Below are 72,089 nucleotides of genomic sequence, written 5' to 3' on the forward strand. Positions count from 1 at the left end.
ACAGAAACTAAGAGTGATTTTGGACAAATTCTAACTTAACTTTGACTCAAAACACTAAAGGAAACAAATTTAAATAGGTTCTAACTAAGTAAACACAAAATATTAAAAGGGGAATTGGTTTTTGACGAATTTAAAACTTAAGCAAACAAGTCACAGAAAACTAAATTAAAGGTACGAATTTGGGTGAATTGATGGGTGATAGGCTAGCTAGAAGGTTCTTCTCCACACATGACACATATGCATACGAATCGATCTCCAATTATTATTCCAATAAACCATGAATGACAATGCCCCAAGTTAATCGTGAACTACACAAATTAACCATCAAATTTTCCTAAATTCATTGAATTGGACTTAGCGAGGCAATCAAATTATTCTTATCAAGTTCCCTATATGAACAGCATGATAGAGATACTTATCAAAGATCATTAAGTTCTATGGAAATCATAAGCATTGACAAGGCATTCGTAACTATGAAAAGCATGATACTCCTGCCAAGAATTTACTTAACATGATCGTGACTAGCAATCTCCACTACTTGCAAATATAAGTTCATAACGATTAGGTGAAAATCCCTTATATTTTAGCATCAAATTCATGTATGTAAACTAAGTAGGCCTCCTTAATCAACATACAAGAATAAGTTATCAATCAAGCAGTTAAGCAAATCACATTCATGTTTTACGAAACAATAATCGGATGAAATCAATTCATATCACATATATGTTCATGGCTTTGAATTCTCCTCTAGCCAAAACGAGTTTAGCTCCTCATGTTCGCACTTAAACGAAGAAAATTTAAATTAAACATTGAAAACAAAAGATTGAATATGCCTAGAAATGCTCCAACAATCCAAACTTGAATGGCAGGCACGGCTCCAAGGGTCTTCTCTCCTTTCTCCTTGCAAGGACGCTGCACAAAGGTGGTTGTGGCTGAAATTAGGTTATTGTGTATTATGGATGGGTTGTGTGAATTGTGGTGTAGATGGATTAATGGTTGCGTCGAAATTGTGGTCAATGATGGATGAATTGTTCTCCCCCTTATGTGCGGCAGAAAGCATAGAAATAAAGGGAAAAGGCAAGGCATTAATTAATTTATTTTGGAAAAATTTGCTCTCCAAGTCCTCAAGGAAAAAGGGTAAATAAATGTCAGAATCCAAGAGGAAAAGGGAAAGAGATATGCAGCAGGACCTAGAGAGAAAGGGAAAGGGATTTGCGGCAAGGAAAAGGTCTTCTAGAAGGGATAGGTGCGGCATCTCTTGTAGAATTAGGATTAGACCTTCTAGAAACATATATTTAGGTGTCCTAAATTAATTAGGGACCCCCCTAATAGCTGGAACTTAGGTAGTGTAGGATTAGGATTGGCTAAGATAAAATAAGGTAGTTTGGCTCATGTTTCCTTCTTTCTTTGTGAGATCCATATCTTCTTTGTCTTGAATTAATTCTTCCATCTCATTAGCATATTCTTAGCCCTTCTTGAACTTCAAATTCGTCCATCCACCTTGCTCCATGCATGTGCTATCCATTTCAAGCCCAAAACTGCTCTAAAATGCTCCAAATTGCCTTTTCTTGCCACTTTAACCAATTGAACCTACAAACACACGAAAATAGCTTAAATCACTATAATAAATAGAAACTAACTAACTAAATGCAAGGAAATAAGCTAACAAAGTCGCATAAATATGCTCCTATCAACGAAAAACTCGCCTAACTTCGTCGGGGCGCGCCTCAGGGAGTCGGCTTTGTTTAAAAGTTGACGAAATTTGGAAAAAATCCGGCTGAAATCTGGGTTTTTTTCTTGAGTTGCAGAAAGTTTGGAGAAGACGAAGAAGACGCAAGCTTTTGGGGCTGGTTTTTCTCTTTCCTAACAGCTTTTATCATCATATTCTTTTTTGTAAGTTTTTGTTTTTATATTATTTTATATATATTCTTTTTTAAGAGTATTTTATATATATTAAGAAACTAAAAGATAAGCAGGAACGAGTTTTTTTAATAATTTTATATGTTTGATATATTTTATAGACCTAAATCTCAAAAAACATCTATACTTTTTCATATTGATTTCCTTTTAAATTCTTTATAATTGCTCCACTTAGCTTTTATTTCATTGTAAATTCTCTATAATTTCTCGACCCAACCTTTACTTCTTTTTTAATTTCCCTATAATTGTGACATTCAACATTGATTTTCCTTGAAATCCCTTATAATTGTGGCCACTCACCCTTATTTATGTTAAAGTTCTCCAAAATTGCTTAGAATAAAATAAATAATTACAACATCTTAAGACTTTATGACATAATTTCTAAGTTCAACTAGACTTAGTAATGAAAAAGATATTATCTTTGATTTATCTATAATTATATTTGTTTTACAAAGTATTATATTTCATAAATATAATTATAATATATATATATATATATTAAAATTTTACGGTAAAATACAAAAAATTACCTGAACTATTAGTGTCACGACACTTTCATACCTCATCTTTTAAAATTGACAATGTCATACCTCATCTTTAGAATTTGATCCAATGTTATACCTTCCGTTACTTAGTCGTTTACTTTTCAGTTATATGCTGATGTGGCTTGATCCGGGTCCCACTTTCTATTAAAAAACTAATAAATATTAGTAAAAACTAAAAAAAGCATTTAATAAATTTTAAATATTAAAATAATAAAGAAAAGTTATTAAAATTAAAAAAATTAAAAAAAAAAAACCTTCTGTTCATACCCTTCCCCCCCCCCCCCGGCCCCTCTTCTCTCTCTTCTCCCCCATCTTCATCTTCTTTTCCCTTCTAGTCCCCTTCTTGCAACCCGGAAAAAAAGAAAAAAAAAAAAAAAAAAAAAAAAACAGGAGGAAGAAGAAGAAGAAGAAAAAAAAAACCGAATCTGCAACCCAGAAGAAAGAAGAAGAAGAAGAAAACCCGAATCTACAACCCAGAAGAAGAGGAAGAAGGAGGAAAAAGGAGGAGGAAGAGGAGGAAGGAGGAGGAAGAATAAGAAGAAGAAGAAGAAGAAAACCCAAATCTACAACCCAGAAGAAGAGGAAGAAGGAGGAAAAAGGAGGAGGAAGAGGAGGAAGGAGGAGGAAGAGAAGAAGAAAAAAAAAAAAAAAAAAACCGAATCTGCAACCCAGAAGAAAGAAGAAGAAGAAGAAAACCCGAATCTACAACCCAGAAGAAGAGGAAGAAGGAGGAAAAAGGAGGAGGAAGAGGAGGAAGGAGGAGGAAGAATAAGAAGAAGAAGAAGAAGAAGAAGAAGAAAAAAAAAAAAAAAAACCTAGATCCCATTAAGGTGGAATCAGGAAACCTTCGTAACCTCCTTCTTCTTCTTCTTCTTCTTCCTCTTCCTCTTCCTCCTCCTTCTTCTTCCTCTTCTTCTTCTTCAGGTTGGGGGGGGGTTGTTACTGAGGGTTTTTTTTTTTTTAATTTTTTTTACTTTTCTTTTAATATTTAAAAAATATTAAATAAATTTTTTTTTTAGTTTTTAATAATATTTTATTAATTTTTTAACAAAAAGTAGGCCCCGAATCAAGCCACGTCAGCATTTAACTGAAAAGTAAACGGCCAAGTAACAGAAGGTATAACATTGGACCAAATTCTAAAGATGAGGTATGACATTGTCAATTTTAAAAGATGAGGTATGAAAGTGTCATGAGACCAATAGTTAAGGTAGTTTTTTGTACTTTACCCAAAATTTTAAGTATCATGAGGCTTCGCTTCATGCTTAGGCGAGGCTATCCATAAGACGCCTCGCCTACACCTTCGCCTTTTAACACATTGGTTTGTACTTACCACATTTGATGTTTGTAATGATAGTTTTCCTTGTGTGGATGGACATCTCAGTGTTTTCTTCATTTTAAAATGGTAATGATTTGCGTATTAACCATGTGGTTTCTTTGTCTGACCTGCTGGTTCTTATCTTTGTAGCGGTTTGCAACCATGCATTTCACTTCCACTGCATAAGCCGATGGCTCAAGACATGCCAAGTGTGTCCGTTAAGTACATTATGCCTTAATCAACCTCTTCTTGATCTTGTATTAAATTTTTCTTTCCCCTGGGCGCCTGTCCTAATGGAACAACATCAGTTTTTTCCCCTAACTTCTATTGTGCTTGTTGTGACTTTTAGGTTTAGCTTTTCTTGTCAACTTATAATTGTACCACATGCTCAATCTAGCTTTAGGGTTTCTCTTTTTATGGGTTGTGTCTACTGTGAATAAATGTTCAAGGATGTGGCACATCTCACTTTAAAAGGTTTGTTCATGCATGTGCATTTCACATCTACATTCTTGTTACATTCTAACTAACTTAGTTGTCTAATCAGACTTGGGCGTGGATTTCTTGTAAGTTGGACATGCAATTTAAGATTGGCCCATATGGGCTAACTGATACATTTTTACTAGTTACCGGCTTTGAGCCTTTGTTTAGCCTAGATCTTTTTGTAGACACATGTTCTTTGTCCTTGCTAGCTGAAAAGAAGCATCCATTTTGCATATATCTTTAGCTAGGTTTTCATTTCTTCCTTAGGAGTTTCAGATTTTATTTCCTAGAAAGAGAAAAAGAGAAAAGGGCATTAAGGCTTCACCTTCCTCTTTGTTCTTCATTTATAAAACCCTAGTTGCAAAACCTTCTTTCATGCATTAAACACTCAATCATTTAAGAATAGAGTTGCATTGCCTTTGTAGTTTTGCATTAAATTTTTGGTCAATTGTTTCTAGTTTCAAATCTTTAAACTGACCCATTTATGGATTCTCATCACTTTCTTCCTTCAACAGTTTGACTGGAGAAATTGATTAGACGTTTGAATCTAGATCTACATATCATTGTCATATTATCATATGCATAGTTTGTGTGTTGGTCTCAATGTCATAAGGTTAAGAGTTCAAGAATAGCTGTCTTCCTGTGAAGATTGGAGATAACACCATTTTGGTGCCACAAGGTGAAGAGCTTAGGAGGACTTGCCACTTCGTGAAGGCCGAAGGAATCCATTTTGTGTAAGGTAAGGTTGCACAAAGATTAAGTTGCTCCGTAGATTCGGTCTAGGAGTTGAGCTTTGCATGGTATTCGTAAGAATCTTGATTATACAAGTGGATTGGACTCAATGGAGAGTCCTCGATTTTTTAACCTAGAGGTGAGTTTTTCTGGTAAAAAATATCTTGTGTCCAAAATTATTTATATTGTGGCACTTATCTCACATACATATACATGCTACATGTATCACTTGAATATTTAATTGGTATGTGCTCACAATCATGTGAAGGATTATTTTGGAAGATGACATGTTCATTTAAGCAACATCATTAGCATGCAATTAACAAATTAAAGGCGGAATCATGCTAGCATGCACTTAAAAACAAAACATTACCCATGAATGTTCAAAGCCTAGTAAAATCGTGAACCAATAATCAACTCAAAACAAAGTGAGTTGAAATATATACCTTTGTAGATTCCTCTTTGTATTTAAACAAAGGCTAATCACCCAAAGAGAGGGCCTTCATTCCTTGCATCTTAGATCTATGGATTTGGATGGATGAAAAAGGTTTCTCCAAAGTTCCCAAAATTGAGAACCTCTAATGATTCATCACCAAGGCATAATGAAGAAGAAATGAGTGACCTTGGAGGAGTTTGATTGCTAGATGATCCCTCCAAGGTGGCCGAAATTTTAGAGAGAAAGGAGAGCTTGTGTTCTCATCCTTTCCCCAAAAACAACCCTTAATGAATTTTAGGCTATAAAGTCCTTTATATAGTCCCTTCAAATAAGTGACCTAATGGACCAAAAGCCCTATTCTTCTAACATGGCCGGCCTATAGGATTTATTGGGCTTTCAAGCCCTTTGTTTATTCAAGTTGTCATACAACTTGAGTTAATGGGCTTGACATTCAAATCCCATTGGGCCTTGCGGCCCAAAACTAACCCGAGGTCTTTAACGAACTTATTCGTTTGATTAATTAACATATTAATTAATCCTAGCCTTAGATAAATAATTAAACCATTTAATTATTCTTACTCATCTCCGTTGTTTCTTCAAACTCTACCTTACTCGGTGAACGATCCATTAGGTTCCTTTTAGCGAGGCAGTGGGCGATTAAAACTCTTTCTAATCGATTGTGAATTGAAACTTACTTTCAATTCTCCCGTTAGTGATAATACACTTTTAGGGCTTCCACAAACCATGGTTGACGCCTAGCAGCATGTCATGGTTACCCAAGCTAATCAGAAGAGGTGGAGAACCTATTCAGTTTTAGGATTACAAATGCAATACGGTCTTTCTCTAATACAATACTTTTGACCACATTGTTTGGTTTGATAGTTTATTCATGTCTACTATCCAATGTGAGTCTTGTGCTTATATGATTACCTTGAATGTGATTTGGAACACATTCCTAAATCTCATTCATACTTTGGCCAAAGATTCTTAATCATATCATAGAGTATTCTCCCTCAAACAGTTTGAAGGTTAGAGATCCCTTGTTGCGCATTCACTTGCCTCCATGGCTAAGTGGCTTAACCCCAACGATGCCGTGGACACCCTTCTGATGGAGTGACTTTGACATAATCAAGGATTAAGGACCTAACCACAAGACAACTGTGATGCCTCAGGTCAAAAGACTAATTTGCATTATCCCAACCATGAGTTCTTATGTGACATGAATATGAGAACTCTTCGTTGATCATGTTCAGTGAACTCATTCTCTATTGAGCACCTACATACTTGTCTTGATGTCACACACACCAATGACTCGAGACTAGTCACTCTCCCTGAGAGAAGACATAGCACGTACTGATCTTAACAGACTGTCAATGCCCAATTGACAATCCTATGATCAGGAACGTTTAGGATGTGTCAACGAAAGAATGGTCTCATGAATCTAACTTCTTTAGATCGCATTCTTCCAATCACATATTCCTTGGACTTATCGTTTAAGCATATAACATTTATATGAGACGGCTCAAACAATAATCTTTGCCCTTTACATTTAAACTACATTAGTTTAACTTTGTGAAATGTCCGTAAAGTATCATCATATGATTGGTTTTAGGGCACATTTCCAACATCATGCTCACTTGACACATAAATAACTTGGAACGAACTGAGGCCTTGTTGACTAGGATAACTTTTGGTATTTGAAATTGGTTATTAAATCTTTGATTTATTGACTAACAAATCTATCTTAGTTAACTAGCAGACTTGATTATCATTCCAGCAGATTATAATTTTTATATACAGGATATTCCGCATGTTACCAATTTCACTTGTTTTGTAAATGCAGATAATAGCGAGTTGGTTTCAGACATATGGTCATTAGAAGCTTTATGTGGCCAAGTGTTTGATCTTCCTTGCACTTACTCAAGTGTTGGTTCTTCTCCAAACTTCCTGCTATGGTGATGTTGACGAGGGTGTCTGATTCTAGACTAGTCTGATTGTGAATTTCTCACAATCAAATTTGGAAATGCCTTACCCTGTTATTATTACCAATTAAGCATTAAGACTTGAGACAATCATGCTTGTATCGGAGCCAAAACGCAGCGTGCTTATACGAGCTATTCTTCTGCAACTCCTATTAGCATTAAGCATTTAGTACTGGTTTGGTACTGAGGTACTTTTATAAAAAGTGGGTATCAAAAAAACTAATCTCAAAAAGGTGTTTGGTAAACACTTAAAAATAGTTTATTTTCACAATTTTGGATGAAAAAAGCAGAAAACGTGAAGTAGCAAAAATGAGCTTATTCTCACAGCATAGCAGAAGCAGTTTTTTTTTCCAAGCACAGCAATATCAAACCAGCCCTAAGCTACAACTTTTAAGCTACATTTCATTTCCTAGCATACATCTTTTTGAATAATTATTCTATCTTATGCATGTTTGATTCATTTTGAGAAAGACTAACAAGGTGATGAAGCCGTGTGAAGTTCTCATTTTTCCGATATTATTTCGTTTTTAGTTTTGTTTTATTCCTTTTTTTGTATTATTGATGCGAAACTTATGTGACACACAAATTAAACCCTCTTTTTATCAATTGTAGTAAGTATGTAAGTAGGGATCGTTCTGGACCGGGGATTAGGAACGGTTGTTAATCACTTGGATTTGACTCAAAAACGTAAAAACACAATATAAAACACTATACTAGACTCAAAGAATGCAAAACTAAACTTTAAAACACTAAAACAAATCAAAAGACTCAAAATAGCACAAACACACTCAAATCTACCTAAAGACCACTTTCTGGGCAGTTTTGAGCACAAACCCAAATTTGGACGAAATTAAGTTGTAACTTGACTCAAGACTCTTAAAAACACAAACTAAATTGATTTCTAACTAATTTGACATTAAAGTAAAGGGGGATTTAGGTTTTGATGAAATTAAACTAAATGAACAAATTGCAATTAAAACAGAATGTAAATATGAAATTGATGAAATGGAATGAATGGATGCTAGCCAAGGGGTTCATCTCCACACATGTTACACTTGCATAATAAAAAGATTTCCAATTGCATTTCAATAAACCATGAATTCTCAACACCCCAAGTTAACCGTGATGCACTAATTAACCTTCAAATCTTCCTAACGTTATTGAATTGGATGATTGCATACGACAACCCAAAACATTCCCCACAAGTCCCCTACATGATTGCATAATAGAGATACAAGCAAGAATCATTACGCTCTATGAAAATTATAAGTGTTGACGAGGCATTCGTTACTATGGAATACGGATGAAACTTATGCCAAGAATTCGTTTAACGCGATTGTTTATAAGCAACCTCCACTACTTGTGAATATAAGTTCATAACTATTAGGTGAAACTCACTTATATTCTAGCGTCATATTCATGCATGAAAATTAAGCGTGCACTCTCAATAAACATACATAAATAAGTTATCAATCAAACAGTTAAACAAATTGAATCCACAACTTATGAAACACAATTAGAAGTAATCAAATCAAAATGCAAGCATAAACATATATTTCGAATCCCCCCTAGCCAAGGGGGGCTTAGTTCCTCATGGTACAAAACAAAGAGAATTGAAATTAAACATTGAATTCAAAGGAAAAGAAACACCTAAACATTCCAACAACTCAAACTTGAATTGTATGAACGTTTAGGCCCGCTTCTCTTCCTCTTTGTTGTAGCACAAGGTCTAAGGATAGTTTGATGGTGTGAATGGTTTGGGGAGTGGTGAAAATGGAAGGGGGAGGCCACGGCAATGGTAAGTTTTTGGTGTGTGAAAGAAGATGGTGGTCACGGCCTTAAGGGATGGATTTGGTGTGTGAATGGAGATGGTGTTTGGATTAATAGGGAATTGATGGAATGGTGCCTTAAGGCACGGCACCAAGGGATGGTTTTCTGAAATGGAAGAGTGTATCTTTTGTGGCTGCAATGGATGCTTATTTATAGGTGAAAAAGAGGGAATATGACAGTTAGGTTATGATGATGAATGCATGTGCAAAGTTGGTTGAATGATTATGATTGCATGTGGCTGAAATAGCATGTGGAATGGCTGGAAATGCAAGGAGTAATGCACGGCAAGGATGGGTTGAGTGATTGAGTGTGCATGTGGCTGATTTATGAAAGGAATGCATGTGGATTAAAGTGGAATGACAGCTAGGTTATGATGATGAATGCATGTGCAAAGTTGAATGGGATGCACGGCAATGATGGTGATTTTCTGGAATGATGGCAGGTTGTGTATGTGAGTGATTAGGGTGAATGTGCATGTGCTTTGAAATGGATTAAAGAGTGGAAGTGCATGTGGCTTGTTTGTGGTGAGTGAAAGTGCACGGCAAGGATGATTTCTGGGTGCATGTGGGTTGGAAATGATGAAGGAAATGCATGTGCACGGCAAGGATGGAAGAATGATTATGGGTGCATGTGTTGAATGATTTCTTGGTGAGGGGATGCACGGCATGGGTAGGAATGGGTCTTTTGTTGATGATTGTGTTGGTGATGAATGTGGAGTGGTTGGAATGATGAAAGAATAAAGGGTGCATGTGGGTGAATGTGTTAAAGAGGGAAGTGCATGTGGCTGCTGGAATGAAAGGGAATGCATGGCAAGAAGTGTGGAGAATTGAATGTGCATGTAGGGTTAAAAATGCATGTGGGAATGCATGTGGAATTGGTGCTTGCGGCTTTGAAGTGATTGCTGAAAATGAATGTGTGATGCACGGCTCCAAGAGGAGTTCTTGGTGTGAAGTGTGTATTTTTTTTGTTCTTCATTTTCATTTCTTCATCTCTTTATTTATTCCTAGCCTCCTTTGGTCTTCAATTTCGTCCATCCTCTTGGCTCCAAGCATATGATATCCATTCCAATCTCTAATTTGCTCCAAAAGGCTCCAAAAGGCATCCTTTTGCATACTTTGCCCGTAGAACCTGAAAACACACAAAAGAAGCATAAAGGACTAAAATAACTAAAGAAACATAACGTAAATGCACGAGAACAAGCCATTTAAGTCGCATGAATATGCTCCTATCAAATTCCCCCACACTTAGCTTTTGCTAGTCCTCGAGCAAAACAAAACAAAAGAAACCAAAAACAAAACAAAACGAACAAAACACAACCTACACCTTCCAACAATCGTCTCAGGGATTTCCAATGCACATGACATGTTAAAAATCATCATTCCCACAAATTTTAGTCATCTTCACACTTAAGTACATTCTTAATCATAGTCACCACATAATAGTTCACAATTAAGCATTTAAAACCATGATTTGAATGTAGTAACATGCCTTAGAGAATTTGCTCAATTCCTTACAAGATATGCACTTAATTTTCACTCAGATTTTCTAACTACACACCCTAATCTAGTTACATGTGAGAAGATTGATGTAAACATGAAAACGAACACTCACATATATGTATCATAAAGAGAGCAATTTCTGGAGTTAATAAGCATGTTTAGGTATGATCTCATGAATGGAATGCTACTACTTAGAAGCGAGAACCAGTGACACCATACGCTCATACCAAATTCAAACTCTACAAATTGAAACACATAACACTCAAGATAGAAGTCAAGGATTGTAATGGGGCTTGGGGTGTGTGGATAACAAAGAAGGGATATGGAAAACAAAGGTTCTTAAAGAAATAGTGAGCAAAGCACTTGAATCAACTTAGAATTCACTTTTGAATGAAAAATCAACTTTTGAACAACAAGGGGGAACAAGCTCTTTTTCCTTTCTTTTCTGTTTTTCTTTTTCATATGTTTTTCACACTTTTTTTTTTTTTTTTTTTTTTTTTTTTTTTTTTTTTTTTTTTTGAATTTCAAAACATACATATAAACTTAAGAACAAACATTCCTTCCCCCACACTCATTTTCTTGCATAATGTAACTCAAAAGGAATTCATTTAAGTCATGCTCACTATCTTTTAAGAACAAGGGTGTGGACAGTCCTAAACTAGGCTAGGTGAGGATTATGTGGGTTAACAAAGAATAAAGGCTAAACAAGGCTCAACGGGGGTAAAACTTACAACATATACGAAATATGGGAAGTAAGGCTATTTGGCTATGGTGGCAACTACACAACTTCATCTTGATATATGTTATGCAATTCAATGTCATGCTTTGAATGAAACGGATATAAGTTCTAGCATTTAGTTCTATCATGATATAATTGCATTCTAAGTAGCAACCAAGCAAGGAATAATGAGATCATGCAACAACTTTAGAAAACAAAGAAGCACAGATTATAACTCTCCAAAGAAGGTAATGGCTCAAGTCTCACAGGGTTGTAGCGTTTGTTTGAGTTCCTTCCTTCAAGCATGTTACAAAAAAAACGAATTTTTCTTTTATGATTTCATGTGAAGTCATACATTATAACCATAACCAAGCATATACCAAGAGTAAATCAAACTTTTCTCCATGTTTATAACTCTTTTTAACAGTCATGCAATTACAAACCAAATCCTTATCATTGTGTTGGAAGGTACCCTAAGACACAAACACACAAAAACGACTCAAAACACTCTTTTTAGGCTTTTCAAAACATGTTTTTCAAATTTTTATGTGATTTTCGGAGTTATAAAAACAAAACATACTAAAACACTCTAAAACAACTTAAAAACACCTTAAAACAGCAAGGAACAATATTTGAAGTTATGGGTGATAAAATCCCACGAATTTGCATCAAATATACTTAGTTACCCCCCCCCCCCCCCCACACTTAAATCAAACATTGTCCTCAATGTTTTAAGCATAGATTCACACAATACATAAGTAAACACACAAAAAGCACTTAAACATACTAAACATGGCAGAATGTAACTAACAAAGAGAAGAGTTTAGGGACGCAAATCTGGTTATGGAGTGTAAATTCCATCTTCTCCTTGGTAATTGCATTGAGGCTTTGATCTTGGTGATTCCACAGGCTTACTCTTGAACTGGGTTGGAGGATTCTTTTGGTCTCCTCCACTCGTTGATTTTCCTTTGTGCTACTCTTGAACTGGACAGCAGGATTCTTTTGGTCTCCCCCGAAGGTCTGAGCTTACTCCTTTTTTCTGTTTCTTTGTTCAATCTCTCCAATTCGTATTGAAGAGGGTTAGAGGATAGCTCAGCATATGCAGTTGTTGCTTGTCTCCACATACTTCAATGTATCATTTTCACTTGCCTTACTTGGTCCCCTTTGCAGAAGTGGTCCCTTCTCTGGAAGTGTATCAACCGTTGAAGATGACTACTCGAGAGCAACGCTAGGTAAGCAACCAGGGAATAGCTTCCAGGCAGTCGGTTCCAGATCGAAAGACTGACTCCAAGTGCCGGCTGATTGCTTCTTTCACTTTGCCATGCGAGTAAGAACAAGGACAAAGAAAAAGACAGGGAAAGAGCATGATATGAGATACTTTTGCTTTTGACCTTGATGATATGAGATACCTTTGCTTTTGAAGAAGCGGTGAATGAATCAGCACATGTATTTGTTGTGCTTGTCTCTATATGCTTCGATCTACCGTTTCCTCCTGGCTCATCTGTACTCCAGGCATCTGGTATCTTATTTGGGGAAGAAGAAAAAATTGAGTATTTTGAAAGGCTTTGCTGGGAGTGCGCCCTCAGAGGTGAGGAAGAGTTGGGCATTTTCTTCAGGTCTGCCTTGCCATAAAAGATGAAGGTCGACATATATAGGGATTTCCCAATAGCAAGTGGTGGTACTGTTCTTTTACCCTTGTCGACAAACGTTTTGATCCCGCAAATCCGGCTTTTTGAAATAGTGACGACTCTTCGATCTTTGAATACGCCTCTTTGATTTCTGAACGACGCCTCTTCGATTTCTGAACGAGCGCCTCTTTTGACAAAGTTGCACGCATTTTCTGAAAAGCAGAGAAAGCGTCGCCGAACTTTGCGCTTGTCGGCTAAAGATGTGTAGTTGCGATGATGGCCTCCACGTGTTTTCAACTTTGTCAGAGATCTTTTGACAAAGTTGAACGCGTTTTCTGAAAAGCCGAGAGATCGTCGCCGAACTTTACGCAGGAAAATCCGGCTCTTTGAATTGGTGGTCGTGTCGCCTTGGCTTTTTATAGAGGTATCGATCACCCCAACACACACACTCTGAAGATTGCCCATTTGTGAAAATCGTCTCCGGCCCTTTGAAATTTTACTTCATCCAACCCTTATCTTTGAACACCTTTGAAAAATGACTAACCCATCGAACCTTTGCTTAGATTTGAGTCTTAGCAGCCATCCGGTTGTGCCCCGTCAAGGTAATGTATGGCGCCCTTCTTTCTTATCTTCTAATGGTCCTCTTTCAGGTGAAGACTCCATGATGACGGATGCAACAACAGCTACAATAGTAGCTAGGAACCTCCTCACTCCTAAAGATAGTAGGCTGCTTTCAGGACGGTCCGATGAGTTGGCCGTTCAAGAGTCCCTCGCTCTCAGTGTTCAGTGTGCAGGCTCTGTGTCCAACATGGGCCAACGCCTACTTGCTCGCTCCCGTCAAGTTGAATCGTTGATGGCAGAGGTGGAAAATCTCAAGCAAGAGATCAAACAACTGAAGTACGAGAATAGAAGTTTGCACGTGCTTGCAAACAACTATTCGACGGGCATGAAGAGGAAGCTTGATGAGCTGCAAGAATCTCAAGGTCGGATTCAAAGTGACCGTCAAAGGCTTGCTGCTTATCTCCAGAGGCACCTTTTTCCTGGGTCATCCAGCGTTCCACCAAGTATTGTGGCCTCGAATGATCTAGCTCCGATGCCTCCCGCTCCGATGCCTCCCGCTTCTATGCCTCTCGCTTCTATGCCTCCCGCTTCGATGCCTCGTAGTGGGGCTTCACATAAACATCCTTTGTGAAGGCTCCATCATTCTACCATTTTTATTTTAATTTTATATATATATATATATTTTTTTTTTTTTTTTAATGAATCAAATGGTATGGACTTTATCTTTGAATGGAAGGTGATACTTGAAATGATCCGGTAATAGTTTAAATTCAAGATTGGGTGCCTGAATCATTAACAACATGTTAGTATAAAAGAAAATTGAAATTCGGGGAGGCGGCTTACCTGTGTGCTCCGAAATGAACTCAAGAATAAACACCCCTTCGAAAGTTATGACTTGTCCCGTGTCATAAAATCCAACTTCTTTGGGAATTGTGGTTTCAAATATGTCCTTTTTGATGCCTTCTACATATTCTCCAGCCACTACCTTCTCTTGAATCATTCTTCTTGGTGTACAAAGTCCTTTGAAGAATTCAACACCATCTAAAACTTGCTGTGTTGCACCAAGAATTGGAATAACATTTTGCACCTTTGGGAAGGCTTCCACGATGTCCTTTTTACTCTCTTCTTGGTTGGGAATCAAAAACCTGCTAGGAAAAGGGACATTGGGTGGAATAACATCAGAATAACATGGAATTGGGACGTCCTTACTTGTGGTGGGTGGTTTAGAGGGCTTAGGAGGCTGCGGCAAGGGTTGTTCTACCCTTGCCGTGTGCATGTCTTCTTCCTCCTCCTCAATTAGCAGCTCCTCATCCACTTCTAGGCTATGTTTGGACATTTTTAGGTCAGCTCCAACCTCCATAGCACTTCCCAAAGTGATAGCATTATGGATTTCAAAATCTTCCTTCGAGTTTTCAATAGTTGAGTTGGAGAGTTCACTTTGCTCTTGAATTTGTTTCATGAACTCCATAATCTGCCCAATTTGCTCCTCCAATTTACCCAACTTCTTGTCTTGATTTTGTTCGTCCTGCGTCAAAGAAGTTAGTAATTGAAATTTTTTATCATTATCCATAGACATACTTGAACTTGATTGGAATTGTTGTGGGGGAGGTTGTGGTGGCTGCATAGGTGTTGTATAGAACTCCTCATATGGTTGCCAATATGCTTCTTGTTGAGCCTCCTTGGCTTGATTTTGTGACCCCTGCGCCAAAGAATTTAATTCATTAAGAATTTGATTATAATCTATTGGCGAACTTGAATTTAATTGAGCATATTGCATATGAAGTTGTGGTGGCTGCATAGGTCTTGAATAGAACTCCTCATATGGCTGCCAATATGCTTCACGTTGAACTTGTTGAGCTTCCCACCACATAGAGTTTGAATGATCCCTCCAATCTCTTTGTGGACATTGATTGGCTTGAAATCCTTGCCTATATGAAGCACCAAATGTAGGGACACTCTGCATTGTGGTCCTTTCGGCATACGGCGACAATTGAGAAGTAAGATTTGCCAATTGAGCTTGAATGCTAGCAAAATCCATATCTTACTTCTCTAGTACCTAAAATCAAAGAAAGAGAACTAAATCAAATATCAAAAGTAACAACAAACAAAGAAAACAACACTAAGTTAGAAACTAAAACGAAAACAACTAAACCAAAAAGAAAAGAACCAAGGGATTAGCAAAGTTGCTAATCCCCGGCAACGGCGCCAAAATTTGATGCGAAACTTATGTGACACACAAATTAAACCCTCTTTTTATCAATTGTAGTAAGTATGTAAGTAGGGATCGTTCTGGACCGGGGATTAGGAGGGGTTGTTAATCACTTGGATTTGACTCAAAAACGTAAAAACACAATATAAAACACTATACTAGACTCAAAGAATGCAAAACTAAACTTTAAAACACTAAAACAAATCAAAAGACTCAAAATAGCACAAACACACTCAAATCTGCCTAAAGACCACTTTCTGGGCAGTTTTGAGCACAAACCCAAATTTGGACGAAATTAAGTTGTAACTTGACTCAAGACTCTTAAAAACACAAACTAAATTGATTTCTAACTAATTTGACATTAAAGTAAAGGGGGATTTAGGCTTTGACGAAATTAAACTAAATGAACAAATTGCAATTAAAACAGAATGTAAATATGAAATTGATGAAATGGAATGAATGGATGCTAGCCAAGGGGTTCATCTCCACACATGTTACACTTGCATAATAAAAAGATTTCCAATTGCATTTCAATAAACCATGAATTCTCAACACCCCAAGTTAACCGTGATACACTAATTAACCTTCAAATCTTCCTAACGTTATTGAATTGGATGATTGCATACGACAACCCAAAACATTCCCCACAAGTCCCCTACATGATTGCATAATAGAGATACAAGCAAGAATCATTACGCTCTATGAAAATTATAAGTGTTGGCGAGGCATTCGTTACTATGGAATACGCATGAAACTTATGCCAAGAATTCGTTTAACGCGATTGTTTATAAGCAACCTCCACTACTTGTGAATATAAGTTCATAACTATTAGGTGAAACTCACTTATATTCTAGCGTCATATTCATGCATGAAAATTAAGTGTGCACTCTCAATAAACATACATAAATAAGTTATCAATCAAACAGTTAAACAAATTGAATCCACAACTTATGAAACGCAATTAGAAGTAATCAAATCAAAATGAAAGCATAAACATATATTTCGAATCCCCCCCTAGCCAAGGGGGGCTTAGTTCCTCATGGTAAAAAACAAAGAGAATTGAAATTAAACATTGAATTCAAAGGAAAAGAAACACCTAAACATTCCAACAACTCAAACTTGAATTGTATGAACGTTTAGGCCCGCTTCTCTTCCTCTTTGTTGTAGCACAAGGTCTAAGGATAGTTTGATGGTGTGAATGGTTTGAGGAGTGGTGAAAATGGAAGGGGGAGGCCACGGCAATGGTAAGTTTTTGGTGTGTGAATGAAGATGGTGGTCACGGCCTTAAGGGATGGATTTGGTGTGTGAATGGAGATGGTGTTTGGATTAGTAGGGAATTGATGGAATGGTGCCTTAAGGCACGACACCAAGGGATGGTTTTCTGAAATGGAAGAGTGTATCTTTTGTGGCTGCAATGGATGCTTATTTATAGGTGAAAAAGAGGGAATATGACAGCTAGGTTATGATGATGAATACATGTGCAAAGTTGGTTGAATGATTATGATTGCATGTGGCTGAAATAGCATGTGGAATGGCTGGAAATGCAAGGAGTAATGCACGACAAGGATGGGTTGAGTGATTGAGTGTGCATGTGGCTGATTTATGAAGGGAATGCATATGGATTAAAGTGGAATGACAGCTAGGTTATGATGATGAATGCATGTGCAAAGTTGAATGGGATGCACGGCAATGATGGTGATTTTCTGGAATGATGGCAGGTTGTGTATGTGAGTGATTAGGGTGAATGTGCATGTGCTTTGAAATGGATTAAAGAGTGGGAGTGCAAGTGGCTTGTTTGTGGTGAGTGAATGTGCACGGCAAGGATGATTTATGGGTGCATGTGGGTTGGAAATGATGAAGGAAATGCATGTGCACGGCAAGGATGGAAGAATGATTATGGGTGCATGTGTTGAATGATTTCTTGGTGAGGGGATGCACGGCATGGGTAGGAATGGGTCTTTTGTTGATGATTGTGTTGGTGATGAATGTGGAGTGGCTGGAATGATGAAAGAATAAAGGGTGCATGTGGGTGAATGTGTTAAAGAGGGAAGTGCATGTGGCTGCTGGAATGAAAGGGAATGCACGGCAAGAAGTGTGGAGAATTGAATGTGCATGTAGGGTTAAAAATGCATGTGGGAATGCATGTGGAATTGGTGCTTGCGGCTTTGAAGTGATTGCTGAAAATGAATGTGTGATGCACGGCTCCAAGGGGAGTTCTTGGTGTGAAGTGTGTATTTTTTTTGTTCTTCATTTTCATTTCTTCATCTCTTTATTTATTCCTAGCCTCCTTTGGTCTTCAATTTCGTCCATCCTCTTGGCTCCAAGCATATGATATCCATTCCAATCTCTAATTTGCTCCAAAAGGCTCCAAAAGGCATCCTTTTGCATAATTTGCCCTTAGAACCTGAAAACACACAAAAGAAGCATAAAGGACTAAAATAACTAAAGAAACATAACGTAAATGCACGAGAACAAGTCATTTAAGTCGCATGAATATGCTCCTATCAATTATGGAGAAGGAGGAGAAATTAGGATTTAAGAAAGCTTGAGAATAACGGGAGGAGGAATATAAAAGGGATATACGTGAAATGATACACGATGAAAATTATAAACCAAAAGTTGAATACAATTACTTTTGTGTACTTTTCTTCATGTTTCCCTCCCTCCCATCGAACATCAACCGAATGGAAATCAAACCAAATTGATTAATATTATTCAGTTCAATTCTCTGTTTTAGGGGCAAGGCGAACTGAACCTGACTCTGCCCAGTGCCCCTTGGAGAAGCAGAAATTATATGTAGAAAATGGAAAACTACAAATAAAAATAAAAATGAAAAGACAATGAACCATCATGCATGGTCTAGTGATTGGTGATAAGTTCAACCTGTATTTCACACGACATATTCTAAGTTTAATTTTTGGTACTGGTGAATTGCACGATGGTGGCCAAGAGAGACTGAAATGTTTTTATGAATCTTTCTAACCCTCAAAATGGTGAACTGTCGTGGCAAAGCCACTAACTAGTCCCTTTTTTACAAAATACAAAATGAAAAGACTATGAAAGGTATAGTTGTAATTCTAGTAATAAAAGAAGTAGAACTTGGGATCCAAATAGAACCATCTTCTCCAGTAGAAGCATCAACCCTCACTCGCACCCTCAAAAAGGCTAGTCCCTTTTTATAAAAGGGAGTTTTAACGAAAAATCTACGGTAATGTTCATTTTAACGAAAAATCATATTTTTATACAAAAAAATCAATCTTGCTATTATTCACTTTACCCTTTATTTTGTCCTTATCGTAAAACTCAAAGTTTTCAAACCATTTTCATTAGTTTTCCTTTTATAAAATAGAAAGGGAAGTGTTATTGGCACTCCAAAAATCTCATTCTAAGTGTTATTGGCACTCCAAAAATCTCATTCTACCCTCCTCATAAGTGTATTTTTCTTTCCTAATATAGAAAATTTAGAGTGTATAATGAGATTTTTGGAGTGCTAATAACAATTCCCAATATAAAATGAAAAGACAACGAAGGGTATAGTTGTAATTCTGGTAATAAAAGAAATAGAAATCCAGATAGAACCATCTTCTCCGGTAGGAGCATCGGCGTCCTTCGGTCTTTCTTCTTCTCCGAACTCTCAGCTTTGATCTGTAAGGGGTAAGGCTGCTACACCAACTTCAGATCCTCCACAGTTCTCTCACTCAACTCTCAGCTCTCTTTCTCTCTCACTCTTCAGGTAATTGCCGTTGGATTTCCCCTTTTTTCATGATTTCTGGAATTATTTGGGTATCAACCCATGGAAATTTATTGAATTATTGTAATTATTGCGAATTTCTGGTGATTTGGGTCCTGGGATTTGTAGATTGGCAGATTTAATTTCAATTCCTGCGATTCTTAGTATTGTTTTTATGAATGTGATAGGATAATTCCTGTCAATTGGTAAATTACAGTAAGGGAAAGGGATTTGACAAGGACAGATAAACGGTCACTTGGAGAGGGAGGGGATCAACCTTCAGGGCTTCTAGCCGGGTTGTATGCTGCATAGCCCCGTACGGAAAAGCAACACACTCTGTTGTTCCAGGACCACCACCATGACCTTTCAATCTTTCATTATTTCAAGGTCACCATAATCCTAGGAGAAATTATTTTGTAATCAAACAACACAAGCACAATGGCACATGCTGTTTCATACAGGCTAGAGCAGATGTGCCCCTATACACCCGAGTTCGAATTCCCCTCCCCACAGTTTGAATTAGTTAAAGGTTGATTATATTGCTTGTATAGAAAAATCCACTGTATGGTACTATTAGGGTGTGTCTATGATAGTATGAGTGTGCGATTGTTAGCATGTATGACAACCAAGGGCAGATGCACTATGGGACCAAGGTGGTCCCAAGACCACCTGGAGCTCGGGGAATAAGCATGTGAAGGTCCTCGGGGACCCTCTGAATGTTTTGTACGGGTACTTTTTGTGCCCACTAAGTGTTTGATGTAATGTATGCTAGCATGTGAAGGTCCTAGGATGATAGCTATCAATTTCAATATTCTTCTGGTGAAACGAATATTATTCAACTTCTTCGTATATCCTCCCATTATAGATTGATAAATGTAACTTTTATAACCATGAAAGAATTAACAGCTCCCCATGATATCTCTGTGATGTATTTACATTAAAGATGTAATCAGTTAGGATGCGTTTATCCTACTAGCAATAGGATTTAAATTAGTTTTTCCCTTTCCTATTGGTTTTTAGAATTTCCCTTTCCAATTAGGTTTTCATTTTCCTTTTTATTAATCTTAATTTTCTCATACAGAAGTAATAAGCCAACAACATGAGCACAATGGCAGCACTGACGACTTCACAGCAACAATAATTTCAGTTCAACAGGGTTTCTCATTCCCTTCGCTCACTCTCTCTGCTTCCCTAGGGTTTCTCAATTCCCAAACTCTACCATTTCTCCAAATTCTTTGGGTTTCCCATTGAAATTAAGCTATTAATTGGTTTAATTTCTTAAATTTCCGTGTATTTGTCAAATTTTTCTTTCTTGCCCTGAAGAAGAAACTGGAAATTGGTGAAAATTAGGGTTAGGGTTTGGATTGTAAAGAATGTCGAAGGTCAGGGATAGGATCGAAGATTTCAAGGATGCTGTGCGCCACTCTGCTATCTCTATAGGTTACAACGAGGTTCTTAAATTAATTCCATTCTCTCTCCAATTTATCGAATTTACGTGTTTATTTTGCCAATTAAAGACTTTCATCTGCATATTTACAGTCCAAATTGGCAGCAATTATGGCGAAATTCATTATTCATGCCCCTCGCCAAAGGTCGCCTTTTACCAGAGCTGCCCTCAAGACGGTATTTACACATTTGTCACTCTTCTTCTTCATTTCCATTTATTTATGGGAAGTGTTATTGGCACTCCAAAAATCTCATTCTACACTCCGCACAAGTGTATTTTTCTTTCCCAATATAGAAAGTTTGGAGTTTAGAATGAGATTTTTGGAGTGCTAATAACAATTCCCTTATTTAATCTGATTATATTTTAAGTCATTTCCTTTTGTTCATTGGGTCAGCTCGAAAGCATTGGAACTCTGGAACAGTTTATGTTGAAACATCGAAAGGATTATGTCGATCTGCATCGCACCACTGAACAGGAGAGAGATAGCATTGAGCATGAAGTAAGTTATCAGTTGACAAATCCTGGCTTCTTATTTTTTTTGTAAGCTCCAGAAAATTTCGAAACATAGATTCATTTTAAAATTATATGGACAAACTCTACGGTTTCATGTATGCTATTCAATTTGATGTCAACATTTGTTTAAAGTGTATATCATTTTATGTAGGATTAAGTTGTGTATTCTGTAACATTGAGCTGGTGTCATTTTCATGCGTGAGTCCTTTTTTATTCACTTGCTTATTGTGTAAGAACAATTTTTCATAAATTGCTGGGGTTTACTTTGCTCTTGTTGTATTTTGAATGAAGGTTAGTACTTTTATTAAAGCATGCCAAGAACAAATTGATGTTCTGAAAAATAGCATTAACGATGACGAGGCAAAATCAAAGGGATGGCTGGGCATTAGGACTGATTACTCTAATGCTGATACTATAGCTCACAAACATGGTGTGGTATGATTCTTTCTCATTCTATCAATTATATCCAATGATATTATGTATTATTATTGTGTTCCGATTAGCCTCTAGGGAACTATGGATTTCTTCGCCCTGGTCGTGTTTTATACAGGAAATCTTGTCCTTTTTAGTTGTTCTTTCTTGAGCTGAATTATATTTACCAGACTATTGGGTTACTTAATATTTGATCAACTTAATTACGATTGCATATTCCTCGGTGTAAACATGTTGGCAAGGAATGAATGGCTTGTTTGCTTATATAATTATCCAATGCATATTCTGAAACTACAGGTTTTGATTTTAAGCGAGAGACTCCATTCAGTCACGTCACGTTTTGATCAGCTAAGAGCCATACGCTTCCAAGATTCCATTAATAAAGCAACACCAAGAAGAAAACTTAAGCGGATTAAGACTACAGAATCTGCAGATATCTCTAACTCTAACAATTTGGAGCTCAGGGAACCTAATGAATTTCAACCCGAGCCTCTAACAGTGCAACAACAACTTTTAGATGATGAAACACGTGCCCTTCAGGTATTGTAATACATGGCTTTCTGTCTATTCTCTTGACCCTTGCTATTCCCGTATTTAGAAACCCTTAAGTGTTTAAAGTTGCTTACTGCTGTTCTTGGTATGCAATGCAGGTAGAGCTGACTGGCCTTCTAGATGCAGTTCAAGAAACCGAAACTAAGATGGTGGAAATGTCTGCGCTGAATCACCTTATGTCCACACATGTTTTGCAACAAGCTCACCAAATAGAGCAACTATACGATCAGGTGTCGGATTATGTGTCTGTGCAGTTGTTTAGTATTTGGACCCGCTGCCTTGAATTGTCGGTATTCGTTTAGAAAGGCTAATTGTCTCTTTCCTATTCAACAGGCAGTTGAAGCTACAACGAACGTAGAGCTTGGTAACAAAGAGATCTCCAAAGCAATCCAGCGGAATAGCAGCAGCAGGACGTTTCTTTTGCTTTTCCTATTTGTACTTACTTTTTCGATTCTCTTTCTTGATTGGTATAGTTAAACGCATTCTTCGTCGTATAAATTATGTTCTCCAAACTTTCACACAGGAAATCGGGAAGAATTCGAAAAGTTGAGTTGAGTGATGTTTACTTAAATTACTTGTCTCCTCTTGGGTTCCAAGTGATTGGAATTGTATTTACAGATGTATATTTTTCACTTTACCAGACCAAGAAATACCTGAGGTATGTTATCCCCAATTTTAGGATAGTGTGTTGTATATTCAAATTTTGGATTTGGCTACAATACTTTCATTTATTTAATGCAAATAGCATTTCGAAGGTTAGATAGTGATTGTATAAAATATATATATATATATATATATATTTATGTGAATACATCTGACATCAGATGATGATTGTATTAAATACATGTTAGTGTTGTTGTCATTCCTTCAAAGTTATACTAAATATTCCTCCTAAGTATTAACTCTTCATTTGTAAGTAAAAGCTTTTAGGTTCGAATTTTAAGAATGACAAGTTTGAAATTAATTTATTCTTCCATTTTTTAATGTAAATATTTGTTTCTATAAAACTTGACTATGATACAAGAATTATTAAAAGGGTCAGTCGTCATTTAATGTACTCTTAATCAGTTGAATTACAAACTCGTGATTTTGTTAACTAGCCAACTAGATCTGACAATTTCTTACATGATCTGTCAACACGACACGAAAACAATACGAAAATAACGGGTTTCAGGTTAATATAATAATTAATCGGGTCTTTATTGGATCATAGTTTACACGCAGGTAACCTGTGGGTTACCCGTTTTGACCCATTAAGAAAAAAGTTATTTTGATGATGTTAAACTACTAAAAAAATTTACTATAAAATACAATACCCATAGTACGTATATTGTATATGAAATATGACACACCCCGACCGAGATCAGGGCGTGCTGGCCGTCACACGAAGGTGACGTAACCATGTGCACGTGCGGAAGCTAATGAAATAGAAATATAAAAGTACGAATAATTTAAAAACTAGCATACAAAGTACTAAAACAAGTGCTAGCGTAAGTGAGACACAAGTTCAGAGCAAGTCTACAGCAGTCCAAAAGAAAAGATGCGACAAAAGTACACCCGAAGGTGACCCTACGCTGGTGAGTGTCTGTCAGAAAAGTCGGGAGAACCCTCTGGGAAACCACCGAACCTGCTAAGCAACTAGAACCTGGAGGGGCGCAAAACAAAAGCGTGAGTGGGCAAAAACAAATCTTTTCTAAAACCATTTAGTAAAATACTTTCTAACCCCTCGCCGTAAAACCTGTATACTTCCCAGAAAATAAACATATATACGTAGGTATAAATATGCCAAACATGCTCAAGGATATGCCATGTCGAACCCTCATAATGAAATGCAAGTGCTCAGTTATAACTCATATCAATAACATATAATCTGGCAGCCGAAGTCACCGAACGTGACCTGTACGGCTGCATATAGAGCTCAAATCTCAAACTCAATAACTGAACCTGCCCACGAGTCAGAACCACCTAAAGTGGTCTGTACGACAGGCCTGGGTGTAACATATTTATACGCTCTAGTGCTACGATCACGTGAAGGCTGTGCGAATAATCGCGGGTCACCTACGAGTCGGAACCACCTAATGTGGTCTGTACGACAGGACTGTGCACCTAACTTGGATCCAAGCTGAGCGTGTGGTGCGGGAGGTGAACATCACGTGAAGGACTGTGCCCTACTCTGGGCGGGAGCACTAACACCGGGGGTGCAGGTTATGAGCTCTCTAAGCATCTCAAACTACTACTGAATGTAAATATGAATAACACTTACCTGACACTTACCTGTACGTCCACAGCACCCAATACGCATATGTATATATATATATGCAACTACTAACATGACCAACGATGCATGAATAACGATAATGTAATGCATGGCATAAACTAATAAACATTAATTCAATTTCTGGGAAAATATAGTATATAGGTATATACGGAAAACCAAAAGCCCACTCACTGGTAAGTGGAAGGGTCGTAGCCCCCCTGCCTCGAGTGACCACGCTCGTCCTCGGGATACGTATCACCTATACGCGAAACAACTACAAAAACGTAAATTTTAAAGCACATAACCAACTTCTCGTAATAACTTCTCATACATTGCTCAAATTGGACAAATGAATATACCAACGTGCTCTACACAACCTCAGGATCACACCCATATTTTTAGAAAAAAATTTCTCCGCTGCACGCGCCCCCACGCACCGGCCAAGGCACGGCCACACGTGCCTGGCACGCTGACGGCGTCAACTGACGCCGTGAGGAATATTCCGTTAGTTCTAACGGATTCCTTCAACGGCGTCAGGAATATTCCGTCAGACTTGACGGAATATTCCGTCTCCTTCCCCGGTGAACCTCCGGTGCCGTCGCCGGAAAACTGGAAAAACTTTAAACCTTGATTTCTCTCTCGTTTTTCATCCATTTTTTACGATTCTTGTACCAAAATGACGCCTAGAACTAGGAGAACATAGTCAATAGCTACTCGATCATACCTGTCCAAACCTCCCAACTCCGGCCAACTTCGAACGCAGTGATTCCGACGTCAAAACTCTTCAAACGAAGCACTCCGAGGCTCCTTGGGACCTCACCAAGTCACCTACGAGCTTCAAAATCACAAAAACGTGCTAAATTATTTTTGCATGAATAGTACTCAAATCGGACCTTGTGAAATCGACGTGAAAACGTCGGAGTTCTTACCTGAAAATGGTACGATCGTGCTCCTCTCAACCTCACGAGCTCGAATATGGGTTTAGTTCCCTCGATCTGCAAAGATTTGATGGGTTCTTGGTGTGTCCGTACGTATGTGTTTGAAAGGGGGAGGAAAAGGAGCACGGGAGAGAGACAGGGAAAAAGACAGAGAGACAGTGAGAGTGAGAGGGTGTGTGTGTGGCCCAACACATGCCAACACAACCCAAAACAGCCACTAAGCGTAAACGAAACGAACTAGGGGTAAAAATGTCATTTCACATGTACGTTTTAGATAATTTCAGGACGGGATGTCACAAAATATGTATTATTGTATTATTATTTTATTTAAGTTTAAAAGGATTAAGTTTTATTATGAGAATTTCTTATTATCATTACTGGGATAAATATTACTTGACGTGTTGTCCAAAATTCTATTCAACTAGTATAGTATAGGTAAAAAGACAGACTTTCAATAGAGTCAACGGCTTAACAAATTTTTTTACTCTCTCATTCAGTCATACTCATAAATCTTTTATCCTCTTAAAAGTGAGATTAAAAACTTATAAAACACATTAAAAAAATAAAAACATCATCAATATAACTCTTAAAGACATTATATCAAGTCAAATTTCCAATACTATTTCCCTTGGTGATTTGATGAAAAAACGTGTAAGGTTCCTCAATCTTAAAACACAACTCCCTTTGTTTTGCATATCCTAGAGCATTTGATATTTTGTAGTAATGTACTAATATTTTTTTTTATTAGGCTCTTATTTTGGGATACGTAAAATTTGAAAACAAATGAGTTTTTATGTTTTGAAGTAATATTTATGGGAGAATATGGTATGTATATACTAGTTTAGTATTTATGTTTTTCATTTGATTATTTATTATTTAATGTATATATTTTCTTTAACGGGTAATAGGTCGGGTCATATTACCTATTAATATTAACGGATCAATTTCGGATCGGGTCATATTACCCTTTTGTTATAACAGATGTTATACGACACAACCCATTAAGATACCGGGTATATCACAAAAACGACACGAACACGAAAAACACAACACAAATGTCAAGTCTATAGCCAACTACTAGACCATAATTTTTTTGACTGTGACAAATAACAATACACTAGAAAACACTAACTTGGGGGTAGAAAAAAAAAAGATGCAATTTCCACATAGAGTAAAACCTCTACAATCAATGGCGGAGACAATATTTTTTTTCTTGATGGGCTAGCTAAAATTAGTACCATAAAGTCATATGTTTATTTTGTTTTTCTTATAAAAAAATTATATAATAATCCATATATAAAGAACAACAATAGAATATGAACAATTCTTGAAATCATAACCCTAACCAACGACTTCAAGGAAACTGACACACCCCGTCCCAGAAAGTCCACTTGGACCCTGAATCGAGCTGTGCTGGCCGACACCTGGAAGGTGACAAAGCCATAAAATGTGATAGTGTATAAAAAGTGAATGAATTTGAATCCAAAAGTGTCTAAATACCAGAGTGCGCTACGAGTGGGAGCGAACCCATTTCACGCGCGATGTCAGAGCATAAGTAAGGTACAGTAATGTGGGTAAGAATCATACCCTCAAAAATATCCATCAATACTAAGATTCGCCACAGATTCTTGTCGATACAAACTCAGCAGCTAAAACCTGGAGGGCACCAAACAGAAGGTGTGAGTAAGCAATAAAATCAAGCTTCCCAAAGTTACTACCTCTTTAAAAGTAATGCCCCTAAATGTAAAACCCGTATCGTTTTCCATAAGACAGTACAACATATATACATATATCCAAACCATACTCGGAAATGTCCAAAACCACGGTTTGCCATCAATCAACCATACATTAATAAGTAGGCCAAATGAATTAAATCAATAGAAAGTGATATATCAGTCAGAGTCATCTAACATGACATGTACAACTTATCCATATCTCATCAATCATGGCTAGCATCTAAGTCGGAGTCACCTATAGTGACCTGTACGACTTATCCATATCTCATCAATCCTGGCTAGCATATAAGTCGGAGTCACCTATAGTGACTTGTAGACTTATCCATATCTCATCAATCATGGCTAGCATATAAGTCGGAGTCACCTATAGTGACCTGTACGACTTATCCATATCTCATCAATCATGGCTAGCATATAAGTCGGAGTCACCAATAGTGACCTGTACGACTTATCCATATCTCATCAATCCTGGCTAGCCCATAGCTCAATAAATATACCTGCACACGAGTCGGAACCACCTAAGGTGGTCTGTACGACAAGACTGGGTGTAAATAAATACGCTCGAGTGCTACGATCACGTGAAGACTGGGCGAATAATCGCGGGTCACCTACGAGTCGGAACCACCTAAGGTGGTCTGTACGACAGGACTGTGCACCTACCTTGGATCCAAGGTGAGCATAAGGTGCGGGAGGTGAACATCACGTGAAGGACTGTGCCCTGGCCACGGGCAGGAGCACTAACACCGGGGTGCAGGTTTATGAGCTCTCAATGCATCTCGATATAACATGTGCAACTCATGGCAACCAGTACGACAGTATCGAAGTTGCCTAACTCATAACTGTAGTCATGCTATAATGTAATCGATTCAACTAGTACCATAAACTCACCTGAACTTACCTAGGTGTCCTGAGTTCACCTTTGCACTTGAAAGCATTCCCAATAATTATATGCAAGTAATATACATATGGATATATCATGATGCAATCTACTACTCAACCATGTCGTAGCATTTTCAATTATAAACAATATGGTGTGAAGTGTACAATCAGTAACGCCCTACTCCCAAACTACTTATTTTCAGGGATAATTATCCATGACAACCCAATTAACTCTAATTTAACTAACTAATTCACAAAACTAAAACTTGTCTTTACCCATTTCCTTCGCATTACTCAATTTTCCAAGCAAGGCTTTTGTCTCAAATATTTTATGGTTGCATCTAACGTCTCGTTAGACTGCCTACGTACCCTAAACAGGGATCAAGCCATTCGTAGTTCATATAGGTACTTCAAGCATTCACAATAATTATATGAAGGTAATATACCTAATCAATTTAAAAGTATCGATAGAACTCTCAATAATATGCACAATAAAAAGGAAAAGATCCACTCACCTGGAGTCCACGCTATACTTCTCTAGCACGCGCATCGAGGCGTCCTGAATGATCGGTCCCTGTGGCCAATTATCAAATCACATCTCAGAACTCTTATCCGTAGAATACGCAATTCACATAAAACACAACCTCAACGACATTCTGAAATAGTTTGATACCCATTGACCACAAGTCAACCGTCGATCAAAGATCGACGGTAGGGTTTACAACCCTGTATAACTTGACCCGGAAGATCCGCATATCAGATTTTCAATCCACAACTCCCAACGATCCACAATATGTTTCTAGAATAACATATGAAAATTTCATTACGATCCAACGGTCAGATCTCCGCCAATTGCCTAAAACAAGTGGTCGTGAACATTTATTTTACTAACTTACAAATCCAATTCAGGAAGATCCGTAAGTCGGATTCCCGATCCGTAAATTCCTATGATCTTTAAATATTACGTATTATAATGTATCCAATTTTGGTGACGATCCAACGGTCGGATCATCGATTCACTTTTTTATCAAGTAACGTATCATAACGAATTTAGGTTCCAACGATCAACCTACGTCATTCAAATGACAAAACTGAATTCAAAACATTCGACATAGCCTAAAAATAGCATTGGCGGCTCACTGGGCACGCGCCGCCGCACGCGCCGCCGCGGGTGGCGGTCGGCCGCCCCGACTCGTCGGAAAATCCAACTATTTCCAAAAATTCTCAAACTTCACAGAAATGAAGATCTCAATGAGTGGAGCAACTTTCATACCTGCCATGAAGTCCAAAAGTGGACGGAAGATGGTCAATTTTGCCCACGAAGCCGGCGGGTGCCTAAAACTTTCTGACGTCGATTCGTCGTCTACGGTTGTCCAACGGGGTCAAGGTTGGTTGGGTTTTGCTCCTGGGATGATGGGCTACAAAGCCCAAGTTGTGGTATCGGCCATTGCTTTGCCGATTTGCCGGAAAATCGAGAAGGGTGGCCGGAGCACCATTGATTTTCGTCAACTTTCGTGGCCTCAAAGTTCCACATCCCATGGTTAATCAAGGTGGTTCTTGGGTGGGTTTTGTAGAGGGGAATGAGAGCTTCAAGATGGTGGTGGTGGCATCGAAAAACTCCACCGGAGTTGGCCGGAATCGGCCTTGGAAAATGGGCACCCGCGGTGGATGCGGGTGGACGAAAACCCATTTCCCTTTTTTTTTTTCTTTTTTTTTTTTTTTTTCTTTTCTCCCTCCATTTTCTGATTGGGCTTCCCCCACAAAGTGGGGATTTAATTTAAATAAACACTAACCTTGAATAACCAATTTCGAACGTCCGTAACTATACCGTTATAATCCGGACTCGCAAACGGTTTTCGCCTATAAGTTCGTACCAATGAGTACTACGAGGATATGCTAAAAGAATAAGTCCCACATCTTTCAAGTCGATGGTCAACGGAAGTCAAAGTCCTTGCCTCTAGGGCAATTTCGTAAATTCACGCTTTTAAAATAAAATAAAAACGTAAAATTTGGAACGGGTTGTCACACTTCAAGGACCATATAAATAATTAACCAACTAAATAAATCATGAATAAGTAAATAAAGCGATTAAGAACGTATCAAATGTTACATTCGTCGGAAAATTGCAACAAAAAGTAAGGAACCGTGGAGATGGAGATTTAATTGTGAACTATAAGAAAATTCTTTTTCTTTTCTTGAGTAAGAAGTACAGGTGAATCGCCTAAGACAATCATGAGTGAATGGGCGTAGGCTAAATTGCATAGGGTAAATGGTCTTTTTATTTAACGAATAGGATAGAAGGGGAGGGAAGATATAACTAATTTATTATTTTTAGTATAAAAAAGTATTATTTATTACCTATCCTCTACTAAATATATATGAAATAATAACTTGTATTGGAATTGAGTGGGCTATATAGGTTACAGGCATTAACATAAGTCATTAAAGCATGAGTTTGAAAAACGATAGTGCTAGTCACACACCCTTATTAATTTTTTGTCATTGATCTTCGTCAATTCATTCAATCCAAAGGTCAAAAACTGAAAGAGATGTGTGAGAAATAAAAATAAGTGCGTAGATAACACTACACTTGCAAAAAACCTCCCTGAACTACGACCTACCTTAGCCTTGTGGGTGGCTTCGGCGGTTTCTACAATGTCCTAAACTTGGGATCAAACTAATTTTCCAATTTTATAATTTTATGTAGGTTGTTATTTAATAGAGGTATAGTTAAAAATATTATTTATTGACTTATGTTTTCTTAATGAATGTTGTATTTTCTAAATAGGATTCATTGGGCGCTAAAATCTTTTATTTCATGCACATACTCGCAAGCTCCAAAACGTGATATCAACTTCAAAAACTAAAGCATTGTTCCAAACAACTTCAAATAAACATTTTAGTCATCTCAAACTTTTATGGGAGCTATTATCAGCACTCTAAAAATCTAATTGTATATTGTTCATAAGTGTATATTTTATTTCTATATATAGAAAGTTTGGAGTGCAAAATTAGATTTTTTGAGTGCTAATAACAATTTCCATCTACTTTTTTTATCTCCCACACACCTTTATGAATTTTCAGCTGTCAGGTTAAATGAATTAAAGAATATCAAATAATAAAAATTAACAAAGGGTGTGTGGGAGGTAAAAAGGAGTGTATGGGAGGTATAAAGAAGTGTCTGAATAACAATACCGTAGTGATATTTCATTGTAAGGTTTAGCCCACTCCCCCATCCCTTAATGCAGTTATAATCGTTTTGTAAAAAATACAAAAAACAAAAACAAAAAAAACAACGAAGGGTATAATTGTAATTGGGAAAACAAAGAAACTGGGTCCAATTTTCTTGAGTCCAGCAGCACCACGACTCCGTCAAAGCTCTCAGCTTTGTGATCTGAAAGCTTCTACCAAACCTTGATTTGTTCAAGTCGGCAGCAACTCCAGAACCTCCGCACTTCTCTCACTCATCTCTCATCTCTCTCTCTCTCTCTCCCACTCTTGATCTAGCTACCTTTGGATTCCGTTTGGTGCTGCCGATCTGCAGGTAAAGCTTCAATTTCCACATATAGTTTCCAATTTTTCACGATTTCTGGAATTTGGGTTTTGAACAATGGAAATATTGCTGAGTTCTTATAATTATGTGCAAATTACTGGTGATTTGGACTGGTGCCTGGCAGAACACTATCATTTGTGATTCACATACTTGCTAGTCTTAGAGGAACTTAGAATCCTATCTTATATAATCTAGGCCTTACGCGGTTTTGTGGAAATCCACTGTACGGAAGTATGAGTGTGTGATTACGCGAAGAGGATTAACATGATGATAGTAAGCAACGATGACAACTTGGGTTTTCTTTCTCCCATTAGTGCCGTGTTTACTTTCGTTACATGGAATGGGGGAAGTCATGAATCGACTAAGGAAAAGAAGCAGTGGTACGGATCAACTAGCACTCCCTAGTTGATCTGATTGCTGATTTTTCAGGAATTGGATTATGGATTTTATTGTGGAACGCGTGAAAACAGAGGAAGTTCGGAATGTGAATAATTGTTTGTGCAAGTGATATGCTAAGTTAAGTTCATCTAAACTATGGGATGGGGATTCAACTTGGGTGCAGAGGAGGGAGCACACTGCTCTTGGCTACGCCTCGCTCTGCAAGATTTGGAATAATTTCAATACCCATTCCATGTAAGTAAACATGTCATAAAGGAAGGGGTAAGGTAGGATGGTAGCTATCAATTTGAATATCTTGTGATGAAATGGATATTATTATTGGATTCCTCTATATATCCTCCCATTTTGGAAAATCAATAATTTCGGTTGAATCTCTATGATTTCTTGAAATATTGGATATAACTATGCAGGAAATTTCATTAAATTTATTTGTCTTACAGAAGTAATAACCCAAACAACATGAGCACAATGGCAGCAGCGACAACTTCACAGCTCTCATGCTTCTCTGCCATGAATTGCCAGCTCCACCTCTTGAGACGTGCACTCCTTTGCCCAACCACTGCTCATCCCAAGTCTTTGTCGCTTGTTGTCATGAGTCTTGAAGGTGGTTCCAAGACCAAGACTAATTTGAGTTACACAAGCGATGCATCAAAAGCAAAGTCGGATCCCATTTTAGATGATGAACTTGTTGCTCAGCCGAAGAGAGCGGCCAAGATTCATGATTTCTGTTTTGGGATTCCATTTGGCGGGATTGTTCTAGGTAGTGGACTTACTGGATTTATCTTTTCCAGAAATCCTGCCACTTTGAGCTCTGGTGTGCTGTTTGGTGGGGCATTGCTAGCCCTTAGCACCTTTAGCTTAAAGATCTGGAGGCAGGGAAAGTCCAGTTTACCGTTCATTCTAGGACAAGCAACTTTGGCGGCAGTCCTCCTGTGGAATAACTTTCAGACTTACGCATTGACGAAGAAAGTATTTCCAACAGGCTGCTATGCTGCCATTAGTGCTGCAATGTTATGCTTCTATTCATATGTCGTCCTCAGTGGAGGAAACCCGCCACCAAAGAAGTTGAGGCCATCTGCAAGTGCTGCATCGTTATAGAAACTACCCGAAACGCCTCATTAGTTATTGAGGTTATAAACTTTTGTATGGTGGAATTTTGCATTATGTATACGAATTATAGATGTTTTCTCATGAATAAGTAAGTTTTAATTTTGGTCAAGCAGGAGGCTTGAAATGTTTCCACCAAAATTTTGTGCAAATCCGCTTCCAGAATTGATTTTAAGGTGAGTGATAGAGTAATTCAGTGGCTGATGGGCTTTGATCTTGTACTGACCTTTATATCCCAAACAGTTGAATTCTTTGTATAGAATATGTGTAAACTTATTTTCACAGGATAATTCACCTACAACAAAATTACATCTGGATTTTTTTTTATACAACGTATTAAGGGGTGGGGGAGTAAATTGGTATTGAACTCACTGCTCATGAGATTCAAACCTAAAACCTCTCACTTACATGTAAAAGAGAAATTACTAAACATTAGTACTAAGTGGCAAAGTACCTCCGAAATAAATAATCGCAAGTTGTGTTCATTTGATTTGAGTGGACCACCACACCTCCACTAACTTTTCCTTTGGGTTATTGTGAAACTCAATCCATGATTCCTACTAGCAGTGGCAAATTCAAGATTTGAACATCAGGTGGTCCTAATTAAGGCACATTAGATGCTAGTTGGACGGCGAACTGAGACTTATGCATCTAAATGGGGTCTAGGCAAACTACCGAATTTAAGTAAGCTGACTCTATATCATATAAATAAGTGTCCTGTTAGATCCCACGTCGCCTAGGGGAGAGGATCTTTTATACCTTTTATGTACATGTCCACCCCTATATAGCACGAGGTCTTTTGGGAGCTCACTGGCTTTGGAGTTCATCGGAACTTAGAAGTTAAGCAAATTCGAGCGAGAGCAATTAGGAAATTCTCGTGTGAGTTCCTAAAAACAAAACTGTGAGGGTGTGGTTGAGGGTCAAAGCGGACAATATTGTGCTTCGGCGGAGTCGAGCTCGAGATGTGGTGGAGCCTGGGTTGGGCTATGATAATTTGGTATCAGAGCCAATCCTTACCCTGAAGTGTGCCGACGACGACGTTGGGCCCTAAGGGGGGTGGATTGTTAGATCCCACATCGCCCAGGGAAGAGGATCCTCTATGCCTTATGTGTACATGCCCACCTCCATATAGCATGAGGTCTTTTGGGAACTCACTGGCTTTGGAGTTCATCGGACTCCGAAGTTAAGCGAATTCGCGTGAGAGCAATCCTAGGATGAGTGACCCATTGGGAAGTTCTCGTCTGAGTTCACAGAAATAGAATTGTGAGGGCGTGGTCGAGGCCCCAAGCGAACAATATCGTGCTACGGCAGAGTTAAGCCCGAGATGTGGTGGAGCCCGGATCGGGATGTGACATGTCTATTTACAATGAAAAAATATATACATACTTGGAGGGCAACATATAATATTCTCAAGAGATCCGAAAGTTACCAAAAAACCCCGACCCAACTCATGCACGGCCCAAATCGAATAAAACCCGCCCCAACCTCTCGAAATGAAGCAAACTCAATTCACGTCTCTCTCCCCCTCGTCTTTCGGCGAAAGAAAAACTCTCCGATTATTTCTACAGCGAGAGAAGAAAAGCTTGGTTGCCGCTGACAATCGCAACCCTTTCGGTACGTCCATTTTTCCTTAGGGTTTTTGAATTTGTTTTTTTATTGTTTGGATTCTTATCGATTTTATTCGTTGTCGTATATTTTACCCAGTTTTGGGATTTTAACTTTGAGAGGTTGAAGATTTCGATTTTCTTAATTTTTGGGTTGTTTCTGGTTTCTTGTTGGATTATTTTCTCAATCTTTTTTCACTCTCTAGTTAAACATGATTTGATATCCAGAAATTTGTAGTGTAATTTTTGTTGCCGATCTGCAAGTAAGCGTTCATGAAATCCACTTGTGTAATTTTCTTAATTTTGGGGCCAAGCATGGAAATATTACTGAATTGTTGAAATTTATGTGGTAAATTATTTTTGTTTGGCGTTTTTTTCAGACAAATTTTGGGGATATTTGGTGTAATACAATGGATTTTGATGTTTCTGTTATTCTGATTTTGCAGTGAAGCAATGGCAACACTGGACTCAGATGTTCCGATGATTCCCGCAGGCGAGGGTTCGAGCAGTGCAGGTCCTTCTTCGACCAAGAAGCCCAAGCGATTCGAGATCAAGAAGTGGAATGCTGTTGCTCTCTGGGCTTGGGGTAACCACTCTAAACCCTAACCCTAGTTCCTCTGGTTTGTTTGGAGTTTAATTTTGATTAATATGGTGTTTAAGTAGGTCACTGATGTTGTTTCGCCTTCTTGTGTGCAGATATTGTGGTTGATAACTGTGCCATTTGCAGGAATCATATCATGGATCTCTGTGAGCTTTTTGCTTTACTTTTTCATAGTTTGAATCTATTGTCTTGATGTCAGTCCTTTTCATATATTGATTGTTATTTTTTGTTTCGTCGTGAATAGGCATTGAGTGCCAAGCAAACCAGGCAAGTGCCACAAGCGAGGAGTGCACGGTTGCTTGGGGTAATCTTCTGCCTTCAAACCCTAGTTTTCTTAAGTTAATGCATATGCTATAGATTAAGTCGGGTACTGATTTTTTTTTTACCTTAAGTTAATGTATATGCCCTTGATATAGACTCTGATTCCCACCATTTGTATTGGGTGCATGGATGATATGTCACCGTTGATAAGTATCTTACAAGTTCACTAGCATTTAATATTTTCAGTTATTAAAACGTTGTCAATTTTTATGGATATCTGATTGTTTCTTATTTTTTTCTCCATGTTTCTACCCCCAATACATTTTGCATAATTGGGAAGCATGTTCTTTGTATTTTTTATCTTTGAAGTCTAATAGGGAACGATAAGAGCTCTGTCTTAAGATCATGCAAAGATGAAGGCTGACACTTTTCTAGGCATGGTTAGTGCTTTTGTTAGGTGCTTAGATATAAAGAAACAAACGTGGAAACTCCTAGTTTTATTGGAAGGAAGATTCTTGTCTAATCAAAGGAAAAACAAAAGAGTTTGTTGAAGTGGCTTTGCGGAACTGTACATCATAATATCTCTAGGACTAGCTTGCTGAATTTATTTTTAGGCATTCTATGTGCCTTCAAAGCTTGTAGTTTATCATCTTTAGGACCACTACACAATTCATTCACCTTAAGACATTTGTTTGAAGCTGGCCTATTATGTCATATGTGACCTTACTGGCTAGTGCTTTAAATGGGTGTTCGTAGTGATGATTTCTCATATGGGCACTTTGGTTATCGTTTCTTATGGTTCTGAAAATAGTAAATTAGACATATTATCAGCATCTTTGTCTAAACGTCTTCTTTTTCTTTTTCTTTTTCTCATCTCTGTAGGGGTTTGTAACCATGCATTCCACTTCCACTGCATAAGCCGATGGCTCAAGACTCGACAAGTGTGCCCATTGGGTAAGATTTTTGCCTTACTCATCCCGTGCCTGTTCTTATATTACATATTCTTATATTAGATATTTGACTGTCTTTATGGGACGACGTCTTCTTTTCTTACTTTGGTTGTGGTTTTCTTGTTAATTCAGATAACAGCGAGTGGGAGTTTCAGAAGTATGGTCACTAGCACCTTAATGTGGCGGGTTGAACGTTCTGTGCACTTGCACCACCCGCACTATCAAGGAGGGTCTCCTCATCCCCTCGTGTCCATCTTTAGTCATGCTTAATTTGTTATACTTTGTACCTTGTTATTTCAACCGTGCCGGTATATTTTTTTGTTAAACATTCGGGTGCTCAAGTGTCTGATCTTGGATTGGATTCGTTAAGCAGTCAACTACAAATTTTCAACTGTATGTCTTTTGTAGGCGTGGCTTTCTTTTGGATTAGCAGGTGTATGGTTTTCTCGTTGTGATCTTGTTCTTGGTTTTTCGTCTGTAAAATTGGTTTCCATAACATTCGTAAGTATATGTGCTCTCGGGGACCAAAGATGGTCTCTTTCCTACCCGTAAGGACCTGGCTTGTATGGTGCTTGGGTTGTAATCGATGTAGCAAAGAATCGACAACACGGGCATCTTTCAATCGAGCCAAGTTTGAATTCTAACGTAACACACTTGATACAGCCAAATGACACATTCGTCGGTGTTTAAGAAACACAACAAATACATGTTTACCTACAAGAAATGTCAAACTGTGACAAGTATTACTACTTGCGGCACCCGTCTTATGATCCCGACATGTAGGTATACCTTGTCTGAGCTCCGATAAGAAGCTCGACAAGTTTGGCTGCACAAACCAAAGATTTTGTATTTCAAGTATCAGATTATGTTTACCTCAAATACTCAGCTCGGAAAAGAAGCGAGACAACATAAAATGTAAACCAACCTGTTAGAAACCCAACAATAGGTACAGGTTCCAACACTTTCTCAGCGCTTTCGAGTTTTTGCCTGAAACGTTTGACAACAAAAATCACACCACAATGATTTATTCTTAGAAAAACTTGCAAACTATCACTAAATTCAACTCTTGAGTAGTGGCATAGCACCTTACTAACGCCCACCCCCTACTTTAAATTTTCAATTTTTGCAAATTACTCGAGACAACCCCGTAAAATTTTGAATTGCCCAAATGCCACCAAAACTGCTAATTGACACTGCCATCTCTCACGACCAATAAGTATAGAAATTAGGGTTACTTTGGGTATATAACTGGTAGATGTTCGAACAGGGGTTTGAAACCAAACTTCTACTCAAGAGGGTAGATGGGGCGATTCAAGTGAGATCCAATGTAGATCCAACTTTCTATTCACTCGTAGGATCCAGGCGGTCTTGAAGTGTTTTTTCTTGGAAAACAGAGGAGGGTAGGAAAACAAGGTGGTGGGGTTAGTTGTTCTAGGGTGGCAATAGCGCCAGTCATTACTTGCAACTAGATATTGAAATTCACTATTACCTGGTATACTTGCTAAAAAATGGATCTCTCATGAGGTACAGTGCCCATAACAGCTTTCGTCTTTTAACCTGAATCCATGCCAGTATATAAAGAGAACCATTCAGCACCGAATCTCAAAGAAAACCGATTACTACACTTTCTTAAAAGGTCGTAAGATAAGTTCTCAAAATTGAGAAGGTAAGTGTTGGGAACCCTAACCTCGTTCTTTTCAGCGACAGAAAGATGAAAGTGCTGCTCTTTTGTACCATCCCTGGATGATTCAATTCGTGAAAGAATGCCCATCCCAGTGAAGTCAACAGCCAGAGAAAGAAACCAAGGAATCCATGAGCGAACTCCATACTTTCGAATAAATAACACATAGATAAGTGGTCTTGTTATAAATAGAGCTTCCCCAAACACATAAAAAGCCCCTCGAAGACTTTTTTCGGACAATAAGGTGGATAGGGTCAACTTCTCAACCACTGGAGCTGTAAGAAACAACATCTATATTGAAACTCGTCTAATTTGTACTTACATACGCTAATCAATAAATAAATTTTATACGAATAGTTACTTGGAGGCTCCATAATTGCTTGCTGGTGTTGAACCCTACGTAACCATACTGGTTCCGAAACCATCCTAGCATTTTCTCCAAATCTATTCAATGTGGATAGTGCTCTTCCTTCTAAATTCCATGAGTACTGTCCATGATCATTTCTTAAGTAACCAGGCCCAAGCTGCAATCCAGGCTTCGTAAAACCACCTATGTTACGTTGAGGAGTTGAAGCTTCCACATGCATTTCATCATTTGGTGTCTCTCCACCATGCAGCAGCATCTTATATCCATTATTCCGGAACAAAGCTAACCTAACTAGCACCCTGATGGATAATGAAATCCACAATGAGGCAACAGACAGAATCCTGTATGCAACAAATTCTTGAAAAACGAGTGACTTATGGCAAATAATAAATGGTCCTTACTTCATAGCCTCCGTAATAGCAATGAAATTCCATTTTTTTTCATCACCAAAATACTGTTGACCCACAACTTCAACCAACGTTTCCAAATCTTTCAGTGCAGATATACACAACGCATACGGAAAAGAGTAACCCTCAGTAGAGCCAACATGCATTGAAGTAGGAGATGTAGCAATTATATGTTCATTGATAGCAGTTGTTATTCCCAACAGAGTAGTTACTGCAGAAAACATATTAAAAAAAATATTAACAATTTTTGTATTGCATGATATATACAGTCACAGAGATATAGTGAGGGAAAGAGACTTACAAAACGGTTTCAGATATTAGTTATCAAGCTATTCAATTGAAAAGATAAATGTTGGACAAATTGAACATGCTATTCCAACTTTAATATAATTGAAAACTTTTAAATGTACATTTCGATTCACTTGTTTTTTAATTCTGTAACTTTCCTTTGTTTTCTTATAAACCAAAATTACTTTCGTAAAATGTACAATTACTCCAGAGAGAACCACATGATCACTAACAGACGCAAAAGAATCCCTGCCAACTTCTAAGCTATAACAAGAAGTAGCCAAATGTTACCAAAATTTCAAAAAACCTGCTTCTGGTCCTATCTCCGATTCAGAAAACCGTTCAGGTAGAAGCCACGTGAGCCCCTGTACAAAGTTTTGAACATCCAGTTAAAATAACAAAAATTGAAGGCCAATCATTCCATGCATTTTCACCAATTATGAGTTACGATTACTGATAAAGTTGAAGAAGAAAACCAAAAAGGGACTAACAGAAAAATATGAGTTTGTGACTTTGTGAGTATATTTCTTAATAATGAGTTATATATTACTCCGAGAATCCGAAAAGTATATCCATATGCACTGCTAATATATAAGTACACAATTGTAAATGTCAAATGTCAACAGCCATATGTCTATCAAAAAGGAAGAAATAAACTGTCAACAGAATATCAGCTAACACATAGCTCGAATTCAAATTTATAACACTATCAAGATTCCATTTTTATCAGAATTTCACCATTTTTAAGTTCATTGGAAACAACCAAATAGCATAAATAATCCAATTAACATGAAAAAAAGCACAAATTATCATAAAAATTGGTAATCATCAACAAATAAGGTGACAAAATTTAGAGAAACTGAGAGATCTCACATTGGCCAAAGACTCCAAGGAGTGCACATAGTCCCTGTTCTCCCTAACCCATTTCTTATAAGCCTCCATAGATTCAAAGACTGCCTTTTCCCAGCAACACAGCCCAAAACTTCCCTCAGAAAACCCTCCTACTCAGTTTTTGCGCGACTCGGACGAGACCCAGAATTCCAGAGAGGCAAAAGGAGAGGCCCTTTTGGATAATTTGGCTGTGGATTTTCTCGGCTGCTGAAATGCTGATGGTGAAGAAGTTGCAGAACGCAGTGAGTGACGGTTCGATGAGTGGTGGCTTTTCGGTTTTGTGCTGGATATAGTATTTTAACCTGGACCGTTGATTTGCCCAGATTTGTGATGCTGATGGGGTTCAAAATAGTGGACGGTGAAGATCTAGTGTCTGTTCCACTTCTATGGCTGAGATCTTGGGAGCGATCAAGATTCTATAAGGTGGCAGAGCAAATGATCAAATAAATTGGATATGGTTTTTGCTCACCCCAAATGTTTTTTGAAGGATAGGATCATAGGATCTAGGTGATCAGACGGATATAAAAAAAGTGCGATGCCTCTTTGTTTTTAGGGAGGTGCACGCATTTTTTTTTTTTTTTTTTAATTTTTAAATTTTTTTTTTTAAAGAAAGAAGATTAAATTAAGGAGAAACCTCGAAGACACTCAAGACCTCAAGGATCATACCCAATTACATACTAGTATTATAATATTTTTAAGAAGCCATATATTTGTTTTAATGCGAAGGTTTAAACATTTTTTAAAAGGATTTACAAAACTTCGTTTTTCTGGCCCACCAACTCATCTTTGTTTGTTGTCTTTCGAGAATTTTAGTAGCAGAACTCTTGTAACGATGAGGATTGTTGGCAAAAGTTGTAATGTAAAAGATTGCTGCGTTCGGTCTAATCATTACTTTACTTTCGGTCTAATCATTACTTTATTTTTACTACACATTTATTTATGTTTTAACATCACGTGTGAAATAAGTTCAATACTACTCAAATATGCACTCTAGAATTAGTCTATCACCTTCCAATCACAACTCAATTTGGGTGTCAAGGTAAATATTCAGAGTTGAAGTATGTCAGTCAGTTTGCTATCCCAAGTCCAATCTTCTACACCTTAATTTGCCTCCATGTGGCCTATCTTAGCTTTCGACACGTGTCCACAATAACTTTAATTTTAAATAAAAATAATAATAAACAAAAAAAAAAAACTAATAAAAGGAGTTTCAATACTTTGAATTTTAACAAAAAAAATCATATACTAACTTTATTTAATGATTAGAACAAAATCCAACATCAAATCAACCCAATAAAACTGGCCTAAACAAAGTAATTTATCAAATTTCTGATTTTACCATTAACGTGAGTTTTGGCCCTAACGTCAAACGCTCATTGTTGATTTAGCTCCGTGGTTTTAAACTCCGTATCTTTTTTCAACTCACAGCAAGAAAACCATGAAAACCTTGCTTTTCAAGTCCATGGTTTTTTCTTATATCTCAAATTCTTTTTTTTTTTCATTTTTTTTTTTTAGCTTGATCTTTTGTTTGATGGAGATGTTGAATGCAAGGTGGCTCGATAAGGTTATCTTGGGTTTCTCCTCTAAAGTTTCATAAAACTCCTCAACATCACAAATTTTTCGAAATTGCTCGAAATCAATCGGCAACACCGCCATCATCCTTCATCTGCACCGAATGCCCTTCTAATTGCTAAAAATGCAATTGATGGCCAATACCAAGTAATAGGTGTAATCAAATTATACATTTTGTGTGGAATTAACATATTTCTTAGAAGGAGGAGGCAAGAAAAACGAGACCTGGGAAAGGAGAGCTTGCCTCGGCGTCGTGGAGAAGAAGCCGATGAGGGAGTTTGTGAGATTGAGAAATGGCTTGTTGTCGCCAAGCTTGATTTGAGCAAAGTAGAAGAGCCAGAGGTGTGTAACCCCACAAAACCCTTTATTTGTTTATGGCACACAGAGAATCAAGCTCATCAATTTGAAGGTTTTTTTTTTTTTTCTTTTCTAATTTTTTTTTTTTTTTTTAAGTTCTAAAACCATTTGTCTTGAAATCTGTAAAACCCACCATCAATTTATTTTATATTATTTTCATTGGAATTTCTCTATTGTGGCTGTGATTTGACTTTTGAATCTTAATGGATATGCTGATTGCAACTTGATCAGTAAATTAGTCTTTAATTCAGAATACGAAGTGTCTTCCTCTTTGTTTTTCCGTTGTTCTATTGGTAAGGATCCTCTAATTTAATTTATTTTTTTTAAAGCAGTTTGAAGGAATTAAAATGTCCTCATTTGGTGTAAGTGATCTTAGTTTAGCAAATTCGCAGCAACCTGAAGGAGATTGCATGCCCCTCACTGCAGTGTAACTTGGACCGACTCATCCAATAAGACTTGCTTTACAAATTGTCATATTTAGAACCAAATATGTACCTAGCTATGCAAATTATGTATCTTTGCAATTTGTAAAATTGAAAGGCCCTACATAAAAACCGTAAATTAATAGTGCATTCAAACAAATTAGTAAAAGATACACATCCTACACTTTAACATTAGAGTAAAAATTATTTACTTATTTGTCTAGCATATGAGCGCGTTGCATTCGTAATTGAAAAAATAGTTAATTATAATTCAAAAGAATCATATTATTAAGGGAAATTTGCATCAATGTCTAGTTTAAGAAATAGTGATAATATCAATGTTCAGTTTCAGAAATAGTGTAGTAGCCATGTTTATTTTTAGAAATAATGCACTAGCCGTGTTTAGTTTCAGAAATAGTCAGTTTCAAAAATAGTGCACTACTCGTGTTTAGTTTCAAAAATAGTGCAATAACCGTGTTTAATTTTAGAAATAGTGTAGTACTCATGTTTAGTTTCAAAATAGTGTAGTACTTGTGTTTAGTTTTAGAAATAGTATAGTATTCATATTAGTTTCAGAAATAGTACATTCCATAAATAGTGTAGTACCGTATTCATGTTCACAAATAGTATATTACCAGTGTTTAGTTTCAGAAATAGTACATTCCATAAATAGTGTAGTACCGTGTTCATATTCATAAATAGTATATTACCAGTATTTAGTTTTAGAAATAGTATGTTTCATAAATAGTGTATTACCCGTATTCAGTTTTCAGAAATAGTTTGTGTTCAGTTTTAGAAATAGTGATAATACTAGTATTTAGTTTCAGAAATAGTGTAATATTTGTGTTCAGTTTAAATAATAGTAATAATATCAGTGTTTAGTTTAAAAAATAATGATAATACCGTATTTAGTTCTAAAAGTAGTGAATGTTTGGTAGTATTTTCATTTGATTGCCACGTTTCACTCTAATTGAATATTTTGTATAATAAGGCCCCCACATAAGCTTTGCATAAATATTTTTTCATATATTGAGGGCACCAATCGAACAAAAAAAATATTTGTTCACCCAAAATTGCACATATTCTTAGTTTAATAATATAATTTCTTCCTAATTCAAACTATTAGCCACTGGTCAAGAGACCCTTCTCAATTTAATTCCTCTCATTTCGCTTACTAGTTTATAAACTAGTAAATGAGCAATTCTTACATCTCATTTTAGTTCCTCTAATTTCATTTACAAATTTTTATGCACGCCATAAATGTGGTTGAAGCTACTCTCAAGTTTCATCACCCCAAAATTAAAAGACATAACATGGGCCAATTAAAAGATATAATCAATTGTCATTCGGTACTACGATCTGGTGGTATTTCTCTTCACTTGGAAGTGAAAGGTCTTTGGTTTGAATCTTGTGGATGACGAATTCGATACCAAATTAGGTTACCCATTGTGTAGCTTAACCAAACTCCCCCTTCTTTTAGTGTAAAAATATCGATATACTCAATAACAAAACATAATCAATTCAATTTTAATTATATATGATTAATGTTCAGCAAGTAAAAGAGTATATGGCTATGGAGACAAAGGAGGAATATGTAACTGAGCTTGATTGGCTTCGTCAGTCCAATTTAATTAGTATAAATATCATATAAGATGGGAAGGAAAGGACTTCTCACATGTCACATCACACACATTCAAACCAAAAAATTGCAGACTTTCTACTGTCTCTAGGGGTGGGTATAAAAACCGCTAAACCGTAAGAAAAAAAATCGAAAAAAACCGTGTTGACCGGAAAAGTCAACTTTGAGTGAAAAACCGAACCGAACCGTTCAAACCGGTTCCGGTTTCGGTTTCGAATGACCAAGAACCGGCCGAACCGAACCGAACCGTTTTATTAATAATAAATAAATAAATTATATATACACACACATGTCATGGTATAATAGGTTGAAAAATAGGTTGAAAAATTGTGTACAGGAGCTGCTGCTTCTTGCTTGCTCTTTAAAGTCTGAAAACTTGCAATTTGTTTCATCATTTTGTTGTTTGTTGACTGATTGACCAGTGTATATGTATTTTAGTTGTCTCTTTTTGTTGACTTGGTGCCACTACCAAAGACATTTGCATTAAAAAAGATGTGTTGTATGCAACTTTATGTAATCAGTTTTAGAAGATGTATTTGAATGCATAATGATTTGGTGTTCAAATAATTTATTATTAAGAACCGTAAACCGGCAAGAACCGAATCGGAACCGGTGTAGACCGAACCGTAATGTTCTAGTCATAAATTTAAGTGGAACCACACCGAATCGAACCGTTAATATATTTCGGTTCCCGTTCCAATTTAGGGATGGAACCGCACCGAATCGCACCGTGTCCACCCCTAACTGCCTCGACGAGCCACGTGTATTTCTACTTCCTCCATCAATTCCCATTAGATTTCATCATTAAAATAATTTAAAGAAAATAAAATTTAATATAAAATAATATTTTCTCTCTCTTCATCTACCTTTCTCGCTCTCAAAATATCATGAATTGAGAAGAGTTTTTGCTGGTTGACGGACAAATCGAGAGGAATTGGACTGACGGACGAAATTGAGCTTCCGTCAGGGGCATAGGCTGGAAAGAAAAAACAATTGTTTTGCACGTAAGCTTGTTTTCTACTTATGAGTTTTAGTTTTTGTTCTTATTACATTGTATTGGGTCATTTTCATTAAATTTTGGGCTTTGGTATGTTTATAGTATTCATCACTGCCGGTGTCGGTATTGTCATTGAGATTGTGATCAACGTTATCCTCATCTCTATTATTGTATCATGTGATTCATGTCGTCCATGCAACTTACTGAAAATGAAATATTTACTGGTACATATGAGTGCTTCTTATGGATGTAATTTATTTATTAATTTGTGCGTTCACTTATTTTCATATCTGCATTTTTAAATTTAATTTTAGTGGTGTCTGTTTCATTTTTATTTATTATTTTTGCATAACTTGTTCGTAAAATTTAAATAACATTTGTAGGGATATATGAGGCAACGTCTTTGGAACGTGGTAGAAAAGATTATTTTCGAACTTCAGATCCATCAAATGGCATGCTAGGGGATCAAATTCAGATGTCTTCGCTTCCAACTTGATTTATGTTTGCGTCCGGATTACAAGGTTGGAATTATCGTTTGGTTACAAATTTTTCATCTTTATTTGCTATAACTCGTAAAATTTATTGCAAATTGTAGTCTTGAAAGTAATAGGCATATTGATGATGTTCATTCCAGTTATGTGAGGATCTACAGATTTTAGCAGAATTTTGAATCTTGGCCCTTCATATATATATATATATATATATATATCAGAACACGTGATTTCTTGGTAAAATCAACATCCCACCCGAAAAACCAGCACTGAGATACACACTAAGGCGCACAATATTGTCAGCAAAGTTTCTCTTTTATTAGTATTTCATGATAAAACCAATATTTTAAAAGTAGCAGATAGCTATTTTGCATTTGCTGAATAGTCTCAAATCAAATGGGTTGGAAATACCGTCCCTACCAAAAGTAGTATACAAAATTTCTCATCTCGTCTCAGATTCGTGTTTTATTTGTGAGTTAATGTACATCAATAGCAAGTTCGTCGGCAGCAAGTTGCTGGACAAATGTTGGTCCATTAGTCAGATGCTAGAAAACCAAAACCAGGAGGGAAATATACTCGTTGCAAAACAATACGCAAACTCTGGATTGTTGAAATGATCGGAAACTCCCGAGAAATTTGTTGGTTGTCGATCTTGATGTGGTATGTCAGGGGATCTGGCAGTGTTGAAACTGTTGAATCCATTACCAATCAGAAACGTGCTGTACAGTTCGAACTGGCGATAATTTACCATCTGTTGAAGAAATATACTTGTACTGACTTTTCAGGAATTTTATGACTCCATCTTCACTCTTACACATTCGTTTTTAGTCATGAGATTTTCGTCCAATGTCTGTACCCTGAGAAATTTTTCTTGCTTCGTTTACTGTCAAGGGAGAGAAAAATTTAGGTGGACGAATATTTGGAAAATTGGTGCAATAACTTACAAAAAGAAAATAAAATGGTTGAAAAAGTTATATTCTTTTCAGAGTTAAGCACAAATAACTAACCAATGTTTAGGGTAATTCCAAATTGGTTTTAATCTTTTAAAATATTTCAAATAACTGCGTAATGTTTTAAGAGTAGGACATATGTTAGATTATTAGTGTTAAATGATGACCTGAACAAGTTTCGAAGTGTGATTTAGAACTCTATAGATGACTTATAAGTGAAAATCATCTTCAATGTTTGTTCACATCATCCATTTAACATTAACAAGATCAACAATTAACGTTAGTACTGTCACCACTCAACATTGGTGACGTAACAATTGTCCATTTATCAACACGTTAGATAGTTATTTAGAATGTTTTACAAGGTTTATACCAATTTGAAATCGCATCTAACAGTTATTCGTACTTAACCCTTTTTGTTATTATGAAATTGTTTCTATATATGTTCTCTCTCCATTTTGACCACATTTCATAGTAATGGTACCAAGCCCGAAACAAAGTTATCTTCCAAATTTTTGAAAGAAAATTTTGGTCGATTCATTTTTTAAAAGAAACGCAACAGAAGTATTTACAGAAAATGATAAGGAATCCACAATTTGACTTGGGTGTACAAAAACAGATCTCTCAATTAAGTTCGAAAAATTCTCAAAAAATTGAAATCTAAAGTCATTTTATGGTTGCTAACATCCCACCATTATAGAAGTATGAGAATAATAAAATTATGCTTGCCTTCACATTGACAACGCTTTGAGATTTATGGTTTAATATTATATAGAATAACTTAATAGAATCTTAAATTGTTATAAATAGGCAAAAATGAGAGAGAATTTGTACAGAGATTAAAGTGGAACAGGATCAATGTATAACTCTATTTGTTCTCTTTACTTGTCTGACAAGAGAAATGATTATAGAAGGAGAGAAGTGAGAAACTTGTATATTTACTTTTTGCTTTGACATTTTTTGTGTGTTTCTATTCATACATTGCATGCTGTTTATACAAAGACTTTAACGTGCAAAAGTAAACAGTAGTAGTTAATGCATGTTGAAATTCATGCCTTACAATAGCAATAAAATTAGACAATATATCTAGACTACTATTTTTGGTCTTTTGTACATTTCATCTTTACTCAAATTATGTGGGCATTCACACTACTTTCATAACACTCACCCTTGGATGCCCATATCAATATTGGTTGCCTCATTAAAATCTTGCCAGAAAAAACTTAGTGGGGAAATGTCGTAGCAAAGGAAATTAAGTACAACTTTGCTGGATTATTGGTTTAGTGTTAAGTATACTTACGTTGTCTCGTTAAAACCTTGATAGGAAAAATCCTAGTTAAAGGAAAAAGAGTACACCATCAATGTGTTCTGGATGCTCCCCCATGTGTATCTCCCCCTGATTCCGCATTCTTCAACCTCACTGATTAATAAATCGGCGTAATTCGATACCATGCACCAGCTTTTGAAATGTACTCCTTGGCAAAGATTTAGTGAATAGGTCTACCAGATTGTCATTGGAATGGATTTGTCTAACCTCAATAATTTTAGCTTTTTGAAGCTCATGTGTATTGGAAAACTGTGGAGACGTGTTTTGCACATTTGATGAATCATTCCTTCACTTGAGCAATACATGCTGCATTGTCTTCATGAACGATAATTGCAATGTCTGTTTTTAAAGATAGACCACATAATTCCGGATGTGGTAAAACATTAATTTTAACAAAAAAAAAAAAAAAAAACATTCACGATTGACTTCATGGAAAGCAATTATTTCTGAGTGATTAGAAGATATAACAACTAATGTTTGCTTCGTTGAGCATCATGACATTATTGTATTTCCATAAGTGAACACATACCAGCTCATAAGCAGGCTTTATGCGGATAAGAGAGAAAACCAGGATCTGCCTATCCAATAAGATTCTGGTCATTTGTGGATGCCCATGTCTGTTATCCTATGAAGATATTGTAAAACATCTTTGACTCCCTTCCAATATCGAATTGTTGGAGTAGAGCTATATCTTGCTAATAAGTTGACTGAAAGAGCTATATCTGGTCTAATACATTATGCTAAACTTATTTGACCAAATAAGTTTCTCTGAAAACCACCAAACTTATCTGGTAATTGAACGGAATTACATCCATTATAGGAGAGTATGTCTCGTCATTAGGTATGTAGCAATATTTTCACTAACCATAAAAATATGAACATGATTATCAACGATCATAGTTGTTCATTTTTTTGTATTTGCTAAAAGATCATGTTTTCAAAAATGAAAATATTAAAAATAAAATAAAATAAAATAAAAATCTGGTCAAAAGAATAGAGTGTAAATGTGAACAACAATCAATGATTAGAAATAAATATAGGGTTTATGGATTATGGTGTCGAATTTCGGAGTTGACCTCTTCACGAAAGTTGTAGAGCTTGTCTTTACGAGTGTTTGTATATTCTTTTTACATTTTTATTAATTTTTCTTAAACAAAAAACGTTGTTCACAAGGGTATGGAGGGTTTTAAAAATCTAAATGACGATGTAATGTCAAAGTGTAAAGGATGTGATCATGAGCATTTGCCTATTTTTTTCAAAGTTTTTCACACTTGTAAATTAATAATATGAATTTTTAATGTGCTTTGGTATTTTGTAGGGAAAAATCAAATTACATTAAAAAAAAATTCATAACAATTAATTTACAAGTGTGAAAAATGTGAAACTGTATTTTTGGGTACATTGTTGTTTGAATTTTTTAAACCCTTCAAACCCTCGTGAATAGTGTTTTTAGGTGGAGTTGAAAACGTGTAATAATATATAATAATTAATTCCCAAGTGCGAAAAATGTTAAAAAAAACTATGCCAACACTCATGATCGCATCTTCGATGCTTTGACGATGGTTACATCGTTGTTTGGATTTTTATGGTTTAGGGGTATGAAGATACTAATTGTAATATTCCACATCGCTAAGGGGAGTGGATCTTGTAAGCCTTATACGTATATTCCCATCTCTACCTAGCACGAGGCATTTTAGGAGCTCACTGGCTTCAGGTTCCATCAGAACTCCGAAGTTAAACGAGTTCGCGCATGAGAGCATTCACACGATAGGTGACCCACTGGGAAGTTCTAGTGTGAGTTCCCAGAAACAAAACCGTGAGGGTGTGGTAGGGGCCCAAATTGGACAATATCGCACAGGAGGAACAAAATGATATTTTGGTAACACTTGGCGGAAGAACATGTTGGGAAATTATTGTCACATCCCCGGCCCCCACCACATCCCGAGCTTGACTCCACCATAGCACAATATTGTGTGCTTTGGGCCCCTACCACACCCTTATGGTTTTGTTTCTGGGAACTCACACGAGAACTTCCTAATGGGTCACCTATCATGGGAATGCTCTCACGCGCGAACTCACTTAACTTTGGAGTTCCGATGGAATCCGAAGCCAGTGAGCTCCCAAAAAAGCCTCGTGCTAGGTAGAGATGGGAATATACATATAAGGCTTACAGGATCCACTCCCCTTGGCGATGTGGGATATTACACTAATTAAGTGGTAGCATTGTGTATATATTAATTTAGTATGGTGTTTTTCGTTTGATTTTTTTATTGAAGTAAAATATTTTTATAACGGTAACGGGTCGAGTTATATTATCCATTAATTTTAACGGGTCAAGTTTGGATTGGGTCATATTACCTGTTCATTTTAATAGGTTTGAACGACAAGATTAGTTAAGATATCGAGAATGTCACGAAAACGACATGAATATGACAAACACGACACAATCACCAATTCTAGGTTGGGGGGGGGGGAGTGTGGTAAGCCTCGTGACACACCCTCACCTAGATATCCAAATGACACCTGGATGGCACGTGATGGCTGACACCAAGGGTGATGAAAGCCATGAATGAATGAATCTACGAGGATATGAGGAAACAAGCAAACTAAAAATTATGCCAGAACAACAATCACAACGAATATGCAACATTTAGAAGCAATAATAACAGTAAATTCAATTTAAGCATGAAAGAAAACAGAGAATCCAACGATCACGAATCTGAATAAAAGATGTACGATTATGTCTAGAATATACCACTAAACAAAAGTGCTAGAGAGAAGTAAGACAACAAGAAGCAAATAATCATAAGAGACAACAAGAAGCAAATAATCATAAAAGGAAGCCATACTCAAGCAGAAGGATGCAAGGTCATTGATAGGGAAAAGCCTTGATGCTTGGGTCGTACTCCTTGTCACTATGTCCTGAGGCGGGGTGCAAAACAGAAAAGGTGAGTGGACCATAATTTATAATAATACTAATATTAAGAAAACCCGATTTCTTTTAGAGCATACTAACCCCCTGTTTTGAAAATCCATATAATACTACATACAGTAAGTTTTCTGGAAACTCTAGCATGCCATAATTCATTCGTAAAACAAGTATGCGTAAAACAATGTTCGATAATGGTGCTAACGTCGCCCGAAGGCAAATCCATAAATCTCATCAATATTGTACTCTGTAGGGGTATCATAGTCGCCCGAAGACAATACATGTCGATCACCCGAAGACAATACTTGTCCATCACCCGAAGGTGAAGCTGAATAACATGTCCATCACCAGAAGGTGAAGCTATACGACACTGGGTTACGCCAGTGAAGAAACATGGTAAGCCCCATCACCCGAAGGTGAATCTGTACGACTTTGGGTTATGCCAAAGAAGGAAACATAAAATAATATAGCATACACACCGACATTAGCCGTGGCTAGTGAAGTTGTCCAACACTGGTTTTGCCAGTGAAGCTGGGGGTATAATATCTCGTTACTCCTCAACTGTGTACTATGGCCATAGACATCATACCCGTGTTGTGTGTATATGTTGTATGATAACCTGATAGGAGCATATTCATGCGACTTAAATGGCTTGTTCTCGTGCATTTACGTTATGTTTCTTTAGTTATTTTAGTCCTTTATGCTTCTTTTGTGTGTTTTCAGGTTCTAAGGGCAAAGTATGCAAAAGGATGCCTTTTGGAGCCTTTTGGAGCAAATTAGAGATTGGAATGGATATCATATGCTTGGAGCCAAGAGGATGGACGAAATTGAAGGATTCCTCCTCCATTGCAGCCACATGCACATTCAATCATTCACACCAAAACCTTGCACATGCTTTCCCATTTCATTATTCATTCACCTTGCAGCCACTCCACATGCATTTCTAGCTTTTCCTTTGCATTCCCCCTTTAATCAACACATGCATCCACTCACAAAGAAATCATTCATTCCACATGCACCCAAAACACCACCAGAAATCATCATTGCCGTGGGTACCTATCCCATTTCAGATTGTCATTCCACTTCATTGCACATGCATCTTCATAATTCAACACATGCATTCATTATTTATTTACTTTGCATCCTTTAATTTAATCACATGCACATTCAAACAAACACAATCATTCCAGCCATACCTTGCATTTTCAGATTGTTCCTCCATCATTGCACCACAATGCAGCCACATGCACTTGTTCCTCTAACATTTCAGCCACTTGCACTCCCATTCTCTCCCAAAACCGTGCACATGCCTTCTCCTTGCATTTCCAGCCATTCCACATGCTATTTCAGCCACATGCACTCATAATCATTCAACCAACATGTGCACATGCAACCTAGCTGTCATGTTCCCCCCATTTCACCTATAAATACTCATTCATTCACACTCATTCATGCACAATCCATTCACCACAGAAATAAGGCCTTTGTGCCAGAAATTCATCCATTCCAAACACTCTTCCATAAACTCATCCATTGCAGAAATGTAGACATCAAACCACCCTTGTGCCGTGCCTTCCCTATTAATCCAAACACCACTCCCCAAACCATTCACACCATCAAACTATCCTTAGACCTTGTGCTACAACAACGAGGAAGAGAAGAGTGCCTAAACGTTCATACAATTCAAGTTTGAGTTGTTGGAATGTTTAGGTGTTTCTTTGATTTCAATGTTTAAATTCAATTCTCTTTGTTTTGTACGTATGAGGAATGGAAGAGAAGAGTGCCTAAACGTTCATACAATTCAAGTTTGAGTTGTTGGAATGTTTAGGTGTTTCTTTGATTTCAAAGTTATGAGGAAATTCGAAATATATGTTTATGCTTACATTTTGATTTGATTACTTCTAATTGCGTTTCATAAGTTGTGGATTCAATTTGTTTAACCGTTTGATTGATAACTTATTTATGTATGTTTATTGAGAGTGCACGCTTAATTTTCATGCATGAATATGACGCTAGAATATAAGTGAGTTTCACCTAATAGTTACGAACTTATATTCACAAGTAGTGGAGGTTGCTTATAAACAATCGCGTTAAACGAATTCTTGGCATAAGTTTCATGCAATCATAGTAACGAATGCCTCGTCAACACTTATAATTTTCATAGAGCGTAATGATTCTTGCTTGTACCTCTTCTATGCATTCATGTTGAGGACTTGTGGGGAATGTTTTGAATTGTCGCATGCATCATCCAATTCAATAACGTTAGGAAGATTTGAAGGTTAATTAGTGCATCACGGTTAACTTGGGGTATTGAGTTTCATGGTTTATTGAAATGCAATTGGAAATCATTTTATTATGCAAGTGTAACATATGTGAAGATGAACCCCTTAGCTAGCATTCATTCATTTCAATTCCATTCAATTCTATCACACATTCACATTTACATTTTGCTTTAATTTACAATCTGTGCAATTTAATTTAATTTCGTATAAACCTCAATCCCCCTTTACTTTATTGTCCAATTTAGTTAGAAAGTGTCTTAGTTTATGTTTCTAAGTGTTTTGATTCAATTTATTTCCCAATTTCGTCCAAATTCACCAAAGTGCTCAAAACTGCCCAGAAAGTGATTTTAAGGCAGTTTTGAGTGTTTTGGGTGATGTTTGAGTCTTTTGGTTTGTTTTAATGTTTTAAGTGTTTAGTTTTACATTCTTTGAGTTAGTTTAGTGTTTTATATTGTGTTTTTACGTTCTTGAGTCAAGTTATTACATAAATTCATCCAAATTTGTGTTTGTGCTCAAATCTGCCCAGGAAGTGGTTTTTAGGCAGATTTGAGTGTGTTTGTGTTGTTTTGAGTCTTTTGGTTTGTCTTAGTGTTTTAAAGCTTAGTTTTGCATTCTTTGAGTCTAAGTTAGTATTTCATATTGTTATTTTACGTTTTTGAGTCAAATCCAAGTGGTTAACAATCCCTCCTAATCCCCGGTCTAGAACGATCCCTACTTATACATATACTACAATTTGACAAAAAGAGGGTTTAATTTGTGTGCGTATAAATCTCGCATCAAATTTTGGCGCCGTTGCCGGGGATTAGAAAATTTGCTAATCCCTTGGATTGTTTTATTTTCGTTTGTTTTTATTTTTATTCCAGATTCTTACTCTTATTTTGTTTCTTGTTTTAGGTACTAGTTTATGACTCGGAGTTCTCATCCGATTCGTGAACGTATCCTGGAGTGATTGGGTTCTTCGTCCGGCTACAAGACGTAAAAGAAAGCGCTACTTGGGAGGCAACCCAATGCACTGAATAAAACAAAGCATGTTCAAAAAAAAAAAAAAAAAAAAAAAAAAAAGATACTAAACATGGAGAAAGATGGAGCCTTCACAGAGGTCGTTTGCTTAAAGCCCCACTACTGGGCAAAACTCTAGAAGCAGGAGGCATCGGAGCGGAAGGCGTCGAAGCGGAAGGCATAGATGCGGGAGGCATCGGAGCGGGAGGCATAGATGCGGGAGGCATCGGAGCGGGAGCATTCCAGGCCCCAATACTTGGCCAAACGCTGGACGAGCCAGGAAAAATGTGCCTCTGGAAGTAAGCCGCAAGCCTTTGACGGTCACTTTGCATTCGACCATTGGATTCTTGCAGCTCATCAAGCTTCCTCTTCATGCCCGTCGAATAATTGTTGGCAAGCACGTGCAGACTTCTATTCTCGTGCTTAAGCAGTTTGATCTCCTGCTTGAGACTTTCCACCTCTGCCATCAACGATTCAACCTGACGGGAGCGAGCAAGAAGGCGTTGGCCCATGTTGGACACAGAGCCTGCACACTGAACGCTGAGAGCGAGGGACTCTTGAACGGCCAACTCATCGGACCGTCCTGAAAGCAGCCTACTATCCTTAGGAGTGAGGAGGTTCCTAGCTACTATTGTAGCTGTTGTGGCGTCCTGCATCACGGAGTCTTCACCTGAAAGAGGACCGTTAGAAGATAAGAAAGAAGGGCGCCATACGTTACCTTGACGCGGCGCGCCCGTATCACTACTAAGGCTCAATTCCAAGCTAAGGTTCGATGAGTTTGCCATTTTTCAAAAGTGTTCAAAGAGAAGGGATGGAGTTAAATTTCAAAGGGCCGGAGTCGATTTTCAAGAATGGGAAATCTTCAGAGTGTGTTTGTTTGTGGTGATCGATAGCTCTATAAGAAGCCAAGGCGACGCGTCCACCAATTCAAAAAGCCGGAATTTCCGGCGGAAGTTCGGCGACGCTTTCTCTGCTTTTCAGAAAACGCGTTCAACTTTGTCAAAAGTTCACGTGGAGGTCATCATCGCAGCTACACTTTTGCCGACAAGCGTAAATTTCGGCGACGCTTTCTCTGCTATTCAGAAAACGCGTGCGACTTTGTCAAAAGAGCTCTGACAGAGCCGCATCCGCACTACCACGTGTCGTTCAGAAAGCGAAGGGGCGCCTGTGCAGAAATCGAAGGGGCGTCCGTTCAGAAATCGAAGAGCCGTTTGCTCAGAAATTGAAGAGACGTTTGTCGACAAGGGTAAAAGAACAGTACCACCACTTGATATTATCTCTATATATGTCGACCTTCGTCTTTTATGGCAAGGAAAACCTGAAGAAAATGTCCAACTCTTCCGCACCTCTGAGGGCGCTCTCCCAGCAACGCCTTTTGAAATACTCAATTTTTTCTCCCCCAAAGAAGATACCAGAAACCTGGAGTACAAATAAGGCAGAAGGAAACGGTCGATCGAAGCATGTGGAGACAACCACAACAAATACATGTGCTGCTTCATTCGCCGTTTCTTCAAAAGCAAAGGTATCTCATATCATCAAGGTCTAAAGCAAAAGTATCTCATATCATGCTCTTTCCCTGTCCTTTCCTTTGTCCTTGTTATTACTCGCATGGCAAAGTAAAACGAAAGCAATCAGAGGCACTTGGAGTCAGTCTTCTGTTCTGGAACCGACTGCCTGGAATCCATTCCTGATTGCTTACCTAGCGTTGCTCTCGAGTAGTCATCTTCAACGGTTGACACACTTCCAGAGAAGGGACCACTTCTGCAAGGGGAGCAAGCAAGGCAAGGAAAATGATACATTGAAGCATGTGGAGACAAACATAGGCTGAGTTATCCTCCAACCCTTTTCAATACGAATTGGAAAGATTGAACAAAGAAACAGACCAAAGGAGTAAGCTCAGACCTTCGGGGGAGACCAAAAGAATCCTGCTGCCCATTTCAAGAGTAGCACAAAGGAAAATCAACGATGGGAGGAACCCCTGTGGAATCAACAAAATCAAGCCTCAGTGCAATCACCAAGGAGAAGAGGGAATTTACACTCCATAACCAGATTTGCGTCCCTAAACTCTTCTCTTTGTTAATTACATTCTGCCATGTTTACTATGTTTAAGTGCTTTTTGTGTGTTTACTTATGTTTTGTGTGAATCTATGCTTAAAACATTGAGGACAATGTTTGATTTAAGTGTGGGGGGGTAATTAAGTATGTTGATGCAAACTCGTTGGATTTTATCACCCATAACTTCAAATGTTGTTCCTTACTTTTTTAAGGTGTTTTTAAGTTGTTTTAGAGTGTTTTAGTATGTTTTGTTTTTATAACTCCAAAAATCACATAAAAATTTGAAAAACATGTTTTAAAAAGCCTAAAAAGAGTGTTTTGAGTCGTTTTTGTGTGTTTGTGTCTTAGGGTACCTTCCAACACAATGATAAGGATTTGGTTTGTAATTGCATGACGGTTAAAAAGAGTTATAAACATAGAGAAAAGTTTGATTTACTCTTGGTATATGCTTGGTTATGGTTATAATGTATGACTTCACATGCAATCATAAAAGAAAAATTCGTTTTTGTAACATGCTTGAAGGAAGGAACTCAAACAAACGCTACATCCCTGTGAGACTCGAGCCATTACTTTCTGTGGAGAGTTATTTTCTGTGATTCTTTGTTTTCTAAAGTTGTTGCATGATCTCATTATTCCTTGCTTGGTTGCTACTTAGAATGCAATTGTATCATGATAGAACTAAATGCTAGAACTTATATCCATTTCATTCGAAGCATGACATTGAAGTGCATAATATATATCAAGATGAAGTTGTTGCCACCATAGCCAAATAGCCTTACTTCCCATATTTCGTATATATTAGTTTTAACCCCGTTGAGCCTCGTTTAGCCTATTTTCTTTGCTAACCAAATCACCCCTTACCTAACCTAGAGTAGGACTTTCCTATACCCTTGTTCTTGAAGTATAGTGAGCATGACTTAAAAGAATTCCTTTTGATTAATATGTTGCAGAAAATAAGTGTGGGGGAAGGGGTTTTTGTGTGTATGTATGTGCCTAAGTCTTAAAGGAGGCACGGGAAAAAGAAAAAAAAATGTGAGAAAAAGAAGAAGAAAAGAAAGAAAAAGAGTGAAAATAAGTGAGAATGGACTAACAAGTGTGATTGTTGAAGAAAGGGCCCAAAAAGTTTGAATATGGCCCTAAGTTTTGTGTGACTTCCCCTTGGGTGTTCAAAGTTGACTTCTGCGTTCTAAAGGGAATTCTAAGTGCCTAATTCAATACTTTGCTCACTATTGCTTAAAGAACATTTGTTTTCCCTATCCTTTCTTTGTTAGCCAAACACCTTTAGCCCCGTTTCAACCCTTATGCTTCTATCTTGATCGTTATGTGTTCAATAATGTGGAGTTTGGAATTGATATGAGCTTATGGAATCACTGGTTCTCGTTCTAAGTAGTAGCATTCCATTCATGAGATCATATATATACATGTTAATAATTCCAGAAAATGCTTTCCTTGTTATAACATATGTGAGTGTTCGTCTACATGTTTACATCAATCTTCTCACATATACCTAGTGTAGGGTGTGTAGTCAGAAAATCTGTGTGAAAAACGAGTGCATATCTTGTAAGGATTTGAGCAAATTCTCTAAGGCATGTTACTACATTCAAAACATAGTTTTAAATGCTTAATTGTGAAATAATATGTGGTGACTATGAGTAAGAATGTACTTACGTGTGAAGATGACAAAAATCTATGGGACTAATGATTTTTAACTTGTCATGTGCATTGGAAATCCGTGAGACGATTGTTGGAAGGTGTAGGTTGTGTTTTGTTCGTTTTGGCTAGTTTCGTGTTCTTTTGTTGTTTTGTTTTGCTCGAGGACTAGCAAAAGATAAGTGTGGGGGTATTTGATAGGAGCATATTCATGCGACTTAAATGGCTTGTTCTCGTGCATTTACGTTATGTTTCTTTAGTTATTTTAGTCCTTTATGCTTCTTTTGTGTGTTTTCAGGTTCTAAGGGCAAAGTATGCAAAAGGATGCCTTTTGGAGCCTTTTGGAGCAAATTAGAGATTGGAATGGATATCATATGCTTGGAGCCAAGAGGATGGACGAAATTGAAGGATTCCTCCTCCATTGCAGCCACATGCACATTCAATCATTCACACCAAAACCTTGCACATGCTTTCCCATTTCATTATTCATTCACCTTGCAGCCACTCCACATGCATTTCTAGCTTTTCCTTTGCATTCCCCCTTTAATCAACACATGCATCCACTCACAAAGAAATCATTCATTCCACATGCACCCAAAACACCACCAGAAATCATCATTGCCGTGGGTACCTATCCCATTTCAGATTGTCATTCCACTTCATTGCACATGCATCTTCATAATTCAACACATGCATTCATTATTTATTTACTTTGCATCCTTTAATTTAATCACATGCACATTCAAACAAACACAATCATTCCAGCCATACCTTGCATTTTCAGATTGTTCCTCCATCATTGCACCACAATGCAGCCACATGCACTTGTTCCTCTAACATTTCAGCCACTTGCACTCCCATTCTCTCCCAAAACCGTGCACATGCCTTCTCCTTGCATTTCCAGCCATTCCACATGCTATTTCAGCCACATGCACTCATAATCATTCAACCAACATATGCACATGCAACCTAGCTGTCATGTTCCCCCCATTTCACCTATAAATACTCATTCATTCACACTCATTCATGCACAATCCATTCACCACAGAAATAAGGCCTTTGTGCCAGAAATTCATCCATTCCAAACACTCTTCCATAAACTCATCCATTGCAGAAATGTAGACATCAAACCACCCTTGTGCCGTGCCTTCCCTATTAATCCAAACACCACTCCCCAAACCATTCACACCATCAAACTATCCTTAGACCTTGTGCTACAACAACGAGGAAGAGAAGAGTGCCTAAACGTTCATACAATTCAAGTTTGAGTTGTTGGAATGTTTAGGTGTTTCTTTGATTTCAATGTTTAAATTCAATTCTCTTTGTTTTGTACGTATGAGGAATGGAAGAGAAGAGTGCCTAAACGTTCATACAATTCAAGTTTGAGTTGTTGGAATGTTTAGGTGTTTCTTTGATTTCAAAGTTATGAGGAAATTCGAAATATATGTTTATGCTTACATTTTGATTTGATTACTTCTAATTGCGTTTCATAAGTTGTGGATTCAATTTGTTTAACCGTTTGATTGATAACTTATTTATGTATGTTTATTGAGAGTGCACGCTTAATTTTCATGCATGAATATGACGCTAGAATATAAGTGAGTTTCACCTAATAGTTACGAACTTATATTCACAAGTAGTGGAGGTTGCTTATAAACAATCGCGTTAAACGAATTCTTGGCATAAGTTTCATGCAATCATAGTAACGAATGCCTCGTCAACACTTATAATTTTCATAGAGCGTAATGATTCTTGCTTGTACCTCTTCTATGCATTCATGTTGAGGACTTGTGGGGAATGTTTTGAATTGTCGCATGCATCATCCAATTCAATAACGTTAGGAAGATTTGAAGGTTAATTAGTGCATCACGGTTAACTTGGGGTATTGAGTTTCATGGTTTATTGAAATGCAATTGGAAATCATTTTATTATGCAAGTGTAACATATGTGAAGATGAACCCCTTAGCTAGCATTCATTCATTTCAATTCCATTCAATTCTATCACACATTCACATTTACATTTTGCTTTAATTTACAATCTGTGCAATTTAATTTAATTTCGTATAAACCTCAATCCCCCTTTACTTTATTGTCCAATTTAGTTAGAAAGTGTCTTAGTTTATGTTTCTAAGTGTTTTGATTCAATTTATTTCCCAATTTCGTCCAAATTCACCAAAGTGCTCAAAACTGCCCAGAAAGTGATTTTAAGGCAGTTTTGAGTGTTTTGGGTGATGTTTGAGTCTTTTGGTTTGTTTTAATGTTTTAAGTGTTTAGTTTTACATTCTTTGAGTTAGTTTAGTGTTTTATATTGTGTTTTTACGTTCTTGAGTCAAGTTATTACATAAATTCATCCAAATTTGTGTTTGTGCTCAAATCTGCCCAGGAAGTGGTTTTTAGGCAGATTTGAGTGTGTTTGTGTTGTTTTGAGTCTTTTGGTTTGTCTTAGTGTTTTAAAGCTTAGTTTTGCATTCTTTGAGTCTAAGTTAGTATTTCATATTGTTATTTTACGTTTTTGAGTCAAATCCAAGTGGTTAACAATCCCTCCTAATCCCCGGTCTAGAACGATCCCTACTTATACATATACTACAATTTGACAAAAAGAGGGTTTAATTTGTGTGCGTATAAATCTCGCATCATAACCCTCTAGATAAGAATCGAAAAATATAACTTAAACTCGTATATTAACTGGAAATCGATTAGTATGCATATGTATCATGTGTGGAGATGAACCCTCTAGCTAGCCATTCACCCATTTAAACACCCAATTTCGTCAAAATTGTTTAGAGTCATTAAATCTGTTTGTTTTTACTTTAATTTCGTCAAAACCAATCCCCCCTTTAATATTTCATGTTTACTTAGTTAGAGCCTGTTTTAATTTGTTTCTTTTAGCGTTTTGAGTCAAAGTTAAGTTATAATTCGTCCAAAGTAATCTTTAGTTCTTGTTTTGAGTCAATTTGCTTGTTTTGTGTTGTTTTGAGTCATTCTAGTTTGTTTTAAGTCATTAGAGTCTAATTTTCTATTTTTGAGTCTAGTTTAGTATTTTAGAGTTTAAATTGTGTAGATTAGCATCCCTTCTAATCCCCGGCCTAGAATGATCCCTACTTACATATACTACAATTATAGGGTTTAATTTGTGTGTTAGTTTATATCACATCATCTCATCAATCATGAAAACGCATATTCATAAAACCCAAGTATTTCATATATGAAAATTGTAATACCCTGAAAATTTAAATATATGAATTAAATATTCATAATTATGAATACGTAGAGAAAATCAAAAATAAATCAATTTATGGTTATGGAAATAGAAGTGGGAAATTATTACAATTAACGTAATTGTAGTATTGAGCTTTTATTTGATTTTTCAAGAATTTATAATAATTGATGTGAGTTAAGTTTTAAATTAAACTAGTTACGACATTTAAAGTATGGAAAATTAATTATCTAAAATCGGTAGCCCTCTCGAAGTCACAATTTATATTTTTTGAAGAGAGCTCGTTCTCGCGAACGCGTAGGTGTAAACTATTTGTGAAACGGAGTTATAACGAAGAAGTTATTAACGTTTAAAGTTAGGGATATTTTAGTAATTTTCTTTCATTTTAGAAGGCTCCGGAAAATTGGAGCCAATGTGTTGTGCCACATGTGTGGCTAAGATGGAAAAAAAAAAGGGGAATAAACGACTGTGATGAAATGAAAAGGTTAGAAAGGAGGAGAAAAGGGGGGACCAATGGGGGAGAAGAATCGGGAGGGAAAGGAGAGAAAGAGAGAAGCGAAACCGGGTTCTCCCCCAACCCGTGACCCGACCCAGCCACCTTTTGAATTTCCAGCCACATTTGACGACGACAAAGGTGGCAAAATGACACTCATGTTTTGCCATTCGATCTCCCTCCTAATTTCTCTCTAAAACAGTCAAATTTGGGGTTCAAATTTTATGTAAAACCCTCAAAGGAGGGTGCGGTGGTTTCACCAATTATGAAGCTAACTCCTCCAACTACTACTACCAAAACACTCTCCTCAAACCCAGGAACAAAGCCCATGCATTGGTTGGGGCGTCAGAGTTGGTTTGAAGTCGAATCAAGAACACCCAAAAATAAGGATTCCGGCGGTTCGTGGCCAAATTGAGGTGTTTCCCGACCAATTGGACTTGGCCACCTTGAGATCTTCATTTCTGTAATTTTTGAGAAATTTTAGAAATAGTTGAGTTTTCCAGCAAGTTGGCTGACCGCCACCCACGGTGGCGGGTGCGGCGACGCATGGCCAGAGAGCAGACATGGTGTTGTGATGCAAATTTCGTTATTATAATTATGCTTATGAGACCTAACTGTTGTGGTTTAAATGTCAATACGATTGTGGTATATGTTGGACTAAATGAATATTTTCGGGTTTGGTTTGCATTTTTGAAAATGTGAACTACGAATGACTTGATCCTTATTTAGGGTACGTAGGCAGTCCAACGAGACGTTAGATGCAGCCATAAAATAAGTAGATTAAATACTTCGAGAATAAATAATTAGAATGAGATTTGATCTATAAAGGAAGGTGGTGACAAAGTGTGAAAAGAAATAGTGCATTTGATATAGAAATAGTGATTGTGGACCATGGATGGAAACAAGACCTATAAGTAAAGAAACACGATAAGTGGGAGCTAATTAATCGAGGTAAATCTTTTGTTGAACGATTGGGCTAAGAGAAGAGAGTTTGGGTTAATAACTTGAGTTTTATCCTTATGCTTTGATAATTAAATGTTGGTTATAAATTTATTGTGAGGGTTCATGAAATTAAAGTGTTTAATTGGGATTAATGGTATGTTAACTAAACAAGAGTTCAGTCCGAGCCTATCACCAATATACTTATTTTCCCGAAATAAAACAAATATTTCAGGGTCGGGACGTGACAAAAATCCCTTATTTTGTAAACTTTAAAAAAAAATGTAAATTCGATAATTCAAAAATATTTCATAAAAGCAATTTAAATAAATCATAAGTATATAAATCCATAAAACATAATAGAAAAACATATTCAACTCATGAAATATGCCATGCATGCAACCCTAACAATTTATAAAATATGCAATTTAAGAAGGGGTCCACCCGCAAATATTCCACTATTGGAGAACCACTCAAACTAGGGAGGACTGGATCACTTCCAACCGATGCACCATTTTGGAGTTGTGTTGTGGCCGGAGTTGGCCGGAAATTGGCTCGAAAGCCGTCGGGTCTCGACGAAAAATATGGAGAAGAGTTCCCGAGGTATCCTTGTGTTCAAACACTACCAAAACACCTCAAAACTACCTAAACACAGTACTAAACACGATCTAGGAAGATTTAGAGGTGATTTCGAACTTAAATTGTCAAAAATAACGTGCACAGTGTCGAGAAGGAGAGAAAGTGTGAGATCAGAGGGTGAGGGAGAGAAGGAAGAATCCAGTGAAGGAAGATTTGTGAAAAACAAGTTCATTGGAGCAACATCAACAACATGCAATTAACAATTAAAAGGCGGAATCATGTTTATATGCACTCAAAAACAAAACTTAACCCATGAACTTCAAAGCCTAGTAGATAGGTGAACCAAGACTCAACTCAAAACAAAGTGAGTTGAGAAATCAATACCTTTGTAGATTCCTCTTTGCATAAGCAAAGGCTAATCATCCAAAGAGAGGGCCTTCATTCCTTGCATCTTAGATCCATGGATTTGGATGGATGAAAAGGTTTCTCCAAGTTCCCAAAATTGAGAACCTCTAATGATTCATCACCAAGGCATAATGAAGAAGAAATGAGTGACCTTGGAGGAGTTTGATTGCTAGATGATCCCTCCAAGGTGGCCGAAATTTTAGAGAGAAAAGAGAGCTTGTATTCTCATCCTTTCCCCAAAAATAACCCTTCATGAATTTTAGGCTATAAAGTCCTTTATATAGTCCCTTCAAATAAGTGACCTAATGGACCAAATGCCCTATTCTTCTAACATGCCTAGCCATAGGGTTTATTGGGCTTTCAAGCCCTTTGTTTATTCAAGTTGTCATACAACTTGAGTTAATGGGCTTGACATTCAAATCCCATTGGGCCTTGCGGCCAAAAACTAACCCGAGGTCTTTAACGAACTTATTCGTTTGATTAATTAACATATTAATTAATCCTAGCCTTAGATAAATAATTAAACCATTTAATTATTCTTACTCATCTCCGTTGTTTCTTCAAACTCTACCTTACTCGGTGAACGGTCCATTAGGTTCCTTTTAGCGAGGCAGTGGGCGATTAAAACTCTTTCTAATCGATTGTGAATTGAAACTTACTTTCAATTCTCCCGTTAGTGATAATACACTTTTAGGGCTTCCACAAATCATGGTTGACGCCTAGCAGCATGTCATGGTTACCCAAGCTAATAAGAAGAGGTGGAGAACCTATTCAGTTTAGGATTACAAATGCAATACGGTCTTTCTCTAATACAATACTCTTGACCACATTGTTTGGTATGATAGTTTATTCATGTCTACTATCCAATGTGAGTCTTGTGCTTATATGATTACCTTGAATGTGATTTGGAACGCATTCCAACATCTCATTCATACTCTGGCCAGAGATTCTAAATCATATCATAGAGTATTCTCCCTCAAACAGTTTGAAGGTTAGAGATCCCTTGTTGCGCATTCACTTACCTCCATGGCTAAGTGGCTTAACCCCGACGATGCCGTGGACACCCTTCTGATGGAGTGACTTTGACATAATCAAAGATTAAGGACCTAACCACAAGACAGCTGTGATGCCTCAGGTCAAAGGACTACTTTGCATTATCCCAACCATGAGTTCTCATGTGACATGAATATGAGAACCCCTCGTTGATCGTGTTCAGTGAACTCATTCTCTATTGAGCACCTACATGCTTGTCTTGATGTCACACACACCAATGACTCAAGACTAGTCACTCTCCCTGAGAGAAGACATAGCACGTACTGATCTTAACGGACTGTCAATGCCCAATTGACAATCCTATGATCAGGAACGTTTAGGATGTGTCAACGAAAGAATGGTCTCATGAATCTAACTTCTTTAGATCGCATTCTTCCAATCACATATTCCTTGGACTTATCGTTTAAGCATATAACATTTATACGAGACAGCTCAAACAATAATGTTTGCCCTTAATATTAAACTAGATTAGTTTAACATGTGAAATGTCCATAAAGTATCATCATATGATTGGTTTTAGGGCACATTTCCAACAATCTCCCACTTGCACTAGAGCCAATCAGCTTAGTCATCAGTGATGATACCTCTTCTGTAGTCATTTCATAAATGGCTGAGTAGTAGGCCTAGACAATGGATATCTATATGTTATCCATAGAAGCAACCTTGAGAATAACGACGTCACCATTATACATGATTCTCAATCATGTGGTTCAGTCTCTCATTTGAGTTCGGACCTTGATGAGACCTTGATTCCCTGGCTTGAGCTATCGCCCCATTAGTGTCATACACTTTCTGGTTGGAACCGAATGGAGAGTTCATAAATGAACTTTCCCATCTAAACAACAATGTTGTAAGCTTCTATATGGCAATATATTTTGCATACATGATGGAACACATTAAAGTCATTACTTTTAACGTTTCCACCCAAATATCTCTTTAGTCATAATAAAGAGATATCTCATTATCACTTCATTCATAATGAAGAGATATTCTATGATGGATTAGATTCATAATCTAATACATTTACGCTTCCATTACGTTACTCTAATTCTTCCTCATTCTTGAGGAATCCATCCTTAGTATTTCTTAAATACCTAAGGATTCACTTGACAGTTGCCATGGTTCTGATCCTGGGCTTGCACTGATATCATCTTGTACCGTTCTAGGTACAACTTATATGTTTTCAGACAATATGAAATACATAAATCACCTTTCTGCGTATGCATAAAAGGATTCTATTTACGCATTATTTCTTTGGGAGTCAAAGGGTACATTCCCTTTGAGAAGAACAACTTCCTAGTCTCACTAGAATTGTCATTCTAATTGAAGTTTATCATCCAATGAGAAACTTCCTAGCATCTCTTGTCTATTTTAGGGATTGATATAATCCAATTATATCTTGAAATATATCATTATAGATTTCCATCCCATAGACTATATCTCCCATATACATTCTATCATTATAGAATGTTTAAAGTCATAACTTTAACGATGAAGAATTCCTTTCATTTTCAAAATTAATATATATCATGTATATATATTCAAATTTAGGAATATGATTAACTCCCACTAATCTTTTGTAAACCTAGTAAACAAAAGATTCATTTACATCTTTATGAGAAATCAAACGATTTGATCCTTTTTCTCATAAGATGCTTATAGCTCCCACTAAGTGTAGTCATAAGGATTTTCATTCTTATTTCTTTCGAATTAAGAGGTGTAACTCTATGACATAGTCATAAAGTTCAAACCATTCAACTGAGACGATTTATAAATCCTTCTCGACTACCTTGGAGCTTGTGGTGTAGGAACTAGGATGTTATATTTGTTGATCATATCAAACAAATATTGCTTATTAGCACACAACCCCAAATCTTAACATGTTTAAGATTTGTCTTTCTTTCCAACTACATCTTATGGAGTTATGAAAATTTTGGAAGATCTTCTAATTGACAATCATATTGTTTTAGAAGTATATATATCCTATATATGGGTAATAGATAACATCCAACGAACTAAATTTTATTCAAGTTCGTTCTTCTCCTAATGGAGAAATTCATTATCTTATGATGCTATTTTCCTTGATATCTTTCAAGGAAACTCATCTAAAGTGTTATCTTTCCTTGGATCAAATCTAAGGAGGTAAATACTTTAGACGTCTTACTCATCTACTTACATTTCTTGAATTCTTTGAAACCTTTTGCAAAGTATTCGGACTTGTGTTTATTCAAAATAAACTATAGTCCAACCGAGAGTGATCTTCGGTGAATGTCATACAGCATGAGTAGTATTATGTTGTGGACAAGTGCCACTAATATCTAAGTGAATTAACCTCAACAACTTTGTGATTCTTTCTTCTTTCCAAAAGAATAAAGATTCGAACATTTCGCCTCTATACAATTTTAACAAGAAGGTATTGGATCCGGATCTAACGATCCAAAGCATCCATCTATGACCAACTCGTAACTTATGTTTTAGAGGTATCACAACTCAGTTGGGATTAGTCACTACCTTGCAACCTTTTGGGTTTTAAGCATCATCGTATTCTAAACAGTTAAACTACCACATCATCTCTACTATAGAAACAACCAATTAAATTACAATAATCTAATTATTGATTAATAAAGAACAATGTTTTGTCAAACAAAACATTTATCCATCTCTACTATAGTGACGGATTTAAGTTCCTTAAAATTGGAATGTAAAGACAATCTTTAGTATTTTCCAATTTCTTTGGTAGTTCATATGAGGAAGTAAGTACAATCCGATTTCGCAGGGATCTATATTTTATTCACTTTCCGAATGTGAAGTACTTTCTCTTCTCTCATTAATCTTCTACTTTTTATTAGCACACTTTTACAACAATTGTAAAACATAGTTGCTAATATAGAATCATGTATTCAAGTAGAAGAACCAACTGTTTTGAATTATTCAAGAACATTTTACAAGACCTTCGAAAGGTGTGTTCTTGACACTTGCAAGACATTTCTTGCAAATACCCCTTCCAATGTCCATCCTTTCATAAAGAAAGTTTGTTCCCTTGGAGTTATTTTGCCTTCTTCATTTGACTTCCCTTTTGACTACAATAGTCATGGTCCCTAAACTCCCACTATCTGAAGGAAAAATTTTGTCCTAGCTAAGAACATGTAAGAACATTTGAATACATAGGCATACTAATAACACTTTAAAGTAGGCATGCATTAAAAAACAATTCATAAAACCCATGACTTTCAAAGCCTAGTATATGGTGAACCATAAGACTCTTTAACAATATTAAAGAGAATAAGAATTTAGAGATTCTTTACCCTTGAAGCTCATCCTTGATTACACAAGGGATTCACCCAAGTGGAGGGCCTTCAAGTCACCTCCTTGCTCCTTGGATCTTCCTTGTGATTTCCTCCCTTTTAGTGCTCCTTTTCTTCTTTGAGGATTTGAGGATTTGTTCTCCAAAAACACCAAAGGTTTGGTGTCTCTAAGTCTCCACACCAAAGATGTAGTGTGAAGATGAAATGGATGACTTAGGGAAGAAGAAGATTGCTAGATGTTCCTCCCCTAAGTGGCCGGCCTCTATCTAGAAAATGAGAGAATATGTTTCACCCAAATTCAATTAGAAAACCCTAATTTGAAACAAAGCTATAATGTTGATTTTATACTTCATTTCATGTGAGTGGCAAACTTGTAATTAATACAAGTTTGCTACCCCTCACCCTTATGGCCGGCCATATGTTGTTATTGGGCTTAATTGCCCATTTTGTTTTAGTTGTCATACAACTTAAACATAATGGGCCTTGTGGACCAAAACGTTTTTGTGCCCCGAAGCCCAAAACTAACTTAAACGCCCAATACGAACGTTTCGTATAATTAATTAACTATTTAATTAATCTTGACCATTCTTCAATTAAACCATTTAATTGCTTATCCATTTCATATAATTTCTTCACTTATATCCTTACTCGGTGTACGATCCATTAGGTTCCAATTAGCAAGGTAGTGGGCGATGTTACTCTTAACGATCGATTGTGAATTGAAACCACATTTCAATTCTCCCTTAAAATTAGTGTTTGCTAATCTTTATAGCTTCCACAAACCATGGGTGACGCCTAGCAGCATGTCATGGTTACCCAAGCTAAGTAGAAGTGGTTGGAGAACCTATCCAGTTACAACTACAATGCAATACGGTCCTTCTCTAATACAATACTCTTAATCACATTGTTTAAGTGATAGTTTGTTTCATGTCTACTATCCAATGTGATACTTCTCTATATGATTCAATTGAATAAGATTTGGAACAAGCTTCCTTAGTCATATTCATATGCTTTGGCCAAAGACTCTCGAATCATATCTTAGAGTATTCTCCTTCCACCATGGAAGGTTAGAGATCCCTTGTTGTGCATTCATATGCCTACATGATTAGATAGCTTGACCCCAACAATGTCGTGGACACTCCAATGGAATGCCGTTGACATAATCAAAGATCAAGGACCTAACCATTAGACATCAATGATGCCTCAGGTCAAAGGACTACTTTGCATATTGCAACTATCGAGTTCTCACATGACATGTATGTTCGAACTCTCGTTTGATCGTTGTTCAGTGTACTCGATTACTCTTTCGAGCACCTATGTGTTTGCCTTAGTGTCCAACACCAAATGACTTGAGACTAGTTCATACTCACGCTTGAGTCGACATAACACATACTAACCTTAGCGGATTGTCAATGCCCAATTGGCAATCCTATGGCTAGGAACGTTTTAGGAATGAACATAAGAGAAAGGTCTCGTTAATTTAACTAACTTAAATCACTTGTCTCTTAGATCAAATACATTCCTTGGATTCCCTTATTGCTTAAACACAAGATACTATAAATAGTGATTAACAATAAGCTTTGCCCTCTATTAAACATATAAAAGTTTAACACAATAAGTATTCCGAAAAGCTATTACATCAAATGAGTGGCTTTGTGGGCATACTTCCAACACTATCTCTCTTGAAACTTATTTCAATGTGTTATACACATCAAACGATTTGGAGAGCGTGCGGTTATTGTTCACTGTATAGTTTACAATAAACTTAGTGAACCATTAGGATAGGGACACAAAGGTGAAGTCCTTGCCTAGTTTCCGTCTCGTTAAGTGTTTTGACACTTCAACATTCAATGATTCAAAATCATCATAAGTCCATGTTGATGGACTATTTTTGTCAACCAACCATTATGTTCTCAACATAATTACAAACTTTCAAGAGTTGTTCAAGGCAACTCTCATTTCTTCATACAACAATTTGTAAGTGAAGAATCATGGCACATAAAGTGTCCATGCCCTTGTGCTTACTTCTCAAGTTCCTTGTTCGTGTAACAAAGAGACAAGCACTAGAGTTTGCATTGTCCTCTTCATGGTAGACTTATCTAACATGTTCTTCCATTGATACATTATCAATAGGAAGATTGTGAGGATGAGACTACTTAGGCACTTTTACAATCCATTCAAGACAATCTATGGGATTGTGGTACCAAGTTCGGAAACTAAAGCGTTCGGTTTTTTTTTTTTTGTCAAGTTTTGGATAGCGTTTTGCAAATATATTGGTAAACAAATACATAACGAATATAAATTGATTGATTTTAAGCTATTTGATCCGGGTCTTTAAATCAAAATAGCACCACCCACTATTTTTAGCAAATTCCATATCCCTCATCGGAATTCGAGAGTTTTGTTGAACTCTTAGCGGGGTATGGGAGACTCACCATTACCAAGCCCACCTCACGATGATACGATATCGGTTAGCAAAAATAATGATGAGAGAATAACACTTTACTCATTTACAACTCTTGTAATTACCCATCTAGTTTGGCCTCTAGAGAATGTGGCCTCACGATGATACGATATCGGCACCATTGCACTTAGTTAAGTTATTCCCACCATGCTTAGTTCATGAAGGGGTTCAAGAATAGCCTCACAATGATATGATATCGGCCATCCTCGTTGCCTACACTTACCTCATCATATGTTTATGGACTCCTCCTGAGTGTAAGCATGCACTTTGTACTCCCCCATGATAGGGTGAAGCCGGTGTACAAGTCACAAACGATTGGAGCCCACCATGGTGGAAGGCCACGAAGAGATATTCAAAGCATCTCTCGCTTATCAACTTAATAATGGTTTGTTGAGGGTTTTAGGTCTCATCACATATAAACATACATTTTAATCCAATTAAAACATTTTGGTCCTATTACAACTATTGGTCCATATGATTGATTTAGTAGTATATAATACTCCCACTATGCTTTTAAAACAGTTTTTAAAGCAAGACTATATGGTACTACTAACATAAGATTTGCATTCATTGATGGACTATATAGTTGCCTTAAGGCCTTAGGATGACTATGAACCTTTGATTCAATTCAACACGAGCCTAGTGTTGAATCTCGGTCTAGGGATGGTGATTGATTTTAGTTACGCGTTTAATCACATTAAGGCGTGTTGTCTTATTGGGTGTTGGACCCAACTACTCCAATTTCATGCATATCGAATAAAACAAGAAAGGAGTACTTCAAAGTAAATAAGAGCTTATGCTCTTTTACAACAATTGATCATATCAAATTACAACCAAAATTTAATCTACACATTCCCATGGTTCAAACAAATTTGAAACGGCCTTTCACATAGCTCAATTATAGTAGGCTTAGGTTCATAATCATCCTTTCTTTAATTAATTAACGCTTTAACTAATTAAACTTGAATGCAACATTTTCATTTGGTTTTTGTATCCATAGAATTGATTTAAATGGAGCTAAATGAAATGAAAATCCAATTCTCATTTAAAGAGACAAAACAATTTTTGTTCTCATTTTGTTTTGGGCCAAAAACAATGACCACAACAATTTGGGTCACTATGTTAAAACAAAAACTTTTGGGGTCACTTTGTAAAAACACAAAAGTCCACTACTTCATGTAATTACAACTAGAACCCAAAAATTTCCACAAAAGCTAAAACTTCATTAAAGGAGCAAAACAATTTGTCCTTTTAGTGATTTTGGACCTTTACGTAAAAACGTAAACTTTTGGGTCAAACTACAAATACACAAAAGTATCAAAACTTTATGTAATTGCATAAAAGCCCCACAAGGACCCTAATTGAGTAGGGTGGCCGGCCATTGAAGCAAAGTATTAAAAAAAATTTCAAAGTTTTTGTAAGTGGGGTGGGTGAAATGGAATAAATCATTACACACCTATCCACTAAAATTTCTTTAATTTTTCAAAACAAATATCTAAGATATTTAAACATAAGA

General features: G+C 36.9%; 4 protein-coding genes across 6 annotated transcripts; 3 read left to right on the forward strand and 1 right to left on the reverse strand.

Annotated features, from left to right (window-relative positions):
• The first annotated feature begins 19,432 nt into the window (after positions 1-19,432).
• LOC137735284 (syntaxin-81-like) lies at positions 19,433-23,323 on the forward strand. Its single transcript, XM_068474698.1, has 8 exons — positions 19,433-19,588; positions 20,667-21,036; positions 21,125-21,208; positions 21,427-21,531; positions 21,837-21,980; positions 22,275-22,517; positions 22,628-22,759; positions 22,863-23,323. The coding sequence occupies exons 2-8, from the start codon at positions 20,959-20,961 to the stop codon at positions 23,004-23,006; spliced, it is 930 nt and encodes a 309-aa protein (XP_068330799.1). The 5' UTR covers positions 19,433-19,588; positions 20,667-20,958; the 3' UTR covers positions 23,007-23,323.
• An 8,337-nt stretch (positions 23,324-31,660) lies between these two features.
• LOC137735189 (protein FATTY ACID EXPORT 1, chloroplastic-like) lies at positions 31,661-33,707 on the forward strand. 2 transcript variants are annotated; one of them, XM_068474589.1, is made up of 3 exons: positions 31,661-31,883; positions 32,017-32,525; positions 32,732-33,707. In XM_068474589.1, the coding sequence occupies exon 3, from the start codon at positions 32,751-32,753 to the stop codon at positions 33,387-33,389; it is 639 nt and encodes a 212-aa protein (XP_068330690.1). In that variant the 5' UTR covers positions 31,661-31,883; positions 32,017-32,525; positions 32,732-32,750; the 3' UTR covers positions 33,390-33,707. The 2 variants fall into 2 exon arrangements, with proteins under 2 accessions (XP_068330690.1, XP_068330689.1); XM_068474588.1 differs by lacking the exon at positions 32,017-32,525 and having other exon boundaries at positions 31,663-31,883.
• A 1,175-nt stretch (positions 33,708-34,882) lies between these two features.
• Positions 34,883-37,214, forward strand: LOC137734081 (RING-box protein 1a). The gene is made up of 6 exons (XM_068473353.1): positions 34,883-35,012; positions 35,449-35,588; positions 35,699-35,749; positions 35,848-35,907; positions 36,747-36,818; positions 36,947-37,214. Exons 2-6 carry the CDS (start codon positions 35,456-35,458, stop codon positions 36,982-36,984), a joined length of 354 nt encoding a protein of 117 aa, XP_068329454.1. The 5' UTR covers positions 34,883-35,012; positions 35,449-35,455; the 3' UTR covers positions 36,985-37,214.
• A 142-nt stretch (positions 37,215-37,356) lies between these two features.
• On the reverse strand, positions 37,357-40,732 carry LOC137734080 (peroxisome biogenesis protein 16-like). Of its 2 annotated transcripts, none has more exons than XM_068473351.1 (8): positions 40,431-40,732; positions 39,865-39,922; positions 39,264-39,480; positions 38,857-39,161; positions 38,502-38,770; positions 38,304-38,371; positions 37,740-37,801; positions 37,357-37,640 (listed from the first exon to the last, which is right to left on the reverse strand). In XM_068473351.1, exons 1-8 carry the CDS (start codon positions 40,497-40,499, stop codon positions 37,579-37,581), a joined length of 1,110 nt encoding a protein of 369 aa, XP_068329452.1. In that variant the 5' UTR covers positions 40,500-40,732; the 3' UTR covers positions 37,357-37,578. The 2 variants fall into 2 exon arrangements, with proteins under 2 accessions (XP_068329452.1, XP_068329453.1); XM_068473352.1 differs by having other exon boundaries at positions 39,849-39,922; positions 40,431-40,730.
• Between the last annotated feature and the right edge of the window lie 31,357 nt (positions 40,733-72,089).

Source organism: Pyrus communis, chromosome 5, assembly GCF_963583255.1.
Source record: "Pyrus communis chromosome 5, drPyrComm1.1, whole genome shotgun sequence".
Taxonomy (NCBI): domain Eukaryota; kingdom Viridiplantae; phylum Streptophyta; class Magnoliopsida; order Rosales; family Rosaceae; genus Pyrus; species Pyrus communis.

What these genes read in the sequence shown, in the direction of transcription:
- LOC137735284 (XM_068474698.1), top strand. Translation starts at nt 20,959, where the DNA reads ATGTCGAAGGTCAGGGATAGGATCGAAGATTTCAAGGATGCTGTGCGC. An exon ending in GAGATAGCATTGAGCATGAA is followed by an intron (nt 21,532 to 21,836) that starts GTAAGTTATCAG and finishes TTTTGAATGAAG; the next exon opens with GTTAGTACTTTTATTAAAGC. An exon ending in ATGAAACACGTGCCCTTCAG is followed by an intron (nt 22,518 to 22,627) that starts GTATTGTAATAC and finishes TATGCAATGCAG; the next exon opens with GTAGAGCTGACTGGCCTTCT.
- LOC137735189 (XM_068474589.1), top strand. Translation starts at nt 32,751, where the DNA reads ATGAGCACAATGGCAGCAGCGACAACTTCACAGCTCTCATGCTTCTCT.
- LOC137734081 (XM_068473353.1), top strand. Translation starts at nt 35,456, where the DNA reads ATGGCAACACTGGACTCAGATGTTCCGATGATTCCCGCAGGCGAGGGT. An exon ending in GAATCATATCATGGATCTCT is followed by an intron (nt 35,750 to 35,847) that starts GTGAGCTTTTTG and finishes CGTCGTGAATAG; the next exon opens with GCATTGAGTGCCAAGCAAAC. An exon ending in TCGACAAGTGTGCCCATTGG is followed by an intron (nt 36,819 to 36,946) that starts GTAAGATTTTTG and finishes TTGTTAATTCAG; the next exon opens with ATAACAGCGAGTGGGAGTTT.
- LOC137734080 (XM_068473351.1), bottom strand. Translation starts at nt 40,499, where the DNA reads ATGGAGGCTTATAAGAAATGGGTTAGGGAGAACAGGGACTATGTGCAC. An exon ending in GGAGATAGGACCAGAAGCAG is followed by an intron (nt 39,481 to 39,864) that starts GTTTTTTGAAAT and finishes TGTTTTCTGCAG; the next exon opens with TAACTACTCTGTTGGGAATA. An exon ending in TATTGTTGGGTTTCTAACAG is followed by an intron (nt 37,641 to 37,739) that starts GTTGGTTTACAT and finishes TGGTTTGTGCAG; the next exon opens with CCAAACTTGTCGAGCTTCTT.